This window comes from Nicotiana tomentosiformis, chromosome 2 (genome assembly GCF_000390325.3).
Source record: "Nicotiana tomentosiformis chromosome 2, ASM39032v3, whole genome shotgun sequence".
Lineage (NCBI taxonomy): Eukaryota > Viridiplantae > Streptophyta > Magnoliopsida > Solanales > Solanaceae > Nicotiana > Nicotiana tomentosiformis.
The window spans coordinates 68,599,090-68,671,178 of record NC_090813.1 but is presented as its reverse complement, the minus strand read 5'-3'; the positions used below and the strand labels follow the sequence as shown (position 1 = coordinate 68,671,178).

At 39.1% G+C, this 72,089-nt stretch overlaps 2 protein-coding genes and 2 long non-coding RNA genes across 4 annotated transcripts; 1 reads left to right on the top strand and 3 right to left on the bottom strand.

Annotated features, from left to right (window-relative positions):
- Positions 1–18,506: 18,506 nt before the first annotated feature.
- Positions 18,507–18,882, bottom strand: LOC108947619 (uncharacterized). Its single transcript, XR_001972147.3, has 2 exons — positions 18,637–18,882; positions 18,507–18,594 (listed from the first exon to the last, which is right to left on the bottom strand). It is a non-coding gene; the product is annotated as an uncharacterized lncRNA (long non-coding RNA).
- A 3,043-nt stretch (positions 18,883–21,925) lies between these two features.
- On the bottom strand, positions 21,926–27,174 carry LOC108947620 (uncharacterized). Its single transcript, XR_001972148.3, has 2 exons — positions 26,683–27,174; positions 21,926–22,069 (listed from the first exon to the last, which is right to left on the bottom strand). It is a non-coding gene; the product is annotated as an uncharacterized lncRNA (long non-coding RNA).
- Positions 27,175–52,729: 25,555 nt separating this feature from the next.
- LOC138904991 (uncharacterized) lies at positions 52,730–53,293 on the top strand. Its single transcript, XM_070193486.1, has one exon. The coding sequence runs from the start codon at positions 52,730–52,732 to the stop codon at positions 53,291–53,293; it is 564 nt and encodes a 187-aa protein (XP_070049587.1).
- Positions 53,294–60,373: 7,080 nt separating this feature from the next.
- On the bottom strand, positions 60,374–61,431 carry LOC104095451 (protein DOG1-like 3). Its single transcript, XM_009601601.4, has one exon. The coding sequence runs from the start codon at positions 61,217–61,219 to the stop codon at positions 60,434–60,436; it is 786 nt and encodes a 261-aa protein (XP_009599896.1). The 5' UTR covers positions 61,220–61,431; the 3' UTR covers positions 60,374–60,433.
- Positions 61,432–72,089: the final 10,658 nt, after the last annotated feature.

The window sequence follows — 72,089 nt, the reverse complement described above, 5'->3', positions numbered from 1 at the left end:
TACATATTAAGGAATCTGATTCTGAGGGAGAATATCAATTTTGGGTTTGTCATCATCAAAAAGGAGAAAAATGATAAGTTATGCAATTTTGTATTTTGATTATTTGACAAACATTCTCGAGGAACCAGGTCTGGTTCCAAAGGGGAATATGGTTAATTCCTAGGGGGAACAATGTGGAGATCTGGTTCCCAGATGGAATATCAATTCTAAGTTTGTCATCATCAAAAAGGGAAAAATTGATAAGTTATGCGTCTTTTATTGTGATGATTTGACAAACTTCATGAGAGAACCAAATAAAGAACCTGATACAATTAGTTTCCTTGTGTTCAGAGTAACTAGTCAGATGTCTGGTTCAATTCTCAATGAAATTTGATAAGGGAATAGTAAAGGGAATAGATAGGGATCAGTTCCCCTGATCGTCGTGCAGTCAACTCTACAACTATACAAGTTGTTGCATTGTACCGTCTGGCAGCAGTACATCAGCACAACTGTAGCTTGCTAAGGCCAAACTAAATGACACTTTATTGCATCATCCTTGATGACATCACATACACATATTATCAACATGAGGCAAGGGATTTCATTTTCTCTAACACTTGCAAATCCAAAAATCATATTCTCTAAAGTGCTAGCCACCTTCTCTCTTAAGAATAAAGTTTCAGCAACCTCAGGGACCATATCCAAAGATTGAAGATATCTTAAGTCCTTAAGTTTGTTGAGTCTTTATTATTTTGTTCTTCATTTGTAATCCTACATTACTTTCAAGAAGTGTCTTTGCAGGACAGATTTAAATCATTATTTGGTATAGTTTATTGACTAGAGTTAGTCAAGGTTTGTTGCTTTGTAATAGAGTTATTGCAAATGGCTTACAATAGAGTTATTGTAAGGGGTGAGGGATTAAAAATTTAATTACTAGATTGTAATAGGTTGTAATCTGAAGTTTTCTCGGTTTAGTGGAGTTGAAATCCTACTAGGGTAGGTCGTGGTTTTTAATTCCTTGAGCAGAGAATTTTTTCACGTAAATATCACGTGTTCTTTATTTGCGAACATATAGAGAACCTGATTCTCTATACTGTTTGGTTTTACAGTATGTTGTTTACTGTGTCAACTGGTAGTTAATAAGAAGAAGCTTAAAGTCAAAAAAAAGTGATACAACTAGAGTTAGATACATTTGTCAAACTAGCTGTCCATTTGTATGTCTTGATTCAAAGGATAAGAATACATCTACTTGTAGAATCAAAACATTGAAGTCCAAACATCTATGTGATGACTGTTTTGACAATCCTAGAGCTGGTTATAAAACATTAGCTTTGTATTTCAAGAAGCATGTGCAGAACAACCCTAAGTATGCTGTCAAAGATATGAGAGGGCAGTTGGAGAATAACTTTCAGGTGAATATGTCTAAAAGTAAGCTGAAAAGGGCTAAAAGATTGGCCCTTGAGAGACTAGAGGGCAGCTTTAGAGATGAGTATAACAAGTTAGAAGCTTTTGGACAGGAAATTAGATATATAAATCCAGGAACTGACTTTGTAATTAACCTATCAAAGAATGCACTTGAAGAAGAAAAAAAGAGGTTTTTGAGAATGTACACTTGCTTCCAAGCTCTAAAAGAAAGTTGGAAAAATGGTTTGAGACCACTTATTGGTTTGGACGGTACCTTCTTAAAGGGAAAGTGCAAGGGTCAGTTATTGGTGGCAATTGGACAAGACTGTATGAACCATTTTTATCCACTTGCTTGGGTAGTTGTGGACAAAGAAAACAGCAGGACATGGCAGTGGTTTATGGAGCATTTGAAGCTATCTTTGGATTTGAAAACTGGGTCAAATGTTACTTTCATTTCTGATATGCAAAAGGTAATTAAATCTGCTGATCTTTATATATCTTTTTCCCATGTTTTGATGTTTTCTTTGAAACAAAACTGATGTTTTTATGTTTTCTGATCATGTGAAAATTGTAGGGGCTCTTGGATGTTGTACGCACTATACTCCCAGATGCACATCACAGATTTTGTGTGAGACATATTATAGCTAATTGGATGAAGAAGTGGAGGAGTGGTAAAATGAAGAAACTGTTATGGTGGTGTGCCTGGAGTACTTATGAGGAAGAGTTCGAAGACCAACTAAAGAAGCTAGGGGAATTGGATGAAGAAGCAGCAAAAGATCTACTCAAATATCCACCACAGGCATGGTGTAAGGCCTATTTTGATACAAAGTGTAAGAATGAAATGGTTGATAATAATGTTACTGAATCATTTAATAGTTGGATCCTTGAAGCTAGGCATAAACCAATTATTATAATATTGGAGGATATAAGGGTGAAAGTCATGAACATGTTGGCAGGCAATGAGAAAAATGTGATGAGTTGAACTTCTGATATAAGTCCAACTACTATGAAGTTGTACAATGACTGTAGGATTATTGCAAATGTGTGCAAAGTTGTATTCAATGGGGACCATGGATATGAGATATCTGAAGGAGATGATAGGCACACTGTGGATTTGAAGAAAAAAAGATGCACATGTAGACTGTGGGACTTGAGTGGCATACTTGCCCTCATGCAATAAAGGCAATGAATCACAAAAAGGTTGGCCCTTTAACTGGTGTTAATTGGTGGCATAGCAGAGATGCTTATGTGCTGACATATAAGCATAAGTTACAGCCTATTAGAGGTCTTAAATTCTGGAAAGTTGATCCTGCTCAAGCTATGGAGCCCCCATAGATTGTCAAAACAGTTGGTTAACCCAAGATGAAAAGAAATAGAGAACCTGATGAGGCAAGCAACAGAAAAGGTTTGTGAGTTTATCAAGAAAAGGAAGAGTCATGGAGTGCAGCAATTGTGGTGAAATTAATCACAATTGTAGGGGCTGTCCAAAGTTAACATAGATTCATTTCTTTTTAAATTTTTTCTTACAACAATTAAGTAACTAATTCAGTGTTTTGCAGGATAAGGTTGCTGGAAAAATCTCCAAAACCAAAAAGAAAAAGGCTTCAAGCAAAAGCAAATCATCACAGTGTTCAGTGCTTGAAAATGAAGTGCCTGAAGATGAAATACTTAAAGATGAAGTTGTTGATGCTAGAACACAACAGACAGTACAATCAATGTTCAACAGTGAAGATGAAACACAACAGTCCACTGCATATGGAATACAACAGTCCACTGCATATGGTCCTTCCATTGGTGATGAAGAAGATCCACCATTAAGGCCCAAGATTATTTCAGAGAAACTAACCAAGTTGAAGGTGAGAAAGTCTCAAAGGTTGCAGCCAACTGGAAACAGGAGGATTCCTTTCATGGTGATGATAATGGAGTTTGCACACCAACAAACTTGCCATATTCCCTAACCATGACAACCTAGAAGGGGAAGGCAGCAATAACTTCAAACCAGCTTGAACAACAAAGGAGAAGAATATTATGATGATGGGAAGAAAGGGAAAGAACCCATGTGAAGATTAAATCTGCAGATTTCTATATTGTTTTGAATGTGATGGCATCAGCTTTAGGTGGTTCTAAACTTATGTTTTGTTGATGGACAACCTCTTTTGCTACTAACCACAATGATGGTTCTTGTGGTTGGTTAACCACCTACTTGTTAATGACTTTTATGTTGAAGTTTGTTGAATGACTAGTTAAATCTGTTGATTTTTATTGGTATTTAATGACTAGTTGATGACTCTTTGTGCTTGGTTAATCGCCTCTTTTGTCTGTACATCTTGTTTGAATCTAGTCCAACAGGTATATGTGAGGGCAAGTTAGACCCTGTTCGAATTGTACAGGGTCATATATGAGTCAGTTATAGTAGTCATTTCTCAAACACTTCACAACTGCATATCAATTTACTTACACACCTATTTGAGAACACCATACTAATTATCACAGCAAATAACTCAGTCATAGAAATAAACATTCAAATATAGGGGAATGACTTCATTGAATCCTTGCACAAAAATGTAAAGCTTCATTACATAACAAAAGACAAAAATTAAGCCACAATAACGCTAACATTACATATCATTTTGCCCTTATCCAAAGAACAGAATAAAATATCCCAATATCACACACATGAGAATGCACATCTTCTTTAAAAATTTAGCATCACGCACAGCTGAGTACTCTAAATCAGCCACTTTCTTCATTAGAATATTTCTTTCCAATTCCAAGGCTTCTATTCCTCCATGATCGACGAGCATCATAACATTCTTAAGATCGGCAACTTTCTTTTGGAGAGCATTTCTTTCACGGATTAGAGCAAGATTTTCCTTATTTAAACTGCATATGAGATTTAAAACTCTAGGAGGAAACTCTTCATCTTTCCATTCCCAATAGGAACATTTTTCATCCTGAAAATCCGAAAAAATAATAATAAATTTAGAAGCAAATCAGAATAACTAAAAGAACCTATCAACAAATTTACTTACTTCATGCTTCGGGCACTTGAAAAACCTTCTCCCAGCATTTAAAGGATTTCACGCCATGAAATAATTAGCAGAAAGTCCACAACGACACCTCCTATTCGACCCATTTGAGCTTCTCGAACATTGCGACATTGTCTTAGAGAAATCTCCAAAAACAAATTGAGAAAGATGAAAAAGAATTAAACCTAAACTAGAACCCACCTCGAAATCGACAAGGTGACCTAATTAGTAGGATAAATCAGACATCAAGAAGGTCAATTTTTCTAAGGGAGTAGGTTTTGGAATGAAAATGGGGAAGGAAAGGGTCTGGTAATTGGAATTAACCTAACGGCTATGTCACGACCCAAAATCCGTTAAAGGTTAAATCCTCATTTTAATATTTTTGAAATCATAAATTTACTTCAATTTAACTAGTAAAAGATGAATTTTATAGAATAATTAATAATATTTTTTCCAAATTTCAATGCTGAACACCCCATACTCATCCCAGAATCCGGTGTCACAAGTGCATGCGCATTTTTTAGGAATTTAAAATAAAATATAATAACTGTCCGGAATACAACTTTGGACAGGAAGACAATACAATACTCTGAAGGAGACTCTGCTGGCTGCGGGTCGTACATAAGTTGCATCTCACCTAAGTCCCTGTAATAACCGCTCCTCTGCGCCCACAAGGCCACTAGTCATATATGTACCTCCACAAAACGTGCAGCAAGTGTAGTATGAGTACGTAAATCAACGCGTATCTAGTAAGTATCCCGCCTAACCTCGAAGAAGTAGAGATGAGGGGGTGACTCGGACACTAACTATGGGCTATAATCAATATACCAATGATATGATAAATTATGAATTTTTATGAGGCAGCGGTAAATATAATAACATGAGACAGGTAAATAATTCTTTTGTTAATAGGGAAATTCCAAATTTATTTTCATCTTTTAACAATTTATATCTCCGGCCAATGAGGCCATATCAAATTATCAGTTTAATTCAGACCAGGGAGGCAATATCGTTATTTATAAGTTTCAAGCCAAGCAATACAAGCATGCACAAATCATGCCGAGGTCGTACGACCCGATCCAATAATTATTTAAACTGTGCACTGACAGAGGGTCGAATGGCGCGAACCATAGATGCATCTATTTACTACCGATGCGCTCGGCCCGATCCACAAATAACAATTATTTTTAAAAAAATACAAGTTTCTCATTTATAGTCAAGTATCTTATACAAACCTTCAAGTAAGTGAATTTAACTTTATACAATTTTTTTATCAATTTCTATCATGACTAAGTGATTATATTAGCAAGTAAGGGCACAAACATTCCAAGTATAGCATGATACAGGTCCTAAACTACCCGGACAATAGCATAATAGTAGCTACATACAGACTCTCGTCACCTCGTACGTACGTAGCCCCCACAATTAGATACAACCCTTTGTTTAATTCACCTATGAGGTTAATTCCCTCTTATAAAGTTAGAAAGGAGACTTACCTTGCTCCGAAGTTCCATAACCGGCTCCAAAGCCGCTCCAACAACTCAAACTGAAGTCCGTTGCTCCAAAACTAGTCAAATATGACCCAACCGAATCAAAATATACTGTAATACTCATAGTTAATCATTTTATAACAATTTTCAACTCCGTTCGAAAAGTTGATAAGCTCACCCTCGGACCCACGTGCCCGGATTTCGAAAATATTTGAAGATAAACTTTACCCATAACCCCACGAACTCAAATATATAATTTATTGTCCATTTCATGCCCAATTTCATGATCAAAATCCAAGAATACCAATTTCTAGGTTTCCTACCAAAATCTCACAATTTCTACAAATTTCCATGTCTAAATCCATATATAAACCATGTATTTAACTCACAATGTGCGGGAATTACTTACCTCATAATAGATGATGAAATCTCCTCTTCAAAGACTCCAAAAATCGCCCAACCAAAATGAAATGTGGAGGAAAGTGGCCAAATCCCATATATAAAACTTCACTGCCCAGGTCCGCCGTTCTTCGCGATCGCGGAAAGACCATCGCGAAGGCCAAAGACACACTCCCAAATTTCCTCTATGCGTTCGCGTTCCTCACGACGCGTTCGCAAAACTTTCCGCCCTCACTGCTTCGCGTTCGCATACCCAACCTCGCGTTCGTGTAGGCCAAACATCCTCAGGCACATTCCTCATTTCTTTCTACGTGTTCGCAACTCCCCACTCGCGTTCGTGTAGGTTCCTCAAGTTCTTCACCGCGTTCGCGTATCAACCTTCGCATTCACGAAGGCCAAATCCCAGCAGCCTCAAAATTCCTCTTCACGAACGCGGGACTCCCTTCGCGTTCGCGAAGAAGGAAACCAGATACAGCAGCAGCAAATCATTCTGTTTTGGTCCGAAACACACCCGAGGCCCCTAGGACCCCATCCAATCATACCAACCAGTCCCATAACATAACACAAACTTGCCCGAGACCTCAAATCACATCAAATAACATCGAAATTATGAATCGCACCCTAATTCAAACTTAATAAACTTTGAAACTTCAACTTCTACAATTGATGCCGAAACCTATCAAATCATGTCCGATTGTCCTCAAATTTTGCACACAAGTCATATTTGACATTACGGACCTACTCCAACTTCCGAAATCGGATTCCGACCCAGATATCAAAAAGTCCACTTCAGGTCAAACTTCTCTAAAACTTTCAAATTTCTAGCCTAAGCCAAATGACTCCAAAATGACCTACGGACCTCTGAATCCACTTCCGGATGCGCTCCCAATACTAGAATCACCATACGGAGCTATTTCCAGACTCGAAATCCCAAACGGACATAGATAACATTGAAACCCAAATTTATTAAATTCTTCCAAAATGCCAACTTTCATGATAGGCGCCGAAACACTCCCAGGTCATCCAAAACCCGATCCGGACATACGCCCAAGTCCGAATTCATCATACGAACCTGCTGGAACCTTCAAATCCCGATTCCGAGATAGTTTACTCAAAAATCTAACCTTAGTCAATTCTTCCAACTTAAAGCTTCCGAATGAGAACTTTTCTTTTCAAATCAATTCAGAACTTCCGAAATTTCAATTCCGACCATGCGTACCAGTCATAATACTAGAAGTGAAGCTGCTCATGGCCTCAAACTGCTGAACGACGCGCTAGAGCTCAAAACGACCGGTCGGGTCATTACATTCTCTCCCACTTAAACATACGTTCGTCTTCGAACGTGCTAAGAACTGCTCTGGGGTTGTCCAAAATCACTGTTTAATACCTCGTGCACCTACCCATGCTACCATAACTCAGTTGAGCACATTAGCTCGATCAAATCTGAAGATATTCTCTTTTATATAGGCAAATAAGCGTTAGAGACCAGTTCCAACATCCGGAATTCTCTGCTAGGCCTACTTTCAATATAAGAACACCGTATCAATCCCCACACGATGTAACAGAACACGACTGCATACCTTTGCCGAATTCACACCATGCACTGCAACATTCACATGACCATAATTACATTCTCTGATCATAATAGCCGACATTCCCCGAATCTGATACTCACCGTGCCCCTTATGACATATATATGTCTGGTTTCGACTCTTGCAATACCGCCACGATGGAAGAGATGTGTAGAAATTCATAACCAACTGTAGAGTCAACAAATCATTGAATCTCTCCCTTTGACTAGAATCATCACCCCATTATGAATCCAATAATGGTATTTTCTCTTTACTATACTTCATATAATCCGATCGCACTGATCCCGGATCCAATAATCTCGTCTCACCTCAGTACAAGCTACTCAGGAAACAAGCTGCCTCGGACACGATTAAAAGTCTCATGTGATGCCACAATGTGCCAACAAGCTACCAACTCGAATGTGAATACATAAGGAAAATGAACTCTGGAAGGGATTACTCAAGCCACACAACTAATTAGACAACCGAAAAGGTGTTATAAACCTTTCCCAGAAAATGGAAAATAAAACACACAAAAATAGATATAGGGGACTGTAATCAACATCCCATTATTGCGACGAGCAACCCGATCCAAACAACATACTCGTGGCGGCGTACCACCCGATCCGCACAAAAAGAATCTATAAGGAAATACTTACCAAGCTGGAATGCTCAATACTACAAAATATCCAAATATCGGACACAAGCACGCTAAGTGCATAATACCATCCCTAGAAGGACCGACAGCGCCATACGCTGCAAAACTCAAGCACAACTAAGGTGCGACATATGATCTGAATCTCGAGAGCTATCCTGCTCACATAACATCATCGCTACGCGGTACCTCAACACATAAGACGCGGCTCACACAGCACAATTACATGAAATAGCTGACGACGAAACGACATCCAACGTTCGAATACTCCTCCATAAGGATCGCTATGCTGAAATGAACATATTCAGCCTGATATAGAGCCCATATTCATATTTAAATCCATCCACAGACCTCAAGCCGATTCTGATCGCACCGTATTAGGATAATAACCTTTCAAGGATCCATAATAATCCCTTTTTCCCATAACATACAAGAACAACCATCATAACCGGAACAAATTTCTACAGTCCACAACCAAATGTACCGAGCGCCCTCTAGGCATAAATTCTCGAATTAGCGATATCACCACAATCTTCATACTTGGTTTCAATATTCACTCAATCAAGTGTCTACATGTCATACTTATACCATCTTCCCGTGGGATACGCTCCCACGACCTTCCGTACCAGGTAACAAGTCTGCACCTCCATACCACCGACCGCAGTAAAGCTGTAAAGCAAATCAAGAATCCACAAATAAATACACAAGGCGGCTTACACATGACATCGACCTTAGGTGACGCCGAAAACAATACCATCTCACTTTAAACATCTAAATACTTTTTCCTGCTCATCCGAGCTCATGACGTCCTTGTCAACACCGAAACGCAATCTCGAATCCTCAACTTTCGAATCCCATGCTACTTGATGCACTAAATCACGCCAATGCGCAAGAGTACCAGAATTTCATCATAACTCCTGAACCACTAATAGGGTAAATACTTCATCATATAGGAACCTTCTACTTAACTCACTTCAAGAGAACCACTGCAACACGCGATTGAATCCTCATATCCGCAGAAAATACCAACCTCAAGTAGTGATCTAAACCACCATAACCCCTCCGGGATCCATCTGCACATAACATGCCATAATACTCAAAAGCCTCCAAATAAGATCGGTTACGGAGACCGTCAAACCTCGCACGTACCGTCACAAATCACATGAATAACCCAACACACTAAAGGAGCTGATCATTGCCATCATTATGCCAATTCAACCATTGTTAACCAAACCCGACTTCTCCTAATTTACTCTGAATCTTCCTTAGAATTAACAACAGCTCCTTTATCAATATAACAAACTCAATCCGCACTCATACTGAGTGACCCCATCTCACGAGACCACATTGTCCCCAAAACCCACAAACCATCTCACACCTTTCTTGTGCACATATCTGCATCTTCAACTGGTACACCCATTCTGATATTTCCTTTACGATTCCAAAGTTATTTTCTCCCATTCTTCCATTGCTATACCGCATACCGAAGATAACATAGAACACTCCAAGCCACTTTTATAATCCTCTACAACAGCTCAATACTTAACCATACTATGGACTCAAAATCCTTAGGCACCACACTTTAACTTTTGAATCCACTAAGACCGTTGTTGAGAGTCACCCATTCTAACTTGGTCCCGAATATAATCAGCTCCCAGGCTTCACTAGCACAGGAACCCCCTTTCAAGAAACACCCGGCTGAATCACTTTCCTTGTAAATCACCTTTACACGAAGCATAAATTCTGAATCTCCCCAAAACCTGAACATGAGTCAAAAAGGCCTACTATAGCATACATTCCTCAATCCTTTGCTCAAATTACCACTAATGTTCTCTCATCCTTAGTCATAATATCCCACCAATATGCCGATAACCAGAAATCTCACAATTAGCCGACCATGCAATCCAACTGTAGGTGGTGGAACTCTCCCACTTAGCTTGAAGCTACCATTACATAACTCTAGAACCCGCCAAGAGTCTTTCTTCATTGTTGAACTGATCTTGCACAACCAACTCGCCAAGTTCCTCGAAATCCTTCCATTTGACCTTTCATGAACACTCTGAATCACTAATCACATTCACATATTCGACCTCTTGCCGGATAACCAGTAGAATTCTTTTGTGACAGCCCCATCAACAGCACGCAACCGCTAACCTGCTCACAGAAAATAACTCACCTGTGGAAATTCCATGACGACATCATCTAATGCCGCTGCACTAGGTACAATAACTATGAAATCAGTAACCCATCCTGAGTCTGTGTTCATTCACCAGTTGTACAGGTCCGTTCACTCCTCATGGACAATAACTAAAGGTGCGATACTATATTCCAATCCAAAGTCATGTTGTATCCTTCTTCATATCAAGCAACTCCCTCCTGTCACACCTAATCTTCCTTAATATAGCAGCCAATACTCCAAATTTAAGTACGTAGACCTAGTCACGGTCCACCTATAAATAAATTTTGGGTCATGCAATGCTTGGACATATACAAGAACTAATTTTGAGGTGTTAACATACTTGAAGGGCCCAAAAGAATAAGCAGAAGCTTATAGCGTACACAATAAAGAGACAAGTCCAACCGGCTCTCTTTTAATTGTTCTTTTCGAAGAAGAAATATGTAACGATTCGGCCGGTCATTTTGAGAATTTATGTCTTGTTCGGTGGCATAAGGCTCTGAGCAGCTTCATATTATGTGTATTGACTTGCGTAAGTGGTTGAATTAGGTTACCGGATGTTTCAGAGTGATTTGGGACACTTAGTCCCTAAAATGGAAGCTTAAGTCTTAGGATTTTGACCGTACTCGGAACTATGTGAAGACAACTCCGGAATGGAATTCTGTCAGTTCAATTAGCTCCGTTGGGTGATTTTGGACTTAGGAGCGTGTCCGGACTGTAAATCCGAGGTCTGTAGTTCATTTAGGCTTGAAATGGCGAAAGTCGAATTTTTGGAGATTTGGACCGGAAGTAGACTTTTTGATATTGGGATCGGAATGAGATTCCGAGAGTTGGAACAGCTCCATTATGTTATTTGGGACTTGCCTGCAAAATTTGACGTCATTCCGGGTTGATTTGATAGGTTTCGACATCGGTTGTAGGAATTTAAAGTTTCAAGTTCTTTAAATTTGAATTGGAGGGTGATTCATGATTTCTAGCATTAGTTGATGTGATTTGAGGGCTCGACTAAGTTCGTATGGTGTTTTAGGATTTCTTGGTATGTTTGGTTGAGTTCTCGGGGGCCTCGGGTGAGTTTCGGGTGCTTAACGGATTAAAAGTTTGATTTGTGTTATTGCTAAGTCTTCAGGCTTCTGGTATTTTCGCACCTGCGATGAAGAGACCGTAGGTGCGGGAGTGCACGTGCAGAGAGGCAAGCGCAAAAGCAAAAAAGTGGAGAAGTGCCAGGGGTCACAGGTGCGAGAAACATTCCGCATCTGCGATGCCCGCAGATGCGAAGATTGAGGCGCAGGTGCGAGAAGAGCTGGACTTGACAGTCTCCGCATGTGCGGAGAATTTGTGTGCATCAGTGGCTCCGCAAAAGCGGATTTTGGCACGCAGAAGCGAGAGGAAGCGCAGGTGCTGTTGGACATGTGCACCCGCGGTTGCGCAGATGTGGCTAATTATGTTGCAGGTGCGGTCACGCCTGGGCAGAAAAGAGAAATCCGAGGGTTTGATTTCATTTTTCGTTTTTGGACTTGAGAGCTCGGAATTTGGCGATTTTTCCAGGGATTTTTAGAGGAAGCTTTGGGGTAATGATTCCTAATTTATTTTTAGTTGTATTACATTAATCTATAGTTGTTTTCTCCATTTAATTTTGGATTTTTGGGGTTAAAATTGGGGAAAATTGGAAGAACTTCTTCAATAAAGATTTCGAGTTTTGAAAGGGGATTTGTGGTCGGATTTGAGTAATTTTTATATGGTTGGACTCGTGAGTGAATGAGTGTTCGTATTTTTGTGATTTTTACCCGATTCCTAGGCGTGGGCCCAGGTCGACTTTTTAGGGTGAATTTCAGAATTTTTGTTAAAATATTGATTTCATTGATTAGATGAGTCTATTATTGTTGTATTCATGTTATGCAATTGTGTTTGGCTAGATTTGGGCCATTCGAAGCCGGATATTCATGGAAAGGCATTGTGACCGATTGTTTGAGCTTGGTTCGAGGTAAATATCTTGCCTAACCTTGTGTGGGGGACTTCCCCTTAGGATTTGAGTCTTCTATGTTGATTGTAGCCCGTGTGCACGCGGTGAAGAGTGCGTGCGCGGACTTATTTGTGGAAAGTTGGCCTTTTAGGGTCCTTAGGTCCTTGTATTCATTGAATATGCAGTTATTCTTGTTATGATTATGTATCTAAATTACTAGATTCACATCTACCTGCTTAATTAGAATAAATTGCTTCATGATCCACTATTATCGTTACTTGATTCATATGTGCCTTAATTGAAACTGTTATCTCTTTTATAGCCACACTATCTTTTCATGACTCCTTATCTTTATTTGAAATTTATATTATTTCATTCTATAATTTGTTCAGTCTTAATTGAGGTTATGATTATCTTTCCGCTGCTTATCCTTAATTAAATTGTTGAAAATCCTTAGTAATTTCTCAACCTTAAAATAAGTTTTAGATATCCTATATCTTTGTCGACTTGTTTTATTTGGGATTATTTTACTCGTGTTAGTTTCCCTGTTATTGAAATGTATATTGTGGGATCGTTGATACACATTAGTTTCCCTTTGTTGAGTTGTTCTCTTTACGCCTAGCATTCTTTACTGTGGTTATTCCTTGTGATTTGGTCCCACATTTTCCTATGATTTAAAAGTTCTTGAGTTGATTTACTTGTCGTACTTTGTATTGTTGCCATTGTTGTTGTTTTATTTGTTGTGGTGATGCACGAGGTTTCTGCCGTGCGGTTATTATTATTGTGATGCACGAGGTTTCTGCCGTGCGGTTGTTGTTTTGGGGTTACACGAGGTTTCTGCCGTGCGATTGTTGTTATGGGGTTGCACGAGGTTTCTGCCATGCTATTTTTACTATTGATATTTGCACATGCAGCGTGACAAGGTGGGATATATATATGTGTGGGTTGCGCATGTGGCGAGACAAGGTGGGAACATTATTATGCACGTGTGTCGAGATAAAGCGGGCATTTATGTTACTATTGTACACGTTGCGAGACAAGGTGGGATGTGTCAGGGATTGATTTGTGATGATTTATGGCCTGGGGGAATTCTTGTTGTTGATATTTGTGTACTGGTATACATACTTATGTGAGCTTTATCTTGTGAAAGTTGTGAGAAAATATTCTACGTGTTGTCCGTTCTTCTTCTTCCTTATGCTTATTTGCTGGTATGGACTATGTTAGGACACTTGCACAAGCATACACGTAGTTAAGCACTCTTATCGGATAAGCAGGACCGAATAAGGTGTTAGCAGAAAAGATGAATTATAGTTGGGATGGTATCGTCAGGCTTATATGGATTGGGGTGACGTGAAGTCGCCCGCGGGTGTAGGTTGGATATGTACTTTCAGTGAATTTGAAAACTTCGAGGCGATTCTTAACACGTTCGAGGACGAACGTTTGTTTAAGAGGGGAAGGATGTAACGACCCGGCCAGTTATTTTTAGAATTTAAGTCTCGTTCGATAGCATAAGGCCCTGAGCAGCTTCATATTATGTGTAGTGACTTGCGTGCATGGTTGAATTAGGTTACCGGATGTTTCAGAGTGATTTAGGACACTTAGTCCCTAAAACGGAAGCTTAAGTCTTAGAATTTTTACCGTAGTCGGAAGACGACTCCGGAATGGAGTTCTGTCAGTTCAATTAGCTCCGTTGGGTGATTTTGGACTTAGGAGCGTGTCCGGACTGTAAATCCGAGGTCTGTAGTTCATTTAGGCTTGAAATGGCAAAAGTCGAATTTTTGGAGATTTGGACCGGAAGTGGACTTTTTGATATTGGGATCGGAATGAGATTCCGAGAGTTGGAACAGCTCCATTATGTTATTTGGGACTTGCCTGCAAAATTTGACGTCATTCCGGGTTGATTTGATAGGTTTCGACATCGGTTGTAGGAATTTAAAGTTTCAAGTTCTTTAAATTTGAATTGGAGGGTGATTCATGATTTTTAGCATTAGTTGATGTGATTTGAGGGCTCGACTAAGTTCGTATGGTGTTTTAGGATTTCTTGGTATGTTTGGTTGAGTTCTCGGGGGCCTCGGGTGAGTTTCGGGTGCTTAATGGATTAAAAGTTTGATTTGTGTTATTGCTAAGTCTTCAGGCTTCTGGTATTTTCGCACATGCGGTAAAGAGACCGCATGTGCAGGAGTACATGTGCGGAGAGGCAAGCGCAGAAGCGGAAAAGTGGAGGAGTGCCAGGGGTCGCAGGTGCGAGAAACATTCTGCATCTGCGATGCCCGCAGATGCGAAGATTGAGGCGCAGGTGCGAGAAGAGCTGGACTTGACAGTCTCCGCAGGTGTGGAGAATTTATGCGCATCAGCAGCTCCGCAGAAGCAGATTTTTGCACGCAGAAGCGAGAGGAAGCGCAGGTGCGGTTGGACATGCACACCCGCGGTTGCGCAGATGCGGCTAATTATGTCGCAGGCACGGTCACGCCTGGGCAGAAAAGAGAAATTCGAGGGTTTGATTTCATTCTTCATTTTTGGACTTGAGAGCTCGGAATTTGGCGATTTTTTGAGGTATTTTCAGAGGAAGCTTTGGGGTAATGATTCCTAATTGTTTTTGATTGTATTACATTAATCTATAGTTGTTTTCTCCATTGGATTTGTGGCTGGATTTGTGTAATTTTTATATGGTTGGACTCGTGAGTGAACGAGTATTCGTATTTTTGTGATTTTTACATGATTCCGAGATGTGGGCCGAGGTCGACTTTTTAGGGCGAATTTCAGAATTTTTGTTAAAATATTGATTTCATTGATTAGATGAGTTATTATTGTTGTATTCATGTTATGAAATTGTGTTTGGCTAGATTTGGGCCATTCGGAGCCGGATATTCGTGGAAAGGCATTGTGACCGATTGTTTATGCTTGGTTCGAGGTAAGTATCTTGCCTAACCTTGTGTGGGGGACTTCCCATTAGGATTTGAGTCTTCTATGTTGATTGTAGCCCGTGTGCACGAGGTGACGAGTGCGTGCACGGACTTATTTGTGGAAAGTTGGCCTTTTAGGATCCTTAGGTCCTTGTATTCATTGAATATGCAGTTGTTCTTGTTATGATTATATATCTTAATTACTAGATTCACATCTACCTGCTTAATTAGAATAAATTGCTTCATGATCTACTATTATCGTTACTTGATTCATATGTGCCTTAATTAAAACTGTTATCTCTTTTATAGCCACGCTATCTTTTCATGACTGCTTATCTTTATTTGGAATTTATATTATTTCATTCTATAATTTGTTCAGTCTTAATTGAGGTTATGATTATCTTTCCGCTGCTTATCCTTAATTAAATTGTTGAAAATCCTTAGTAATTTCTCAACCTTAAAAGAAGTTTTAGATATCCTATATCTTCGTCGACTTGTTTTATTTGGGATTATTTGACTCGTGTTAGTTTCTCTGTTGTTGAAATGTATATTACGGGATCGTTGATACACATTAGTTTCCCTTTGTTGAGTTATTTTCTTTACGCCTAGCATTCTTTACTGTGGTTATTCCTTGTGATTTGGTCCCATATTTTTCTGTGATTTAAAAGTTCATGAGTTGATTTACTTGTCATACTTTGTATTATTGCCATTGTTGTTATTGTATTTGTTGTGGTGATGCACGAGATTTCTGCCGTGCGGTTGTTATTATTGTAATGCACGAGGTTTCTGTCGTGCGGTTGTTGTTATGGGGTTGCACGAGCTTTCTGCCGTGCTATTGTTACTATTGATATTTTCACATGCGGCATGACAAGGTGAGATATATATATGTGTGGGTTGCGCATGTGGCAAAATAAGGTGGGAACATTATTATGCACGTGTGGCGAGACAAGGCGGGCATTTATGTTACTATTGCACACGTGGTGAGACAAGGTGGGCTGTGTCGGGGATTGATTTGTGATGATTTATGGCCTGGGGGCATTCTTGTTGTTGATATTTGTGTAGTGGTATACGTACCTGTGTGAGCTTTATCTTGTGAAAGCTGTGAGAAAATATTCTGCGTGTTGTCCGTTCTTCTTCTTCCTTATACTTATTTGCTGGTACTGACTATGTTAGGACACTTGCACAAGTATATACGTAGTTAAGCACTCTTATCGGATAAGAGGTGTTCTTGATACCCTTCTTTACTTGTCTTCTATGTGAGAACGGCTCTATTGGCACGTGAGTTGTGAGGTGTTATGAGGGCACAGGATGCCAAGTATTAGGGTTCAGGTATTGAGACCCGTGAGTTGTGAATTGTCCGAGGTTCGCTACCTCGTGGAGTTGTTGACTAAAACTTGATGTAAAAGCGGTTGTAGTTGCTGAGTTATTATTTGTCCTTGCTGTATTTTTTATATCGGATTTAACTTATGTTCCATTCACCTTTCTGTGTCATTTTCATGATATTCCGCTGATACTTGTTGTTGCCTTCCTTATTGCCATCACTGTACTATGAGCCATATTGCATAGTCTTCTTGTGACATCATATTTCTATTGTTCATGTACTTATATTTGTTCAGTTTATTAGACCAGTGGGTGTCTTGACTGTTCCTCGTCACTACTCCACCGAGGTTAGTTTTGATACTTACTGGGCACCGCTGTGGTGTGCTCATGCTACTCTTCAATACATTTTGTGCAGATTCAGGTACTTGTTCGTTAGCTAGTTGTGTGGATTGTTGCTGTGGAGACTCAAGGTAAACCTGTTGTTGCATTCGCAGGCTTCGGAGTCACCTTCCAGTTTTCGTTTTGCGCTGTTTATTTTTATTTCTGGACAGTTGTATTTAGAAGTTTTCTTGTAAACACTCTGTAGAGCTTATGACTTGTACTACCGATTTTGGGAATTTTTAAGAGATTCTATTTAAATAATGTTGTTTTAATTATTGTTAGGTTTACCTAGTTCCTAAGACTAGGTGCCATCACGATACCCAAATGGAGGGAAAGTTGGGTCGTGACAAGATAGTACCAATTGCAGAAATCCAACAGCAAGCTCCAGTAAGTATACTAAATATGCATCTATATACTGTTACGAACCTTTACCTTCATTCTCTAATAACAAAAAATTAATATGCGGCATCCATACATTTTCTAGGGCAAATATTCTACATACAAGCTGAAGTCACACTACAAAATGAGAATTAACGATTCTGTATCCTAGCTTGTTCAGACTGCAAACAACACTTCACACGAGCTATCTCGCGAAGAAAATTCTACTGTACCAATTGCCGTCGATCTACCCAGTTGGTTCCCAGGTATATATGCAACAACACTCTTCCACATAATTTTTCACATAACTATTTATTTTTAGTGATTAGACAACCACACATCGTCACTCCATGCAGCTATCCCAAAAATTATGTTTATAAATAAAGAAATAAATTGAAAGTTTGAAGTCAGTCCTGAAAAAGCATAAATTAGTTGCGAAAAAACTGAGACAAATTAAAACTTACAAAATCAAAAGCACAATATGATATTAGTCCTAGTTTTACTTAGATTCTTATAGCAAGGGAAACAATAAGAGAGGAACTTTTCATTGTTGAGAATATATTTAAAGATATGATCAAATATTATAGTGATGTATAAATGTTGGTAGTAAAAAGTTAAACCATAATAATTCCAGTAATGTGTAGTGGACCTAAGTATGCTTTGAAAGATCATAATTGCAGCGAAACCAAAGGTGAATTGAAGCATGGAAAGTAGCCTTTTAAAGGGTACAACCTCAACTTGAATCTCAGCTTCATTTATTGTGTGCTATTGCTAGACAACATACGAAAAGTGAGACACTATATCATACTTGAATCATCAGTTGCTATTTGGACCCCATAAAATAGGTTCATGTATACTTACTGATCATCCATGATGATAAAATCTTGAATTCTCCTCCCATTTGAGGCATATGTTGAGGGGCTGGCGTTGAGCACAATGGCAAGCACATCTTGCTCTTAATAAGTTAATAGATAGTTAAATATTCAATTACCGAATTCAGATCCCTCGGGTTGATATTCAAAGTTGCCAAATGGTGTAAGATTTAGACGTGTTGGCGGCGGTAGTGGATCTTCTGGAGGATTAGCAGTTTCTATTGGCTCAACAATGGTACACCTATCAATTGTCCATGTAAATTTGTTAAGTGAATTTCCATGCATATAGTTTGATTCTTTGACTTGTGCAACTGACACCAAGTATGGAAAGGGCGAAACAATCTTCAAAATGCATTATCTCAGCATTGAATTGTAACGACCCGACCGGTCATTTTGAGCATTTACGCTCCTTTCAACTATTTGAAGTTTTGAATAACTTCCTACGAGGTATTATGACTTGTGTGAATTGTTGGTTTTGGTTTTAAGGTATTTCGGAGTTAGCTTGGAAGAATAAATTTCATGTTGGAAGTTTAAGTTGAAATAGTTGACCAGATATTGACTTATATGTAAACGACCTCGAGTTCGAATTCTGATAATTCTAATAGCTTCGTATGGTGATTTTGGACTTAGGAGCATGTCCGGAAAATTATTTGGAGGTCCGTAGTAGAATTAGGCTTGAAATGGCGAAAAGTCGAATTTATGGGAAGTTTAACCAGGGGTTGACTTTTTGATATCAGGGTCGGAATCCAGTTTTGAAAATTTTCATAGCTCCGTTATGTCATTTATGACTTGTGTGCAAAATTTGAGGTCAATCGGAGTTGATTTGATAGGTTTCGGCATCGAATGTAGAAGTTAGAAATTCTTAAGTTCCTTAAGCTTAAATTGGGGTATAATTCATGGTTTTAGCGCTGTTTGATATGATTTGAGGTTTCGACTAAGTTCGTATGATCTTATAGGACTTGTGGTATGATTTGACAGGTCCCGAGGGGCTTGGGTGTATTTCTTTTTGGATCATTGGTTGTGAGGCTAGTAAGGTTAAGAAATTTGGGAGTTTGACCATGGTCAATATCGGGTCAAGACGACATCTTTTCAGTGTTTTTAGTGCGCGAGCAGATCCGTAGAGTGTATTATGATTGAAATTCATATATGGTTTGTGTCCGGGAGGTTTCAGGTGAGTTTCGGATGGTTAACGGATCAAAATTTGGACTTAAATAACTGCTGGAAATTTCTACTGCTGGAAAAATCAAGGCCATGAAAAACCGAGGTCATGAAAAAATCGAGGTCATGAAAAATCGAGGACCGAAGACCAAAGGCCTAAGGCCGAAGATCGAAGGCAGAAAAATCGAAGGCCGAAGAACGAAAACCGAAGGCCGAGGGCCGAAAATCGAGGACCGAAGGCCGAGGACCGAAGACCGAAGGCCGAGGGCTTGGACAGAACTATAAGTTATAAAGCAGGGGATTTCGTCCCATTTTCCATTTTTTGTTAAATTGGAGCTTGGGGAGAGGCGATTTTTAGGATATTTTAAGAGAAAATATCAGGATAAGTGTTCTTAACTCAATTATGGTTAGATTACCCGAATCCATCATTTGTTTTCACCATTTAATTAGTGTTTTGAGATTGAAATTTGAAAAAAAATTCGAAATCTCATAGAAAGGAATTTTTGAGATTTCGGTGTCGATTCGGAGTCGGATTTGAGTGAAACTGGCATGGTTGGACTTGTAATTGAATGAGTTGTCGGATTTTGTGAGTTTCACTAGATTCCGAGACGTGGGCCTCACGGGTGATTTTTGAACTTAAATCCGAATTTTTATGGAAAATTAGTATTTTCTTATGGAATTAATTCCAATAAAATTTATTGACTGAATCAAATTATTTGTGGATAGATTCGAGGCATTTGGAGGCCAATTCACGAGGCAAAGTCTTAGCAGAATAAGAATTTCACGGTTTGAGGTAAGTAACAGTTTTAAATCTGATCCTGAGGGTATGAAACCTCGGATTTTATGTCATGTGATTATTTTAGAGGTAACGCACATACTAGGTGACAGGCGTGCGGGCGTACAGCGAGGGGATTATAATTTGGTCTGTCCCGTGAAATTGTAAAGGTGAATAACTTGTTGTTAGCTATATGCTCTCTCTATGTGTTAAAGTAATTTAACTTTAAATCATGCTTAGGCTATATGATAGTACTCTTGGGAACCACAGAGGTCGCGTACTTGTTGAATTATTTGCTAATTGATGCCTTGTACTCAGTCATGATTTTTCTTGCGTATCATATCTCAGTCTTTCTTGATTTTTTGGTGATATACTATGTTGTCTTTGTTTGGGCTGATCTTTATGATTTTCGAGAGACCGAGAGACTAGAGAGGTTAATGACTGAGTAGGGCCGAGGGCCTGTCGGTGAGGTGTGGATATTATAGCACGTGAGTTGTCCGTGCAGCACGTGAGTTGTCCGTGTAGCACGTGAGTTATCCGTGCGGGATATTATAGCATGTGAGTTATTCGTTCAGCACGTGAGTTGTCCGTGCGGATTATAGAGCTTGGGTTGTAAGAGCCCCTCCGGAGTCTGTACACCCCCAGTGAGCGCGGGTACCCATTGAGTGTGAGCGATGAGGGCTGAGAGCCGAGTGGTTGAGCTGTTGTGACGAGTTGAGTGAATGTTAACCTGAGAGGCTGTACTTGCTTTTCATTTGTTGTTACACTTAGTTGCTATCTGTCATTGTTGTGAAATTCTCTGAAAGATTTTTATATCCGGATTACATAAACTTGAACTGTATAAAATTGGTTTGAATTAAACTGCTAGATTTGGAAGCATGTTTATTCCTTGCTGGAATTACTGAAAGTGAACTATAACTGTGTAGCTCGTCACTATCTTCAGTTCCTTATTTATTATTGTTACTTGCTGAGTTGGTTGTACTCATACTATACCTTGCATTTCGTGTGTAGATCCAGGTATTCCCGGATATAGCGGTTGTTGATTCTTTCGCACGGTTGACTTTTCGGAGATTCAGAGGAAGCTGTCATGTTTCGCAGACCTTGACTCTCCTTCCCTACCTTCTTATTTACTGCATTTAGTCTCAAACTATTATGGACCGTATTTTCAGACTTGTATTCATATTAGATGCTCATGTACTCAGTGACACTGGGTTTTGGGAGTGCTTATATATGTATTTATGAATTTTCTTTCGCTAAATTTAATCATTTTATTTTTAAACATAAAAGATATGGTAGTTTATTGAGATTGTCGGCTTGCCTAGTATTATGATAGATGCCATCACGACGGGTGAGATTTTAGGTCGTGACATGAATATAATGCATTCGACTTGATTTTCCTGTAACAAAATAAGACACAATTAGGATAATATTAATTTAATTACTATTGTCAGAGTTATGAATCCTCTAAAGATCACCTCTTCATCTTGCAAAATCATCAGTTGATATTTTTTCGTTTTCTCTCAGTTGTCTCTAGATCTGCCTTTATCAACTACTTGAACCTTACAGGTCCATTCTTCTGTTTCTAGAGTAATCACATTGATGTTGAACCTTTCTGCCATCTAGATGAAATCTGCAGGTATAACACATCATAATATCATAATGAACATATGTAACATTGCCAGAATGACTATAATACAAAATGGAAGAATACAAAGAATGAACAAGGTGTACGTCAAACTTACTGTTAAGAATGATGGTCTAAGTTAAAGAAAGAGCTTTTTTGATAATTTCATCATAAACTACATTATATGTGGAGTGATCATCATTATCGTCAGCTATAGCTGGTCTAATTAATACCTTGACACAATCAGAGTCTTTAGCTCTTGATAAAGCAACGTACAGTTGACCATGAAAAAATTCAGGTTCTCGCAAATAAATGCCAACAAAATCTAATGTTTGGCCCTGAGCTTTATTTATAGTCATGGCAAAATATAACCGTATTGGAAATTGTGTTCTTTTAATTTGAAGGGGTAGTTTTTCATCTTCTGATGTTAATAGTCGTATTCGCGGAATGAATACATGTGTATTTTTAACCACTAGATATTGTAGCCCTAATAGCATGAGATTTGAAATCATTACATATTAATCGTGTCCCATTGCATAAACCTTCGCAGGGATTCAAATTTCTTAATAATATAATTGGACAATTTTTCTTTAAATACAATTTATAAGGAGGTAAATCAGGAGGATTTAAAGTGTGCAAAAAATCTTCATATTCACTTTGATCTTTTGGATCAATTGTTTCATCAGTAGCTAAATAGACTTTTTCATCAATTGGGAATTGAGCAATTAGCATGTCATTTATTTCATCAACGAAGTCATTCTTTCTAGTTAGAATTGCACAAGAAGTAATAAAGAAAATATTTGAATGAGTTAAATATAAATTAGGATAAGTAACTTTAAATAGATGATTCAAGGAATCTTTTTCAGTGGTGAAAGGTATGATCAGACGACGGGGAATTTCTATTTTGCTCTTATCATTTTTTCTTTCTTTTCCATTACTAATTCTCATTAAACATTCACAAAAAAGCTGGGTCTTTTTTCGCACGCATATTTTCGGACAATTGTAATTTTTCAAGTTAATGCCAAATTTCAGAACATAGAAAGCTTTCACGAATAAAATCTTTCTTTTGTCTACCACGAACAACGGGAAGAGTTTGTCTAAAATCGCCACTGAATACAACAACCTTTCCACCGAACATCATAGTTCTTTCCATTAAATCTCTAAGGAGCAAATCTAGTGCTTCAATCATTTCCTTTTTCACCATTGAAATTTCATCCCATACTATTAGTTTTGTATCTCGAATCAATGATGTCAGAGAACTTTGTTTACTAATATTGCAACTAAAATTTCCATCAACATCAATAGGTATTTTAAATCGGGAATGAGCAGTTCGGTCTCCAGGAAGAAGTGAAGCAGCAACACATGAACTCGCAGTCTCTAATGCTATAAATCCTCTATGTCTCACTATACCTAATAAGGCACGATATAAAAAGCTTTTTTCAGTTTCGCCCGGACCATCAATGAAGAATGCTCCGGGTTTATATGAGAATATTCTACCAAGGATTATATTGTAAGCTCTTCTTTTTTCAATATTTAGTTTATATGGTAATAGTAGATCTTGTTTATTAACGATAATATTCCTTTTAAAATGTACATCTTTAGCTTCTTTGGCTATTGCAGATGGTTGAATTTTGCCCTGAGTTAGTTCAAATTCGTTGATATCATGACCCATTGAATGAAGAATATCATTAATATGGTTTATCACTTTGTAACGGATTTCTCTTGTATGCATGTTCGGAAATTTTTTGAAATCTTCAGACATCTGAATTTCAAATTTTTCCCACAACTCTCTTGGATTAGCGGGATTACAATAAGCTAATAGTACAACAAATAAGTGTCTTAAACAGTGTGGTATTTGGTAACTTACTGCTTCTTACATGCATTCTATTAAATTATTATCGCAAAGTAATAATCCTCTTTTTTCTGTAGCTTCTCTAAACGTGTCACAAGTTATTCCGTTTACAATTCGCAAATCTTTATACGATTTTGGCCCTCTTACGTTCATTAAGAGCAATCTAAGATAGTATCTTTCTCCTTCGATTGGATGACATGTTACAACTCTACCAATAGCATATTCTTGTTGGCGACATGACCATATTTTGTATGTTGCAGACCATACAAAATATTCTGAAAATTTCCGGTATAATAAATTCAAATTCATAGCATTTTTGTTTTTGCTATTCATTGTAAACAATTCAGTTAACATTGTTTTTTAATCATAGGATTATTTACAATTCTACTAATATTGTCTGTATTTTTGAAGGAAATAATTTATTGTCCATCAAGATGGAGTTGAAGATGGTATACATTTGGAATCATTTTACTAATAGGAAAAGCAAATATGCGCCACGTAGCCTCAGGTGGTGTCACCCACCTAGCATATTGGTATTCCTTAATTTCATCTACTTCTATATTCGTATCATTAGGATGTATATGAAATGTAATTTTATCATGTCCTTTACAAATATATTTGTAAATGTACTTAACAACTTTAATATCAGAGCAAATCTCCACATTTATGTGGCAATTAAATTTACTAAGTAAGAATGAATTGTAGGAAATAACCCATGAATTATCAAAAAGTTATCCTCTAATTTCCACACATTTTCCTGTATTTCGTCTTCTATAGATAGGGTATGAATGTTTTCCTTTAGTTGTCTGTTCAACAAACTCTTTTGGAAACTTGAATTTACAATGACCATTTTTTTTTCTTCATACGGGGACTTGTTGGATTTAACTGACCACAAGGACCATGTAGCATGTGTTGTGTAACGAGCTTAAATAAATCAGAGTTTCTTTTAGGATCAGGCAATTCAGCACAAACAAATTTATCATATGCCTCAAGAGTCAGTAATTTGTATTTTTCATCGAGTATAATAAGAAAATGAGCATGCGGAATTTCCCGTTTTTGGAATTCTACCGTGTACATAAATGCTTCAACTTTACCAAATATTTGTCTTTTTAGTATATCCTTATTAAGATCTTCTAGTTTTGCTCAAAATATTCGGCTAACTAAATCGGATCTATTTTGGGCCTCATCTGTCGACAACAAGTTTTCTTGAATTTCGGGCCAAAAAGGGTTGCATGTCATAGTTAGAAATATATCAGGTATTCCAAAATATTGCACTAATACAATAGCATCCATATATCAGCGGTGCATATCTCTTGGTCCTCCTGTGAAGCTAAGTGGTAGTATTTTGTTTTTACCTACCTGTGAGCTTTCTCTCTCACCACGGCATAAAAGATCTAAAAGTCCCGCTAACACGTCCATCCTGAATAAATCTTGATTGAAAAAAGCGAAATCCAATCTTTGAGTTTCACCTTTTATCCATTCGTCTACAATATATTATTATAATAATCTTCCTGGATGTAAGATTATATTTTCATCATCTCTAATTTGGAGCTGATAACAATAGTATTCACGACAAGAAACGGTTTCTCTTTTTCTTTTGCCCTTTTGCATTACTTCAGCTTCCATGTCAAGGAATCCATCAATTGAAGTTATATTAGTTACACATGGTAACTGTTCGTATTGACAATACGGATGTGTTCTAGAAGGGGTAGCTGAAGGCTTAAATTTTTGAATACCACAATGCCAACTATTTTGACCGTAAGGGAATAGTAATGGATATTGCAATGCGTCATAACATCCGTAATAATAGTTTACCAGCTGGTTTTTATCACTTTTTGTATATATTTGGATATGTGGTGTAGGAATACAATTATTGGTATCTTGTTCTACCCATATCCCTGCCACTTCTGACGTAATTTGTAGATTGTATATTCGTTGATCTAGACCAGCATCACACTTAAGCGCAATGTAGAAATCTGATAATTGTGGGATATTTATTAAGGATTTCAAAAACGTAGAGTATGGATTGGTTTTTAATATTTCCATTAAATTTTTCACAGTACACTCGTTCAATTTATTGGAACATGCCATTCGATTGCTCACTTCATTTTCATTATCATAGAAATATAATTGTAGATTTTTTCCCTTTTTATTACTTGGTATCAAGTCATTTATGAAATGATATATTTGTCCCTGAACTCGAAACGTATAAATACCTTTATTTGTTTTGCCAGTTCTTTGTCATAGCTTACTCCTAGGGATGTGAATGCAAATATATTATTGTATATTCTTATGTAGGTTCGAAAATACTTTGATTCTTCAGTATTTTCTAGATACAGATTTCTTAACTCTTGTGGTACTTGATGTGAAATTAGCTTAATAGTGCCTTTGCGACAACAGAATGCGGGTGGTTCGTATTCAAATTTTTTGGCTCCGCAAAATTTGCATTTGGGAACAGTCTTTAACATAATATAATCAGTTGATGTTTGGATTGTTATTGACTCTTCAGTATATTGTTCATGATTTGTGTTAGATGTAGATCCTAGCATACAACAATAACAAGTGTAAGTATTTAATTTTGATAGTTATAAATGCATATATGTAATTATAATTGCGACACAATTATGATTTGTGTTAGATGTAGATCCTAGCATACAACAATAACAAGTGTAAGTATTTAATTTTGATAGTTATAAATGCATATATGTATTTATAATTGCATATACCATCAAGAAATGACAGTCTAGCTCTCTAACATGTTTCATATATTGAATGTCCCACAAAAAGAAGATATTGCTCGCTTGAAATATTAGCATTCATAGAGGATGATGCGTTAGCGGAGCTCTTAATTAGCGAGCAGGCAGGACGCTGCCGACCGCTTGTTTTAGCTTTATTTTCTTGTGCTCGTGCTAGGAGAGCCTTCCTTTTTATCGTCCTGCATCATGCTGTATAATTCGCGTCGCCTAGTCTTCTTGTCAGCATGTATTTTTTCGGAGTTTTCAATTTTATGATTTTTACTCGACATTTCACTCGTTTACTTCATGAATGGGAAATGTCACGTACATATTTACATTACTGAATGTATAAAAATCCGCATCTAGAATAACCTAAAAGTTGCACGTAGTATGTATGTATGCTTGCATTTTTTAGAAGAATTCACGTAAAAACGTACAATACCTATAAATAAATGATGAGAGATTAGAAAATTTTCCTTCTGGTTCAAGTGCTATTGCATAACAGAAGTAGAAAACAACCACAACGGATCGCAAGAGCTGCAATGACAAAGAGAGTAAATTGTGTCATGCACAACAGAGGCAAAAAAGCAAAGAACAAATAGAGGCCTCATATTAAATTCTGACTTTAGCCCCTGCATATGCTTGAAATTGAATTGCATCTGTCATAGACTTATCAAAAAAAATTGAAACAAAAAATTATTCATTTTTCTACAATAAACATGCATTAAATTCATCAATGAGAAAGGGACCAATTTCTTCATACTCATTCCTAAGCACTTCTTTTCTCCAAAAAAAACGTTTAAGATGATGCTTTTATAAATGTTTTCTATTCTGATTATTATGTATGTGATGATTGTTGGCTAGTGTGTGGTTCCTTCATGTGAAAATAGGAAAAGTAAAGGAGAAGGAACAGCTGCACAGCAGCTTGACTTAAAAAGGGGGAGGGATCTGAGAGCTTAAAAGAAGAGCCAAAAAAGGCACTCGCCCTTCTTCTTCCCGAGGAGTCAATCCCAATATCGTCTCATGGTAGCCATAGAAACCACCATATAAAGGTCATTTTCCTTTCTTTCTTCTCTTAACATCTATATACAGTAGCAAAAGACAAAGGAATAACACTAATTACTTCTTCTAAAAATACAACAAATTGAGCCATTTTTTCCATTAAAACAGCCCTTCAATCACCCAAAATCACCCCAAAAACGTCACCCATTAACAACCAAGATCCAGAAATAAATCACTGCCAAACTTGTCCCAAAAACAGCCCAAAAACAGCCACGAAATCCAGCTGAAAGCAGTCGAAAACATCACCAAAATCACTCTAAAAACGGCTGAAAAACGCAACCAAAAATCACCTTCATCTCCAGCCCAGAAACACCATGAAAACTGTCCAAAAACAGCTGAAAACTCAGTCTAAAACCAACCTACTTCACCCTTAAATAGACCACCAACCCAGCTTTAAAACAGTCCAACAAAAAAAAGGCAATAAAAACACAGCTGCCTTATGCGACCAAAAATGCAGCAGCTGCTGTTGTCTTCTTCCTCTAAAAAACGATCTCAAATCACATGTAAACCAACTAAAAATACAAACCCAATAGCTGGCTTCTATCTCCATTCGAGTTCGTCGATTCTGGTTCAAGGTTCTGATCGGTAAGCTCATTTGAGAGAATTTCCTCCCAATCCCCAAATATTCAATTCAAGTCAATACAACAAACAACAATAACAACCCAGTATAATTCTATTAGTGGGGTCTGGGGAGGGTAGTGTGCATGCAGATCTTACCCCTACCCTAGGGTAGAGAGGCTGTTTCTAATAGACCCTCGGCTCCCTCCCTCCAAGAACTCCCCACCTTGCTCTTGGGGTGACTCGAACTCACAACCTCTTGTTTGGAAGTGGAGGGTGCTTACTACTAGAGCAACCCACTCTTGTCAATTCAAGTCAATAAAGAACATAATTTCACAGCTTTCAACACCCAAATTAAATGAAGGCCGATAATTTTAAATTCTAAATAAATGGCATTCCAATGACAAAAACATATAAAAACATAACCACACACTGAAACATAATCGAAAAATCTATACCAGCCGTAAAAATCACATAAAAATTAGACTAAAAACTACCTGGAGCTGCCTTGGATAAAAGAAGAGCAAAAAGAAGGGATGGGGTAAAAACTCTAATTTTGGATAATGAGATTATTTTAAGGGTTCGGAAAAATTTACCAAATACTAAATTTTTCAAATTCTTTTGGTAAGAAAATAGCTAAGACTGTCTCCAACCTAACACTAAATATTACACAAATCCTATGTTGGTGTAATATTTGGTATTTTGGTGCTCCAATCCAACACCATTTGTCTCTTTTAATTACTGCACCATTCATTTTTTCTCTTCTTTGATTCCATCACCACGACCACAATTTCTTTTCTTTTTTTGCAACTTTTTTGGAGGACAATCTAATCTTAAACCTGATGACTGAGTTGTCACAAAGCCGAGTTTAGGTCACTCTGTCCATGTCACGGCCCAAAATCCGACTAGTCGTGATGGCACCTAACCCACCTGCTAGGTAAGCCACTTAATCACTAACCAATTCCAATAACAATTAATAAAGTAATTTAAGTTAAGAATTATCTTAATCTTATACATTCCTCAAGAACTGGTAGTACAAATCATGAGCTTCTAAGAATAGAATTTACAAAATTGCTATGAAATAATACATCATCTGTTCGAAATATACATGAACAGATTGTTATAAATCTAAGGCTACCATGAACAAGAGGTAGCTACAACCGAAACGCAGGTATATTTTCAGATCCAGTTCCCAATCGAACACAGCAACATCAGCAGCCAACATCTGCACGCAAGGTGCAGAAGTATAATATCAGTACAACTGACCACATGTACTAAGTAAGTAACAAACCTAACCTTAGGTTGAAAGCAGTGACTGGCTTGTACTAAGCTCGGGTCCAAAACCAATAGTCCACAACAGTCCATAATCACGTAAAGCAAATAATACAAGAAGTAACTCAAAGATAAAATGCTCAGCTAAATCATGATTTTAGAAAAATAGTTCTTCCTTTCAAGTACATCAGTACAAACCCAAATCGTTTACCGAAGTTGCCAAAAATATGAATACGTTTGAAAACAATATATTTTCCAAAAATCCTTTCAATAATAAATGAGATATTTCATTTTCTTCCCAGATAACCCGTGTAAAACAAATACATCACTATGCCCATCTGTCAACATGTGTGAGAAATCATGAATTATGTGATACTGTACAGCATGAGAAAAATACATCTCTATGCCTCTATGTCAAGTGTGCATGTCAATGCGATGCAACTTAGTGATAAAATCATATGCATACTCTCAGAGTATTATTTCACTCAGTCCTCCCGGTCACTCAGTCCTTACAGTCACTCAGTCCTCCCAATCACTCGACACTCGCACTCAGTAGGTACCTGCGCTTACTGGGGGGTGTGTACAAACTCCGGAGGGGCTCTTTCAGCCCAAGCGCTATAATCTGCACGGATAACTCACGTGCTGCATGGAAACCTCACGTGCTATATAATATCTGGATCCGCACGGACAAATCACGTGATGCACAGACAACTCACATGCTATAATAATATCTGGATCCGCACGGCCAACTCAAGTGCTATAATAAGCAATTATGGCCTGTTGCGGTGTGCAGCCCGATCCCATAATTATCCTCACAATCAGGCCCTCGGCCTCACTCAGTGATCAATCTCTCCAGTCTCTCGGGCTCACAATGTCATGAAAATAGCCCGAAAATGATGATATGATATGATGTATCAATAAATAACAAAAGAGACTAAGATATGATATGCAATGAAATGAATATGACTAAGTATTAATTTTCAATTTAAAACAAATAATTCATAGCAATTTGACCTCTGTGGATCCCAATAATACTAGCACATAGCCTCAACATGATTTCAATATGATTCTCAGCTCAAATTCCTTTAACATATGACAATACAAGGAAAATGCCAAGATTTGTTTACTATAAAACTCCACGGAAATAATTATGTCACAATTTCCATAGTGCACGCTCACATGCCCGTCACCTAGCATATGCGTCACTTCCCAACAATTCACATAATACATGTATTCAGGGTTCATACCCTCAGCTCCAAGATTAGAAGAGTTACTTACCTCGAACAAGCCAAATCCAATGTCGAACAAGCTAAGCAATGCTCCAAAAATTCCATTCTGCGTGTATCACTTCCAAACGGTTCGAATCTAGTCACAATTAATTTGATTCAGCCCACAAAAATTATAGGAATTAATTCCATATCAAAATATTAAATTTTTTTCAAATATCCGAAATTACGCCCCAAATATTACCCGTGAGGCCCACATCTCGGAACCCAACAAAAATTATAAAATATGAACGCCCATTCAACAACGAATCCAACCATACAAATTTTACTCAAATCCGACATCAACTCGACCCTCAAATCTCAAAATTAAAACAAGAGAGTTTTTACAATTTTCAACTTAATTCACCAATTAAATGTTAAAAATAACCATGGATTATGGTAATTTAACCAATATTGAGTTAAGAACACTTAACCCGTTGTTTTCTCTGAAAATCTCCCAAAAATCGCCTCTTCCCGAGCTCCAATCCGTCAAAAATAAAAAATGGGACGAAGTCCCATTTTCAGAACTTAAACTCTCTGCCCAGTCAATTGCTCTACGCAATCGCGAACATTCCCACGCGATGGTGAAGAACAGTTTTCCACTGTCCAGATTTTCTTAATTGCGATCGCAGAAATGGCCTCGCGATCGCCAAGCACAAAGCAGACTGCCCACACATTTTACCCTACGCGAACGCGGAATCACTCATGCGATCGCGTATCGCTGCCTCTCAAACCTACGCGAACGCGTTCAGCCCTATGCAATCGCGTAGAGCAATTGCCTCCTTTCATCAACTGCTCAAATCCTTCTACGCGAACGCGGCCTCATCCACGCGTTCGCGAAGCACGGCTTAATACACTTACGCGATCATGTTCCTTTCTCTGCGACCGCATAGAACAAAAATACCCCTTCCCCAAATAAGCTTACGCGATCGCATCCCAATCATCGCGATCGCGAACAAGGTTTGAAACACCAGAAATCAGCAGCTACCATCAGTGCAAAAATGAAAGAAAATAATTCGAATACTATCCGAAACACGCCCGAGCATCTCAGGACCTCAACCAAATATACCAAAAAGTCCTAAAACATCATACAAACTTAGTCGAATCCTCAAATCACCTCAAACAACATCAAAACGACGAATCGCACCTCAAATCAAAATCTATGAACTTTAAACTTTCAAATTTTATATCTTGTGCCGAAACACATCAAATCAACTGGAATGACTTAAAATTATGCCCACAAGTCATAATTGATATAACGGACCTATTAAAATTTTCAGAATCGAATTTCGACCCCGATGTAAAAAAGTCAACCCTCCGGTTAAACTTCCCAAAAATTCAACTTTCGGTATTTCAAGCCTAATTCTACTACGAACCTCCAAATAATTTTTCGGACACGCTCCCAAGTCCAAAATCACCATACGGAGCTACTAGAATCATCAGAATTTAATTCCGAGGTCGTTTACACATAAGTGAATATCCAGTCAACTTTTTCCAACTTAAGTTTTTAATTATGAGACTAAGTGTCTCATTTCAATCTGAAATCCTTTCGGACCCGAACCAACTAACCCGATATGTCATAAATCAACTGTAAGACATAATTTGAGCAATAAATAGGGAAATTGGGCTGTAATACTCAAAACGAACGGCTGAGTCGTTACATTCTCCCCCACTTAAACATACGTTCGTCCTCGAACGTGCCAATAGTTGCCTCCAAGCCATCAAGTCACTATTCCAACCACGCACGTACCCGGGGTTGATCCCACGTCACCCTATTCTATATAGGCCTGATAACACAATACAACTGAAAATCATTAATTTAACCTCAGTCCAAAAACCTTGGAATTCAATTTCCAACATTCAAAATTTCTTTTCAAGACCCGAATCTCACATCTACACACTGTATGAGTCTAAACAAGTTGTATCAAGCCATAACCATAATCCCAGATATAATCACATAACATACTACACAACTCGCATACTCGTAGCACCATTTCTGATCATAGTAACTACTCGAAACCAACCAAGTACTAGTATAAAACTCCGCATTCGACAGAACCTCATTCCGAAACCTTCGTACACTGCCAATGATGAAAGAAACAATCAAAAAATCATAACCACTCATCAGATCAACTAGCCATGGAGCTTTTCTCGTCCCAGCCAGAACCATAATCCTCTCCTAAGCCGACTTTCAATATTATCCTCCCGAATATACCATAATCAGGCCTGATAGTACCCATTCTAGGTCCGATGACCTTATATTATTAAACACAACTATCCCACAGACATGCCACACCAATATAATGTAAGTCACAACTGTGCAATCTGTGTACCCAAATATGGGAGATGTCTCAAAGAAGAGAACCGTATTGTTACAACCAACTCCTCAAGTTTCGTGAAGAGGATAACCGTAGGTGCATGTGTAAAATTGTAGAGGAAGAAAATTAATAGACCAGATAAGTTATTATAGAAATAGAATTCCCACACACGGCACGGACAACTCACGTGCCAATAATATGAATCGCCCGGCATGGTCACAGGCCTCCAGTCCCAGCATATCATACATGAGCAATTAAATAGGTACACTTGTATATGATAATGAAATAAGATTCACATGCTCCTGGACTGGTATAAATAACACGTCATAGTGTAAGCATTTGCAAAGTCTGCTATCACACTTCAAATCGGCAATTTAACGTAGAAATAGTAACTACCCCGTTTATTCAGGGAATTAGCCTCTTTGTAACCTTAAGTGTAGCCCAGATAGTTCTCCACAAAGGTAAGAACACAAAAACCGTTATAACTTTATGCTTAACAGTCAACTCTAGGCATATAATAGCCTAAGCATTCTTTCGAGCATAAATACCTGCCCCAATGCCCGCACATTGGCTCAAACCTCACATATGTGCACCCTTATAGTGCATAGCTATCATAATTAATTAACGTAACTAGTGCCTCCACTGAGTTTTAAATAAAATAGTCACCTCAAATAGGTCACAACCCCGAAACAATATACTTCCGAGAACTCCCAGTCTCCAAATTCATCGAACAAATGAATCACCGTAACTTATCCCAACTCCAGCACTAAAATGACTAATACATCTTCCATTCACGATCATCCCAGCCGGAATATTTCCATAATTCTTCCGTGCCGCATAGCAATAATTTGAATAGCAGCAGTTTACCAACCAGGTGAGTAATGTAATACTAATGACATCGAGATACAATGCTCTTTTTTTTTAAATGTGCACCCTTCTCAGGGATTACCGAGAAGTTATAACATTCGTCTAAATATCTGAAGTTGACCATGTTGACCAAAATTTGGAATCTTCCCTCCAAGACTGAACTGCCACCTCGTATATGTAGATTTTAATCCTGCACAACACACCGCATCTATCATGCCATCATGTGACAAGTATAAGAATCCCATTATCAACTCTGAGTCACCAGCAAATTACATACCCGGTTAGTTAGAAACCTTCCTCTTACTTTTTTCCAAGAGGAAATCATAATACACAATACGTTTCCCATACCAGTAAAAAATATCCGGTTTGAACCATGGTAGAAACCATCAAGAACACTTTGAAATCTATCTGCACATAACCAATCTATTAGAACTAAATTCCTCTAACTCGACCAAACCACGTAGGTCACCAAAAACCCAAGAATATTGCCACCAAAACATCTGTAGAGTCTCACCCCATCATAATTACCCCTATAAATATCACAACCGAAATACCTACTCTGAAAATACCTTATTTGAGTCTAAGGCTGTTTCATTCACCTTCCTGATACCGAAATATAAAACCCATAATGATATACAAAAATGCCACAAGTCTCGACACCATCTAACTTAAATCTCAGATTTTAGCCATAAATAAATCCGCCAAAAATTCTCAGTTGTTACATATTAATCTTGAATCCATTAGAACTTTCTCGAGAGTCACACCCTTTGTTCAAATCCAAATTACACCGCCCAAATGGGCCAAAAGACATGTGCCCCATTAGCACAACAACACTCAAAGAAGTAACTCTACTTTAATACCACCTGTCAAATTCATAGTCCGTGCGCACTGCATCCTTCACAAATAACAACTCACTCATCCCATGATTTTCATATACTCATAAAGCGCAATATAACCCGTATCCAGAAATTTTCTTACTCAAGTCATTTTCGAACTCCACCTCTGCAAGTCATCACTGATTCCTAAGTATACTTCAGACCAAAATAAAAATTTGACACATACCCATGAATTGATTTGTCTATAGCTGACTCCCCCACTTGGCTCAAAGCCGTAGATTAAAACACTTCATAACTCACAATACCTATACTCTATTACTGCCATAATGCCACAGTCAGTTCAACGAAACTTCTTCTCAAACGCATGCAATGCCAACCATAAAAATACGCCAAATCATACGCTAAGCTCGCAATCATTCGCTTGACACTCAAGTCAACTTTCTCAGCCAAATTCAATTTCAAATCTCCACACATACGCCCTGCTGACAGAAAATAAACTCCCCACTCACATATAAGGAACATACCTACGTAGATTACTCCGCGGTGGATAACCCACCTGCTTAGCCTCAAATTGGTATCTTGTTATACCCTTTTGCAGTCACAATTACTACGCAATCACTTAATCTTTCCAAGTCCAAACTTGTTAACAAGACATGAGAATTTAGTTTGTCCCAAAATTTAACAACGTGAAAGATCCTTCAAAACATTCATACTCGAGATTATACGTCACATCAAAATGAAAATCAAGTACCCAATCTCCTTCCTTTACACTTCAAGGAAACACTTCTCGCCACATTCACATCGTCTTAACACATCCTGCAGTTACATCATACTCATCACAAATCCATTTCACCACTCATCGAGCCACAAATTTCACTCGTAAGGACATTACCGGACATATGAGTCCAAAGGTACAAGTTATAACTGAAGCTACCGAGCTTAAACTTAGGTCTAACCATGGCCTCAAGTCCTCCAGACTGGCCCATCACCAAAATACAGAATACACATCTTGAACCTCGTTCATAGAATCACAAGTCGGCGATGCACAGCTGATACCGAGTGCTCATGTGCGCATACGAATACGTGGAAGGAATTCAGAGAGTTATGTCTCAAGCCGAATCAATTTCGCACGATAAAGAAAAAAAGATGGGAAATTATCCTAAATGCCCAATAGCCTCTAGAAGATAAGTATGGATGTCATCATACCAATCCGCAAGACTCTACTAGACACTTGATCATGACTTGTAGAACCTATGAATCTAGGGCTCTGATACCACCTTGTCACGACCCAAAATCCGACAAGTCGTGATGGCACCTAACCCACCTGCTAGGTAAGACACTTAATCACTAACCAATTCCAATAACAATTAATAAAGTAATTTAAGTAAAGAATTATCTTAATCTTATACATTTCCCAAGAACTGGTAGTACAAATCATAAGCTTCTAAGAATAGAATTTACAAAATTTGTATGAAATAATACATCATCTGTTCGAAATGTACATGAACAGATTGTTATAAATCTAAGGCTACCATGAACAAGAGGCAGCTATAACCGGAACGCAGGTACATCTTCAGATCCAGCTCCCAATCCGTCAAAAATGGAAAATGGGACGAAGTCCCATTTTCAGAACTTAAACTCTTTGCCCAGTCATTTGCTCTACGAGATCGCGAACATTCCCACGCGATCGCGAAGAACAATTTTCCACTGTCCAGATTTTCTTAATCGCGATCGCGGAAATGGCCTCATGATCGCGAAGCACAAAGCAGAGTGCCCACACATTTTACCCTACGCGAACGCGGAATCACTCACGCGATTGTGTATTGCTGCCTCTCAAACCTACGCGAATGCGTTCAGCCCCATGCGATCGCATAGAGAAATTGCCTCCCAATATCAACTTCTCAAATCCTTCTACACGAACGCGACCTCATCCACGCGTTCGCGGAGCACGGCTTAATACACTTACGCGATCACGTTCCTTTCTCTGCGACCACATAGAACAAAACTACCCCTGTCCCAAATAAGCTTAAACGATCACGTCCCAATCATCGCAATCGCGAAGAAGGTTTGAAACACTAGAAATCAGCAGCTACCAGCAGTGTGAAAATGAAGGAAAATAATCTGAATATCATTCGAAACACGCCCGAGCCCCTCGGGACCTCAACCAAATATACCAACAAGTCCTACAACATCATACAAACTTAGTCGAATCCTCAAATCACCTCAAACAATATCAAAACGATGAATCGCACCTCAAATCAAAATCTGTGAGCTTTAAACTTTCAAATTCTATATCTTGTGCCGAAACACATCAAATCAATCTGGAATGATTTTAAATTTTTTTCACAAGTCATAATTGATATAACAGACCTATTAAAATTTTCAGAATCGAATTTTGACCCTGATATCAAAAAGTCAATCCCCCTGTCAAATTTCCCAAAAATTCAACTTTCGGCATTTCAAGCCTAATTCTACTACGGACCTCCAAATAATTTTCCGGACACGCTCCTAAGTCCAAAATTACCATACGGAGCTACTGGAATCATCAGAATTTAATTCCGAGGTCGTTTACATATAAGTGAATATCCGGTCAACTTTTTCCAACTTAAGTTTTTAACTATGAGACTAAGTGTCTCATTTCACTCCGAAATCCTTCCGGACCCGAACCAACTAACCCGATAAGTCATAAATCAACTGTAAGAAATAATTTGAGCAATAAATAGGGAAACGGGGATGTAACACTCAAAACGACCGGCCGGGTAGTTACAGTCCACACATCTCAGGTATCTCATTTTTCAATTTGCTGGTGTTGTGTTCCATTTTTTGGTGCAATTTTTTGCTTTCTAATGTTGTTGCTGCTATAGTATTTGTTATTTTTTTTTTGTTGACTCTGTTTCTGATGTCAAAGAAAGTACAACAAAAGAAAAACAACCCAAAAGAACGCAATTACAAACAAAGAAAGTACATCAACGGACTGTAGAAAAAACACACAAACACAAAGAGCTCAGATGAACACAAGAAGAAGAAGCTGATTAAATTTGAGACTCACAAAAGAAAAACTGCAGAAATGAAATTGATAAAGAGAAGAGATTCCAGAAAAGCATCAAACACTGCTCTTCAGTGCCACCATGTCGACAGAAATTGAACCAAGCAAAAAAATTGGATTTGTTTTCTTGATTTCAATTCATCTCCGCAACAAAAAAAGAAGAAAGAAATTCCCCAATTTCAGCCATCAAAACCCTAACTCGAAAATCCGTAATTAATTCAATCTAATTTCATGGATTTAAAACAAAAAAAAAAGGAGAAACAAATAGAAAGCAACAAAACTGATGTTAAAGAATAAGAAACGCACCTGTAAGTTAAAGAGATGAGCAAGACGGAAGATAATCTGAGAAGCTCTGTAAATTGTGATGTAAAGAAATTGGATAAAAATCCACATCTGGAATAACCTAAAAGCTACACGTAGTAGTTGTGTAGGTACAGAAAAGCCACGTATAGAGATAAGCTCAAAAACACACCGTTTAATTTTTGATATTAGATTAGATTCTGTCAAAGGTCTAATATGCCCTCAAACAAAACTTAAAAGACACATAAGCAACCATGTCAAAACTCATGCTCTTCCAAAAGCAACCATGTCAAAACTCATGCTCTTTCAATATATATATATATATATATATATATATATATATATATATATATATATATATATATATATATATGTACCTGGTTAGTTCGATTTTTATCAAAACCAAACCAAACCAACTATACTGATTTGGATTGGTTCGGTTTTTTTGGATTTTTTTATTACATGAATATTATTTCAATCTTACTTTGTTAAAGTTATAGATAAAGTTTTGATAAATCAAAATATGTTTAGTAAAAAATTTAAAAAATGATAAACATATGATCTATTAGAATATTCTAATGAGAGAATTCTTTTATTAACATATTATAGTTAGTATTTTAGCCATCTAACAATAATTTTTCGTAAATGTACGCATTCAATAGGTTAATCGAATAATAATTTAACATAAAAATCATTATGAAAACTAAATAATGATATATTCCTTTTTAATTTTAAAATTATTGAAATACCATTTCAAATTCAAAAAAGATATAAGAATTTGACAGATCTTGACATATGATATGAAAGAACAAAGAGATTGACGCATTTCAATAACACTTGATAAGAAAGTGATGATACAACCCATTATTTAAAATAAATAATAATAGATGCACTTCATATTTCTATTAAATATTACATCATATGAGAGGATCCCAAATATTTCTAAACATTTTTAAGGAAAATTCAATATAAAATTGCAACGACTCGGCCGGTCGTTTTGAGAGTAATAGCCCCGATTCCCTATTTACTATTTCTCCCGTATCGTTTTCTGCTTATGTGACTTGCCGGGAGGTTTTGTTTTTGGTTTCGGAATATTTTGGGATACTTAGTCCCTAAAACAAAAGCTTAAGTCTTAAGATTTTGACCGTAGTCAGAACTATGTGAATACGACTCCGGAATAGAGTTTCGTCGGTTCTGTTAGCTCCGTTGCGTGATTTTGGACTTAAGAGCATGTCCGGATTGTGTTTTGGAGGTTTGTAGCTTATTTAGGTTTGAAATGGCGAAAGTCGAATTTTTGGAGATTTTGGCCGGTAGTAGACTTTTTGATACCGAGGTCGGATTCCGATTCCGAAAGTTGAAGTAGGTCTGTAATATTGAATACGACTTGTGTGCAAAATTTGGGGTCAATCGGACGTGATTTAATAGGTTTCGAAATCGGTTGTATAAGTTTAAAGTTTCAACTTTATTAAGTTTGAATCGGAGGGTGATTCATGTTTTTAGCGTTGTTTGATGTAATTTGAGGGCTCGACTAAGTTTGTATGGTGTTTTAGGACTTGTTGGTATGTTTAGTTGAGGTCCCGGGGGCCTCGGGTGTATTTTGGCTGCTTAACGGATTGAATTTGGACTTAGGCTAGTTGTTGAAGATTTTCTGGTTTCTGGTGTTTTCGCACCGGTAGAGGGGAGACCGCAGGTGCGGGATCGCATGTGCGAAGGAGGAGCCGCAGATGCGGCCAAGAAGGAGCTGGGCAGAAACTGCAGGTGCGATGCATTTCTGCACCTGTGATAGTCGCAGATGCGGTCGCATAGCCGCAGGAGCGGAACCTGAGATTCTAAGTGGAATCCGCACCTGCGATGGCATTTCCGCAGGTGTGGAGTCGCAGATGTGACTATGGACAGAACACTTAAATGCAAAGGTTCGTGATTTTTTCTCATTTTCAACTCGGGTTTGGAGATTGCTTGGGAGCATTTGGAGGGGTTTCTTGAGGTAAGTCCCTTGTGCTTATTTTTGATCAATAATCTTGCTTCCCCATTTATTTTTCCACCTAGTTAGTGTGTATTTAAGGTGAAAATTGGGAGTTGGAGTCTAGAGATTTGAAGAATTTGATTTGGGGTTTTGAGTGGTTATTTGAGGTCGGATTTTGATAAATTTGGTGTGGTTGGACTCGTGAATGAATGGACTTTCGGATTTTATAATTTTTGCTCGATTCCGAGACGTGGGCCCGGGTCGACCTTTTAGGGCGAATTTCAGAATATTTGTTAAAGTATTAATTTCATTAATTAGATGAGTCTATTATGGATGTATTTATGATATGTAATTGCTTTTGGCTAGATTTGGTCCATTCGGAGCCGGATATTCGTGGAAAAGGCATTGTGACCAATTGATTGAGCTTGATTCGAGGTAAATGGCTTGCCTAACCTTGTGTGGGGGAAATCCCCTTAGGATTTGGTACTGTTTTGATATGTGAGCGCCGTGTACGTGAGGTGACGAGTACGTACACGGGCTAATTGTTGTAAAAACCCGATTTCTGCTAAGTAATAACATGTTTCCTTCTTATTTGAGTTACATCAGCATGTGTAGTATCCTGTTAGCTTAGAATAGCATGTCTACTTGCCTTAATTGCTTATCTGAACTCCGTGGAGCATGTTTAGTAAAATTCCTACTTGTCCTTGACTTGTACTTTGTCTAAATTGTAGGATTTCGTGTTGTAGCTATTAATTCTATTGTTTGAGCTGCATATTTACTTTAGGACTATGGAACGGTATTCCGGGAGATCCGCCTGTACTCATTTACTTTGGGACTATGGAACGGTATTCCGGGAGATCCCCTTGTACTGCATATTTACTTTGGGACTACAGAACAGTATTCCGAGAGATCCCCGTGTACTGCATATTTACTTTGGGACTACAGAACGGTATTCCGGGCGATCCCTCTGTACTACACATTTACGTTTGGGACTACGAGACAGTATCTCGGGAGATCCCCTATTGTTATCTCTGTGTACTGAGCTGTTGTCTTCTATGATTTCATTCCTGTTAAATTTTAGTCTTTATTTTACTGCGGTATTTCATTCTGCCTTGTTTTTATTATATATATATATATATATATATATATATATATATATATATATATATATATACCAGTAGGGGTCTGACTTGACCTCGTCACTACCCGACCGAGGTTAGGCTTGGCACTTATTAGGTATAGATTGTGGTGTACTCATACTACTCTCTGCACATATTTTTCTTGTGCAGATCCAGGTGCTCCTTCTCAGCCGCGCTATTAGTCAGCCGGGACAGCTTTGGAGACTTCAAGGTATATCTGCCGCGTCCGCAGACCTCGGAGTCCCCTTCTACTATTTCCCATCTCTATTATATTCTGTATTTTTCCTTTGTTAGACTCTGATGTATAGACACACTAGATTTTCCTTCCGTAGTTTGTGATTCACGATGTTCCGATTTTTTGGGATTTTTGTGTATTTTGAATAGTTGGTTATTGTACATGCCAGGCGGCATGGTACCCAGTTATGTTGTTACTGCTACAGTTAGTTGTTAAATTTATGTTTTCATTTCATTATTCCACAAATGTTAGGCTTACCTAGCCGTAGAGACTAGGTGCCATCACGACGTCATATGAAGGGGAAATTGGGTCGTGACAAGTTGGTATCAGAGCTCTAGGTTCATAGGTGTCGTGAGTCACAAGTCGGTTTATTAGAGTCTTGCGGATCGCTATGGAGACGTCTGTACTTATCTTCGAGAGGCTATGAAACTGTTAGGAAAAATTTCACTACTTTGATTCCATGTCGTGCGAAAAATTGTTGACTTCAAAAAAAAATTCCAAACTTCTGTATTCTATTCTCTCACAAATGGTGAGGACACGGACAAGCGGATCTGATGACCAGGAACCCGCGCCCCCTGCAAGAGCCGCGAGAGGCCGGGACTAGGGTAAAGGCCGAGGACATCCACGTGGTGCAGCCAGGGCACCCGCACGAGCTGCTACAGAGGAGCCCCCAGTTGCTCCAGCTAAAGGGCAAACACCTGAGGTACCTGTTTCTGCACCAGCCCTCCAGGAGACTCTAGCCCAGTTTCTGAGCATGTTCAGCACCTTAGCTCAGGCTGGATTGATCCCACTTACTCCTACCACATCTCAGGCCGGGGGAAGAGCACAGACTTCCGTCGCCGGTACTCCAGAGCAGTAGGTGCAGGTCGGCCAGGTTCTAGAGATTGTACCAATGCCGCCGGTAGCTCCATCTTAGCCCGAGGTTACGGCAACAGCTTCTGAGGTGGAGCAACTCAGACTTGAGAGGTACAAGAAGTACCACCACCTACCTTCAGCGGATTAGCTACAGATGATGCTCAGGGTTTTCTGGAGGAGTGTCATCGTATTCTCTGTACTATGGTCATAGCGAAGATGAGCGGGGTTTCTTTTACTACACTCCAACTTAGAGGAGTAGCCTATCAGTGGTGGCGTGCTTATGATCTGAGTAGTCCGGATGAGGCAACTTCACTTACATGGACTCAGTTCTCGGACATATTTTTGAGAGAGTATGTCCCTCAGAGCCTCAGGGACTCATGGCACGCGGAGTTTGAGCAGCTGCGCCAGGGTGCTATGACTATGTCAGAGTATGCAGTTCGCTTCAGTGATTTGGCCGGACATACACCGGCCTTAGTTGAGGTGGAGGTCAGGGAGGTAGAGGTCGCCCTAGAGGGGGAGGCCAGGCCAAATATTATGCCCTTCCTGCTCGTACAGAGGCAGTCGCTTCTGATTCTATCATTACAAGTATTGTCCCTGTCTATCATACAGATGCGTCGGTATTATTTGACCCAGGCTCTACATATTCTTATGTGTCCTCTTATTTTTTCCCGTATTTGGGCGTGTCTCGGGATTCCTTGAGTTCCCCTGTTTATGTGTCTACTCCTGTGGGAGATTCTCTTGTTGTGGACCACGTGTATCGGTCGTTTTGATTGCTCTTAGTGGTTTTGAGACCAGAGTTGATTTATTACTGCTCGGCGTGGTGGACTTTGATATTATTTTGGGCATAGACGGGTTGTCGCCCCATTATGTTATTCTTGATTGTCACACCAATACCGTGACGCTGGCTATGCCAGGATTACCGCGATTAGAGTGGAGAGGTACCTTAGAGTATACTCCCAGTAGAGTTATTTCATTTCTTAAAGCTTAACGAATGGTTGAGAAGGGGTGTGACGCATATCTAGCTTATGTGTGAGATGTTAGTATTGATACCCCTGCAGTTGAGTCAGTCTTAGTAGTGAGGGATTTTCCAGATGTGTTTCCAGCTGATCTTCCGGGCATGCCACCCGACATAGATATTGATTTTGGCATCGATTTGTTGTCGAGCGCTCAACCCATCTCTATTCCTCCATATCGTAGGGCTCCTCCTGAGTTAAAGGAGTTGAAGGAACAGTTACAGGAATTGCTTAATAAGGGCTTCATTCGGCCCAGTGTGTCACCTTGGGGTGTTCCTGTCTTATTTGTGAAGAAGAAGAAGGATGGTTCCATGTGGATGTGTATTGATTACCGCCAGTTGAACAAAGTCACAGTGAAGAACAAATATCCTTTGCCTCATATTGATGACTTATTTGATTAGTTACAGGGTGCCAAGGTATTTTCCAAGATTGATTTACATTTCGGTTATCATCATTTGAAGATTCGGGAGCCATATATCCCGAAGACTGCCTTCCGGACTCGGTATGGTCACTATGAGTTCCTTGTGATGTCTTTTGGGCTGACCAATGCCCCAGCAGCTTTTATGCACTTGATGCACAATGTGTTCCGGCCTTATCTTGACTTATTCGTCATTGTGTTTATTGACGAAATTCTGGTATACTCCCAGACTCGGGAAGATCATGAGCAGCACCTGAGGACTGTGCTTCAGACCTTGAGAGAAAAGAAGTTATATGCAAAATTTTCAAAGTGTGAATTTTGGCTAGACTCAGTGTCATTCTTGGGTCATATAGTATCGAGTGATGGGATTCAGGTGGATCCGAAGAAGATTGAAGTAGTGCAGAGTTGGCTCAGACCGTCCTCAGCTATGGAGATTCGGAGTTTCCTTGGTTTGGCGGGGTATTACCGTCAGTTTGTTGAGGGATTTTCATCTATTGCAGCGCCTATGACCAGGCTGACCCAGAAGGGTGCTCCGTTCAGGTGGACAGAGGAGTATGAGGAAAGCTTTCAAAAACTCAAGACAGTTTTAACTACAACCCCAGTATTGGTATTGCCTTCAGGTTCGAAGCCTTATACAGTTTATTGTGATGCGTCGCGAGATGGCCTCGATGCGGTGTTAATGCAGGACCGTAGGGTGATTGCCTACGCGTCCAGACAGTTGAAGGTGCATGAAAAGAACTATCCTGTCCATGACCTTGAGCTACCAGCTATTATTTATGCCTTGAAGATTTGGAGGCATTATTTGTATGGTGTTCCTTATGAGATTTACACCGATCATCGGAGTTTACAGCATCTGTTCAAGCAAAAAGATCTTAACTTGCATCAGCGGAGGTGGTTGGAGCTACTTAAGGACTATAATATCACTATTTTATACCATCCCGGGAAGGCCAATGTGGTGGACGATGCTTTGAGTCGTCGGGCGGAGAGTTTGGGGAGTTTAGAATATCTACCAGCAGCAGAGAGGCCATTGGCATTGGATGTTCAAGTCTTAGCCAGCCAGTTTGTAAGATTGGATATTTCTAAGCCGAGTCGAGTATTGGCTTGTGTGGTCTCTCGGTCTTCTCTTTATGATCGTATCAGGGAGCGTCAGTATGATGACCCCCATCTTCTTTTCTTTAAGGACACAGTCCAGCACGGTGATGCTAAGGAGGTCACTATTGGGGATGATGGTGCATTGAGGATGCAACGCAGGCTATGTGTGCCTAATGTGGATGGTTTGCGTGAGTTGATTCTCCAGGAGGCTCACAATTCGCGGTACTCTATTCATCCGGTTTCTGCAAAGAAGTATCAGGACTTGAGACAGCATTACTGGTGGAGGAGAATGAAGAAGGACATAGTAGAATATGTATCTCGGTGTTTGAATTGCTAGCAGGTAAAGTATGAGCATGAGCGGCCAGGTGGATTGCTTCAGAAGTTAGAGATTCCGGAGTGGAAATGGGAGCAGATCACTATGGATTTCGTTATTGGACTCCCACGGACTCAACGGAAGTTTGATGCAGTTTGGGTGATTATAGATAGGCTGACCAAGTCAGCTCATTTCATTCCTGTGATGACTACCTATTCTTCTGAGCAGCTAGCTCGAATCTACATCCGTGATATCGTCAGGCTTCATGGCGTACCGGTATCTATTATCTCTGACCGGGGTACATAGTTTACATCACGGTTCTGGAGAGTCGTACAGCATGAGTTGGGTACTCGGGTTGAGTTGAGCATAATATTTCACTCTCAGACGGATGGACAGTCCGAGCGCACTATTCAGATACCAGAGGATATGCTCTGCGCTTGTGTGATAGATTTTAGGGGTGCTTGGGACTAGTTTTCGCCACTTGCAGAGTTTTCCTACAACAACAGTTATCAATACAGCATTCAGATGGCACTGTTTGAAGCTTTGTATGGTAGGCAGTGTCGGTCCCCAGTGGGATAGTTTGAGCTGGGCGAGGCTAGATTATTGGGTACGGACTTAGTTTAGGATGCCTAGGAGAAGGCCAAGGTGATTCAGGATAGACTTCGCAAAGCCCAGTCCAGACAGAAGAGTTATGCGGATCGAAAGGTTCGTGATGTTGCATTCATGATTGGAGAACGGGTCTTGCTCTGAGTTTCGCCTATGAAGGGCGTTATGAGGTTCAAAAAGAGGGGCAAGCTGAGGCCAAGGTTTATTGGTCCCTTTGAGGTGTTGCGGCGAGTTGGGGAAGTTGCTTATGAGCTTGCCTTACCTCCCAGCCTAGCAGGAGTTCATCAGGCATTCCACGTTTCTATGCTCCGGAAGCATCACGGTGATCCGGCTCATGTATTGGATTTCATCTTAGTCCAATTGGACAAGCATCTATCTTATGTTGAGGAGCCAGTGGCTATTTTAGACAGGCAGGTCAGAAAGCTAAAGTCAAAGAACATTGCTTCTGTGAAGGTTCAATGGAGGGGACAACCGGTCAAGGAGGCGACTTGGGAGACCGAGCAGGATATGCGTTGTCGTTATCCTTATCTTATCACCACTTCAGGTATGTCTCTATGCTTGTTCGAGGACGAACGATTGTTTTAAGAGGGGGAGGATGTAATGACCCGGCCGGTCATTTTGAGAGTAATAGCCCCGATTCCCTATTTACTGTTTCTCCCGTATCCCTTTTTGCTTATGTGACTTGCCGGGAGGTTTGTTTTTGTTTCGGAGTGTTTTGGGACACTTAGTCCCTAAAACGGAAGCTTAAGACTAAGAATTTTGACAGTAGTCAGAACTGTGTAAAGATGACTCCGGAATGGTGTTTCATCGGTTTCGTTGGGTGATTTTGGACTTAGGGGCATGCCCGGATTGTGTTTTGGAGGTATGTAGCTCATTTACACTTGAAATGGCGAAAGTCGAATTTTTGGATATTTTGATCGGTAGTGGACTTTTTGATAGCAGGGTTGGATTCCGATTCCGGAAGTTGGAGTAGGTCCGTAATGTTGAATTACGACTTATGTGCAAAATTTGGGGTCAATCGGACGTGATTTGATAGGTTTCAACATCGGTTGTAGAAGTTCAAAGTTTCAAGTTCATTAAGTTTGAATCGGAGGGTGATTCGTATTTTTAGCGTTGTTTGATGTGATTTGAGGGCTCGACTAAGTTTGTATAGTGTTTTAGGACTTGTTGGTATGTTTGGTTGAGGGCCCGGTGGCTTCAGATATGAAAGACATAAAGAAAGATGTGTTAAGCTTGTGTTTTCCCAGCCGACTCATCTTTTCCCTTCTCATTTTTTTGGTGTTCTTGGCTTCGCTTCTCTATTACTACAATCTTTTAGTCTAAATTTTGATATCTTATTGGGGCGCTTATACCAATAAATTCTTGTTCACTTGGTTGTTAGTCGGTTCGGGTGGTATTCCGGAGGTTTCCTACTTGTAATAATTTTTGTGGGTCTTGATCTGGAAAACAAGATGATGATGGCTCCTTCGGGGGCCTCTGGCTCAGGATCAGGTGAGAGCACTAGATGAAGGGGCTTTCGGGTGTGTTTCGGATGCTTAACGGATTGAATTTGGACTTAGACTAGTTGCTAAAGATTTTCTAGTTTCTGGTGTTTTCGTACCTGTAGAGGGGAGACCGCAGGTGCGGTATCGCATGTGCGAAGGAGGGGCCACAGATGCGGCCAAGAAGGAGCTGGGCAGCAACCGCAAGTGCGATGCATTTCCGCACATGCGATAGTCGCAGATGACGTCGCATAGCCACAAGAGCGGAACCTGGGATTCTAAGTGGAATCCGCACCTGCGACGGCATTTCCGCAGGTGCGGCTTCGCAGATGTGACAGAGAGTCCGCAGGTGCGAGATTTCTGGACAGAACACTTAAATGCAAAGATTCACAATTTTTGCTCATTTTCAACATTTTGTACTCGGGTTTGGCGATTTCTTGGGAGCATTTTGAGGGGTTTCTTAAGGTAAGTCCCTTGTGCTTATTTTTTATCAATAATCTTGCTTCCCCATTTATTTTCCCACCTAGTTAGTGTATATTTAAGGTAGAAATTGGGAGTTGGAGGCTAGGTATTTGAAGAGTTTGATTTGGGGTTTTTAGTGGTCATTTGAGGTCAGATTTTGATAAATTTGGTATGGTTGGACTCATGAGTGAATGGGCTTTCTAATTTTGTAATTTTTGTCCGATTCCGAGACGTGGGCCCGGGTCGACTTTATAGGGTGAATTTCGGAATTTTTGTTAAAATATTGATTTCATTAATTAGATGAGTCTATTATGGTTTTATTTATGATATGTAATTGCTTTTGGCTAGATTTGGGCCATTCGAAGCCGGATATTCGTGGAAAAGGCATTGTGACCGACTGATTGAGCTTGGTTCGAGGTAAGTAGCTTGCCTAACCTTGTGTGGGGGAAATCCCCTTAGGATTTGGTACTGTTTAGATATGTGAGCACCGTGTACGTGAGGTGACGAGTACGTACACGGGCTAATTGTTGTAAAAACCTGATTTCTTCTAAGTAATAATATGTTTCCTTCTTATTTGAGTTACATCAGCATGTGTAGTATCCTGTTAGCTTAGAATAGCATGTCTACTTGCCTTAATTGCTTATCTGAACTCTGTGCAGTATGTTTAGTAAATTCCTGCTTTTCCTTGACTTGTACTTTGTCTAAATTGTAGGATTTCGTGTTGTAGCTGTTAATTCTATTATTTGAGCTGCATATTTACTCTTGGGACTACAAAACGATATTCCAGGAGATCCCCCTGTACTGCATATTTACTTTGGGACTACGGAACGGTATTCCGAAAGATCTCCCTATACTGCATATTTACTTAACGGTATTTCGGGAGATCCCCCTGTACTACACATTTATGTTTGGGACTACGAGACGGTATCTCAGGAGATCCCATGTTATTATCTCTTTTTACTGAGCTGTTGTCTTCTATGATTTCATTCCTGTTAAATTTCAATCTTTATTTTACTGCGGTATTTCATTCTTCCTTATTTTTATTATTATTATTATTATTATTATTATTATTACATACAGGTTATTAGATTTCTGATTCTTCCTTATATATATATATATATATATATATATATATATATATATATATATATATATATATATATATATATACCAGTAGTAGGGCCCTGACCTGACCTCGTTACTACCCGATCGAGGTTAGGCTTGGCACTTACTGGGTATAGATTGTGGTGTACTCATGCTACTCTCTGCACATGTTTTTCGTGTGCAGATCTAGATGCTCCTTATCAGCCGCACTATTAGTGAGCCGGAACACCTTTGGAGATTTCAAGATATATCTGTCGCGTCCGCAGACCTCGGAGTCCCCTTCTACTCTTTTTCATGTCCATTATCTTCTGTATTTTTCCTTTGTTAGACTCTGATGTATAGAAACACTAGACTTTCCTTCTGTAGTTTGTGATTCACGATGTTCCGGGTTTTGGGATTTATGTGTATTTTGAATAGTTGGTTATTGTACATGTCAGGCGGCATGGTACCCAGTTATGTTGTTACTGCTACAGTTAGTTGTTAAATTTATGTTTTCATTTCATTATTCCGTAAATGTTAGGCTTACCTATTTATAGAGACTAGGTGCCTTCACAACGTCATACGGAGGGGAAATTAGGCCGTAACAAAAATCTTAGAGTATATATAAAAATTATATATTTATATATCGGTTTGGTTCAATTTTTGTTTTACTCAATACCAAACCTAGTGGGATTTTTTAATAGGTTTGATTTGACTTTTCGGTTTGGTGCGATTTTTCGGTTCGGTTTGTACACCCCTATGTATATATATATATATATATATATATAGAATCGAAGAAAAATAAGGTCACAAAATATTTATTTTCTTGCAGTGACGTAAAAGGAACTAGTTGTTGAGAGTGTGTGAATAAAGTCCCACATGAAAAGTAGAAAATAAAAATAAGTTACTTATATGGAGTTAGATGATACTCTTAATGGTGTGAGGCCTTTTGCAAAAAATCGTGTGGGCTTGGCCCAAAAAAGACAATATCATACCATGTTAAAAGTATATTTGGGCTGTTTTAGCCCAACAACTAGTATCAGAGCCAATTGTTTGTCGAGACGAGTATGGAGATGGCAAAGTGATGGCGTAGGGTCCGGCTTAGTGCTTTGCCCGTCTATGGGCCGGTTCACTACCTTTACCCATAGCTTCAAAGACGCACACATAGGCTCTCCTTAGGTTTCGGTGACCGTAAATACTCGAATCATGTAGGTGGCACACAATTAATCTTCAAATTAGCCCATTAACAGTGATGGGTCATGTGAAACTTAGTTCAAGGGGGAGATTGTTGGGAGTGTGAGAACAAAGTCCCACATAAAAATTAGAAAAGAAAAATAAGCTACTTATAAGGAGTTAGATACTCTTAATAGTGTGATGCCTTTTGGGAAAAACCGCGGGGGCTTGACCTAAAGCAGACTATATCATACCATGTTAAAAATATTTTTGGACCATTTTAGCCAATCACTGACCAGTGTCAAGAGTAAGGAAAACATTTTGGAGGAATACTCTGGTATAATCGGCAGCATATAGATGGCTTTGAAAGTGATTTTTCCCATTCAATTGTTCAACAACAGATTGAGGAGATTAGTCGTCATTGGCTTCATTTGCGTTGTTTGTTGGAGGTTTTAGTTGTCCTTACTACTCGACCTAGGAAGAAAATTAAGAAGAATTTTGTGTATGTTTTATTTCTTTTTTTTTTTTTTTTGCTAAAACGACGAGATGTATTAAAGCAGGAGATTAAAGAGAGTTATTACAACATGGAACCGATCTTAACGATACAGTTTCTAACAAGTCTTTGCAGTAATTAAAGAAAGCAAATAAAGGCATTGTGCCCCAAAATGTGTCTTCACGTTCAGCATGTCCTTCCAGCATCTGTGTGCTTGCGTAATGTGCTAGAACGTGTGCGACTGAGTTTGCTTCACGGTATATGTGCTTGACTGGTGGTTGATCCATAGTTGCAAGGAGGAACCTGCAATCATTTAGTAAAGTTATGTAAGCATCATTAGTCATGTGAGGTTCTATGATTATTGACAATATCTGACAGTCAGTTTCCACAACCGGTGGCATTAAGTTTTTAGTAAAGGCCAGCCCCAGTCCCTTCAATAGGGTTGTAAGTTCCGCTTGTAGTGGCGTATTGGCCACAACACGGCTGGAGAACCCCGCTATCCAGTTACCTTGGGAATCTCGAATGATTCCTCCTACTCCTCCATAGTTGGAATTTTTCCTATGTGCACCATCTATGTTGAGTTTATAGATATTTTGTGGTGGTAGCACCTACGATACTTGAATTCTTGTGGATTGCTGGTGAGTTGTTCTCTGGTTGGTGAGGCAGAGGTATTCTATGGCTTAGGGAACTGGTGTGTCGCTGGCGATTATTGTGGAGGTTGTTTTGAATACGTGTATGTTTTATTTCAAATGTAATGATTCTCATCTTCTTTCATTAATTCATTTCAGTTGGTATCGCGCCAAAAAATGATTATGTAATATAAACTTAGGCTACGGCCTAATTATGGATTTCGTTTTTGATCATACGTATATTTATAAAAGGAGATCAATGCTTGTTCTTCTGTTAGATTCAGCGAGATTAATTAGATTATGTCATACTTCACCTTTATCATTTCAATCTTTTAGCAATAATATTTGGCCATAAGGGATCGGAGTACCGCGCTAAAGCAACTATTTATTTCCGGAAAAACAAAAAGAGTAACAATTCGTACGACCAAGATCATAAAAACCAAGACTGGTATATATATATATATATATATATATATATATATATATATATATATATATATATATATATATAGTTGGCCCAAGTAAAGTATAGTTTTGAAGATTGACAAAGGAACTCAGGGATGAACCAGGTCCATCACTGATAGGCATAGACACGAGGAGATTCAAAGCATGCGAGATGGACATGTAGGAGATAAACGAAATCGGGCATAATAATAGATATCTCCTGATCGAAAAGATTGCATAATTGATAAGGAGAAGGACTCCTTAATCAACGAGAACATTATCCAAGATAAGGAAGGAGTTAGGAGTTGAGATTAACTAGAACTCTTCCACCAAGGAAGAGTAGCATTAGAACTCTACTTGCTTTCTACTCTACTAACTCTATAAATCACAGGAAGTTCTCATTCTACAGGAGACACACAAAAGCAGAAGTTAAACGTGAATTGAGAGCAAAATAGCAAGGCATTTTGCAAGCAGTTCGTGTGTGATTCAAATGTGCGAACCTGAAGCTACATGAACCAGATAGAAGAACCAACTCCAAGTGTCTGTCTTTTATTCTAGTTCAATTGTAGTAGGTGTTTTCATATTGTATCTTTTAGCTTTATCTAGAGGTAATTGTAATAGGTACTCAGAGTATTCAAGTTAGAGTTAACTTAAAGTTGTCGCAACAGTTAAAGGTTGTTTGCCACAACGGGATTAGAGTTAATCCTAGGTTTACAAAAGTGTTGTGTAAATGCAATTTTTGGCTCAGTAATTTAGTGAAGAGTTTTGAAAAAATCCTACTGGGAAGTAGGTCGTAGTTTTTTCACCTTTTGAGCCAGGTGTTTTCCACGTAAAAATCCTTGTGTTCTTTAATTTCTACATTTATTATTCCGCAACAGTAGGATAAGGAACACATAGAAGAACCAGGTCCTTCTATAATATGTGCACGCGAAACATTGGACACCACACAAATCACCCTCCCCCCCTCCCCTCTTGTGTGGTATTGAAATTAAAACAACAATTGGTATCAGAGCAGGTTATCCTTGAAGAGGCTAACACCTTAGGAGAAGATCAAGATGAGTGCACCACCTGAAAACTAGGAAGGGCAATCCACTGCTAGGCCACCACTCTTCAATGGCCAGTACTACTCCTGGTGGAAAAACAGAATGAAAGACCACATCATAGGAGAAGACTATGAGCTATGGGACATTGTCACAGATGGTTCACTGACTACCATGAAGATAAATGCCGAAGGAGAAGAGGTGCCAAAAACAAGAACTGACTGCACTGCTGACGACTTGAGGAAATGGGAGAAGAATGCTAAGGCCAAGAAATGGCTCGTGTGTGGACTTGGTCCAGACGAGTACAGCATAATTCAAAGTTGTACTACTGCTAAGGAAATTTGGGACACTTTGCAAGTGGCTCATGAAGAAATACCTCAGGTGAAGAGTTCTAGAGGAACGTTACTATATTCTCAATATGAGAATTTCACTATGAAGGAAGGAGAAACCATCCAAGAGATATATACAAGGTTCACCACACTAACAAATGAACTTAAGTCTCTTGAAAGGGTTATTCTTAAAGAAGACAAAGCTAAGAAGATTTTGACAAGGGTTCTGCTAGTCTCATGGGAGAGAAAAATCACTGCTATTCAGGAGTCAAAGAACATCGCCACTCTTAGGTTGGATGAGCTAATTGGAAATTTCACTGCTTATGAACTAAGAAGGTAAACCATGAAGATGGATGTACCCAAAAAGGAAAGGATCCTGGCACTCAGAATCACTGAAGGTTCTGATCTAGAGGAAGATGAAATGGCTATGATCACAAAGGACTTCAAGAAGTATCTGATGAGAGGAAAGGGTTCTTCAAGAAGTGGAGACTACAATCAACCAAGGGTTCCTGAAAAACAGACCAATGAGGTCTACTACAAGTGTGGGAAGACTAATCACCACATCAAAAACTGTCCTCAATGGGAAATTGAATGGAAGAAGGAAAGAGCTGAACGAAGAAACAGAAAGAAGGAACAAGTTCATCCCAAGATAAACAAAGGATCAACAAAGGCTATGGTTGCTGCTTGGGGAGAAAGCTCAGATGAGGACTCAGATGATGAAGATGAACAAGCACTTATGGCAATTGGAGAATCCGATGAGGAATCTGAAGTAAGTATAATCCATCTAAAAGACAAGATTAAGTTTTTGTCTAAAGAAAAGCTATCCGAATTACTTCTAGATTTCATTGATGAATCTGAGGATATAAACAATGAAAAAAAAACTGTCTAAGGAATGTGTGATTTTAAAAGCAAAGTGTAAGAACCTAGAACTTAGAGTTAGTGAGACTGTAAGTGAAAATACTGCACTAAAGAACCAGGTTCATGCATTTGAATCAAATGTCCTAGAACTTAGATCTGAAAACCTAAAACTGAAATTAGGAATAAGTAAAAAGACAGCTGATTGCACATAACTCACTCTAGAAGAAAATGTAGGTAAACTAAAAGATGAGTTGTATAAGAAGGATAAGCAGGTAAGAATTCTGACAGAGGATCTAGGCAAGGTCAAGCATGAACTAGACAGAACTTGTAAATGGAACAGGTCCTTCGATGCACTTTCATGGCTACAGGAACATCATAGTAGCAATAGAAAAGGACTTGGCTTTGGGAAGCTACCACCTAAATGGAATCCCAAAAGCAAGTACCTTACACTTCCTGAGAACAAGATTTTTACTCACTGTGGTAAGATTGGTCACTATAAAAGTGAATGTAACGCAAAAGAAAGGGCCAGTCAAAAGAACAAAAATTTTGTTCAAGGGAAGAATTGGTTACCAAGTTGGGCTAAAAAGAATTTAATTCATCCTTTTGCTTATAGAAAGGGACCCAAACTAGTTTGGGTTCCTAAGACTAACCCCTGATTTCCTTTTGTAGATTCAAGTGAAAGGGAGAAGCCAAATATGGTACATGGACAGTGGCTGCTCAAAGCATATGACAGGAAGCAAGGACCAGTTCCTTTCACTTGAGGACCTCAAAGGAGGAAATGTCTCATTTGGAAATGAAAAGAAAGGTGAAATCATTGGGGTTGGTAAGGTAGGTAAGGATGACTCTCATTCCATTGAGAATGTCTACTTGATAGACGGCTTGAAGTATAGCCTAATCAGTGTGTCACAATTGTGTGATAGAGGTAACTTGGCAGCATTCATCTCTGCTAAATGTTTTGTGATAAATCTTATCACTGACAAGATTCTTTTGTAGGAAAAAAGAGTGAACAATATATATATTGTAGATCTGTCCACACTGTCAGAAAATGAACTCACTTGCTTAAGTGTGTTGGACAATGATCCCCTCCTTTGGCACAAGAGACTTGGACATGCAAGTCTCAGTCAACTCAACAAATTAGTCTCCAAGGACTTAGTGATAGGACTGCCTAACATCAAGTTCAAGGAAGACAAAGTTTGTGAGGCTTATGCAAGGGGAAAACAGGTAAGATCCTCTTTTAAATGCAAGAAAGTGGTAAGTACCACCAGAATGATGGAACTGGTTCATATGGATCTTTGTGGTTCAATGAGAACATTAAGCAGAGTTGGTAAAAGATACGTGATGGTGCTTCTTGATGATTACTCTAGGTTAACTTGGACATTATTTTTAACATCTAAAGATGATTAATTTGACATGTTCACTTCTTTTGTTAGAAAAACTCAAAAACAACTAGGTAATCAACTTGCATCAATTAGGTCCGATCATGGCACTGAATTTGAAAATGCTAAATTTACTGAATTTTGTGATGAGCATGGCATAGATCATAATTTTTCTACTCCTAGGACTCCACAGCAAAATGGAGTAGTTGAAAGAAAGAATATGGCACTTGAAGATATGGCTAGGACTATGCTTCTTTCTTGTAAACTGCCCCATAGCTTCTGGGCAGAAGCTGTAAATACTGCATGCTACATCATAAATATATGCATGACTAGACCTCTTATTGAGAAAACTCCCTATGAGTTACTTAAAGGGAGAAAACCAAATATATCCCATCTTAGGACATTTGGATGCAAGTACTTTGTGCACAACAATGGTAAAGACTCCCTAGGCAAGTTTGATCCCAGAAATAATGAGGGAGTATTCTTGGGATATTCTTCACATAGTAAAGCATATAAGGTATATAACAAAAGAACTATGTGTGTTGAAGAAAGTGTTCATGTGATTTTTGATGAAACTAACATTCTTTCTGAGAGACAGGAACATGATGATGAAGCAATTGGGCTGGTAAGAAACTTAAATAAAACCACAGCCCAGACTGAAGCTGCACTGGAAGAAGGAACAAGTGATAGAACAGGTCCTTCTACCCAGGGCAACCTGACAGGGGGAATAGAATAAAGAGGAAATGATTCTCAAACCTTAAGGGAACCTGTCCATGAACCTGTTCCACAGCAACAAAGCATTGAAGGAATATCAAGGGGAAACCAGTTGGTTGTGAAACCTTACAAGTATCAAAGTTCTCATCCCATTGAGAACATGATTACTGATCCAACCTCTGGAATCAAAACCAAATCTTCATTAAAGAATCTTTGTGCTTTTGATGCTTTTTTATCTCTTATTGAACCTAAAAATGTTGTTGAGGCTTTGCAGGATGCAGACCGGTAAATGCAATACAAGATGAACTCAACCAATTTGAAAGGAGTCAAGTTTGGTATCTTGTTCCAAGACCCTTGGACAGATCAGTAATTGGCACAAAATGGGTCTTCAGAAACAAACTTGATGAAGATGAAATTGTTACAAGGAACAAGGCAAGATTGGTGGTTCAAGGATATAGCCAAGAAGAGGGCATAGACTATAATGAAACCTTTGCTCCAGTTGCAAGGTTGGAAGCAATAAGACTCCTCATAGCCTTTGCTGCTTATATGGAATTCACCCTCCACCAGATGGATGTCAAGAGTGCCTTACTCAATGGCTATCTAAAGGAAGAAGTGTTTGTCAAACAACCTCCGGGGTTTGAAATCAAGGAGAGTCCTGATCATGTGTACAAACTTGACAAAGCACTTTATGGGCTCAAGCAGGCTCTAAGAACATGGTATGAAAGATTATCAAAGCTTTTGCTTGAGTATGACTACAAGAGAGATAAAATTGACAATACTTTATTCTTGAAAGAAAAAGGTAAAGATCTCTTGGTAGTTCAGATATATGTTGATGATATAATCTTTGGAGCAACTACTGATAAGTTAAGTAAAGAATTTGCTAAACTAATGGGGAGTGAATTTGAAATGAGCATGATGGGTGAGCTTAATTTCTTTTTAGGCTTACAAATTAAACAAACTCCAAATGGAACTATGATCCATCAGCAGAAGTATATAAAAGAGTTGCTTAAAAGGTTTAAAATGGAAGATTCCAAAGAAATTGACATTCATATTGCAATAGCTACAAAGTTGGATATAGATGAACCTGGTTCATCTGTCGATCAGAAGTTGTATAGGGGAATGATTGGCTCATTGTTGTATCTCACTACTAGTAGACCTGACATTGTCTTCAGTGTAAGCCTTTGTGCAAGATTTCAGGCAAATTCAAATGAGTCTCACTTGACTGCTGTCAAGAGAATTTTGAGATATCTAAAAGGCACCACTGATATTTGTCTTTGGTATCCAAAAAGTAGTAATTTTAATCTTATGATATGTTGATGTTGATTATACAGGTTTTCTTGTGGATAGAAAGAGCACCTCAGGTATGGCTCATGTCTTGTGTCCTGGGCCACCAAAAAGCAAAATTCAGTGGCCTTATCTACTGCTGAAGCTGAGTATGTTGTTGCTGCTTCATGTTGTGCTCAATTGTTGTGGATCAAACAACAATTAATGGACTTTGGAATTAATGTTGGTTGTATCCCTATTTTTTGTGATAACACTAGTGCAATTAGTATGACCAACAACCCGGTTCATCACAAGAGAACTAAGCACATAGATGTTAGTCATCACTTTTTGAGGGATAACTATAAAAAAGGGTTGATCTCTGTGGAATTTTGTGCTACTGACAAGCAAATAGCTGGCATCTTCACAAAAGCCCTAAGTAGAGATCACTTTGAAAGGAACAAGTTAGAATTATAGATGATTAAGATCACCTAAAAGGATCAGTTCAGGATTCAAAACGAAAAAAAAGGAAATTAAAAAAAAAAATTGAGAAAAAAAAAATTGTTGGTTTTGGTTAGAAAATCTGAAAATGTGTATATAATTAGATTAATTTTTGCTCAGACTCATACTTTCAATAGTATACTCTTGTGCTATGTGTTAAAATGACTCATTAATCTCTAATGATATTTTCTCTATTTTGACAAATTTAGACTTACACAAAAGAATTATCAGTGAAGAACCTGGTTCATGAAGATAACACGGTATGTTTTCTACACTCTACATAATTTAAAATAATAATATTTTGATCATGAGCAGAGTCCTACTTTATTCCAAACTCCTTTTGGACTTATCCGTTACAAGTGAACCAGTTATATTCAAAAGAGTTCCAACCAAATTGAAGTACCTAGATTATTCTAGGGATACACTCCAAAGTCTTTTCAAAACTGAAATTTAGTTTGATTAGACTTCCACACCCACTATCATCCCTTCCACCACCCCAACCTCTAAGAAAAGAGTAAAAATACTTGCTTGCAAGGCTGTTGCGGGGAGAGAATAAATTTGGAGAATAGGTTTATATTAGTAGGGTCTAAAGCAGGTGTTGAAACTATAGAGTCTGGAGGATTTGGTGGTATAAAAAAAAAAAGAGCAAGGGTGTTCGAAGTGCTGTGAGGGGAAAGGGTACAAATAAAAAAGAAAAAGAAAAAGAGAGCAAGGGTATTCGAAGTGCTGTGAGGGAAAAGGGTAAAAGAGTGGTTGATTCTTCACCCACTCCTGTGAGTTTAACTAAAGACACAGGTGCAATGGTTGTTTGGGAAGAAAAATCTGCTGGAGTAGAGAAGAGTGTAAAGAAAACAGGGGGAAGTGGGTCTGGCAAAGCCGCTGAAGGGCTGGTTCAACTTGGAAAAAATATAGATGAACCTGTTTCATTTGAACAGGAAACCCTCGCAGACTAACTGAAGAGAGTGACTGAAAGTTATAATCCAAACAAGAAAGGGAGGTTGGTACAAGCAAGGATCATTTTGGGGCAAATACGCTGCCAGCTTGTGATTATGAAGTCCATGTCACTCCTAAAGAACCTGGTTCATCTAATAAGGTACCAGTGAATAGTAAGGTGCGAGCCTTAGTGCAAGAAAGTGGGGCTAAGGATGCTGAGATTGAGAGGCTGAAGAAAAGGTTGGCTGAGGTAGAGTCTGAGAGAGATGCTCTCAGAACTGAACTAGCAAGGGAAAAGGAGAAGAATGATGGAATTCTTCAAGACATGCTGAAACTTCTCCAAGCCAAAAACCAAGCCCCAGTTCTTCCAAGCCTTAAACTTCTAGCCCAGTGTAGACCTTTCGGTGACCCAGTTTGAGATATTTTTTGTTTGCTCATGTTTTCAGTATTTTTATTTCTCCTTATACTTTGTGGTAGAATCTTATCAATCGTCAATGAAATTTATTGTTTTTGCTCTATCTGTTTATTTATATTTCTTTGATGGTTAAAATTCTTAGCTTGATCTATGATGATTAATCCATGATTGCATTTGAAGTAGCCCCAGTAACCATGAGTAAGTTTTAAAATCTGGTTATCTCACATGTTTTATGCAACTTTTCAATGATGCCAAAAGTGGAAAAAAGGTTGTGCTTTGAACAGTGATGTTTATAACCTAATGAACCTGGTCCTTGATGATAAGTGATAAAAAGAAAAAATATTTCAAACATTGTATTGATGTTGAGCTAAGTTGAAACAGGGCCTAAGCTTATGGAAGCACGGAGTTTGTCATCATCAAAAAGGAAAAATTTGTTGGCTCAAGTAAAGGATAGTTTTGAAGATTGACAAAGGAACTCAGGGATGAACCAGGTCCATCACTGATAGGCATAGACACGGGGAGATTCAAAGCACGTGAGATGCACATGCAGGAGATAAACGAAATCTGGCATAATAATAAATATCTCCTGATCGAAAAGATTGCATAATTGATAAGGAGAAGGACTCCTTACTCAACGAGAACATTATCCAAGATAAGAAAGGAGTTAGGAGTTGAGATTAACTAGAACTCTTCCACCAAGGAAGAGTAGCATTAGAACTCTATTTGCTTTCTACTCTACTAACTCTATAAATCGGAGGAAGTTCTCATTCTACAGGGGACGCACAAAAGCAGGAGTTAAACGTGAATTGAGAGCAAAATAGCAAGGCATTTTGCAAGCAGTTCGTGTGTGATTCAAGTGTGCGAACCTGAAGCTACATGAACCAGATAGAAGAACCACCTCTAAGTGTCTGTCTTTTATTCTAGTTCAATTGTAGTAGGTGCTTTCATATTGTACATTTCACCTTTATCTAGAGGCAATTATAATAGGTACTCACAGTATTCAAGTTAGAGTTAACTTGAAGTTGTCGCAACAGTTAGAGGCTGTGTGCCACAACGGGATTAGAGTTAATCCTAGGTTTACAAAAGTGTTTTGTAAATGCAGTTTTTGGCTCAGTGATTTAGTGAAGAGTTTTGGAAAAATTCTAGTGGGAAGTAGGTCGTGGTTTTTTCACCTTTTGAGCCAGGTATTTTCCATGTAAAAATCCTTGTGTTCTTTAATTTCTGCATTTATTATTTCGCAACAGTAGGATAAGGAACACATAGAAGAACCAGGTCCTTCTATAATCTGTACACGCGAAAAATTGGACACCACACAAATCACCCCTCTTGTGTGGTATTTAAGTTAAAACAATATATATATATATATGCTAAACAAATGTATAGAACTATCCAACCTTTTATACATACAAGAAATTAAACTATTCTAATCGACAGAATTTAATTTGTTGGTATGCTCACGATCCCTTTTCTTGCCCCATTGTTGAAAACAAAGCCTCATCCTCTTGGCTGCTGCTAAGTATTCCACTGCCTGTGCTGGTGTAAGTAAGCTTGTAATCTCCTGTAATGTCTTCATCCTCAAGTCATCAGCTTCTTCAACAACAGTTGCCATTTCATGGATATGTTCATCTAAAAGTTCATCTGCATTCTCGCAGTAGTTTCCCTCATCCCCACTATCTTTCTTCAGCTTGCTAGCGACAGGCTGGTCAACTATGTGTTCTTGCAAGCTAGCCAATCTTGAACAAAGTTCCCTCTCTTCTTTAATCGTCTTGCCTTGCAACTCGTCGACCATGCTTATTTGTTTTGCCGTTAGCTCGCCGAATTCGCCTATTTTGGTCCCTTGAAGGAACTCAGTGAGATGAGACTCAATCTCGATGCCGCAGAGGGCGTAGATGAAACGTATGAAAGAAGACGGTCTGCAGCCACCGATCCATAAGACTGAGTTCTCTAATGGGGTACATGAAGTGGGTGCGAAGAATGGCGACGCGTCGATTTGGGCTAGGCGTTTACGGTTGTTTGAGTATTCTTGGAAGTTATTTGTAATCTTTTGTATGAGTTTTGTCAGTTCCTGGTCATTCATATGGCCGTTTCTGGCCTGAGTTACAGCATGTTCAAGCTCTGTCAGTTCTTCACGTTGAAGATTCATCCATGTCTCGTATAGAGATTCTTCCTCCTTTCTATCACTCCTAGTACTGCTTGAAGTACTGGCCATTTTCTGTTTCCGACAAGTGGCTTTTTTGTAGTAATATTGTGCATGGAGAAATGTAGGAAGCTAAATAGCCTGAATTACATGTAAAAGGACAAAAACAATGTGGGATTCTATACGCGGATACCTTCGGGCTTTTTGTTTGTCGACATGCAGCAAAAGATAAACTTCCAAATTTATTTTCTTTTTCCTTTCCTTAATCCTCATTAGTTAGCAGCTAGGTATGGTAGCCAACTTCCTTTCGTCCTCATCTATAACTTTGAATTGGGACTTCATCATTTCATTTCCCAATATATAATTAACTTCCTTTCGTCCTCATCTATAGCTTCGTTGGGACTTCATCCCATTATGACACAATTATATAAAATCAACCTACTGTAATCATAAATAATTATTTTCTTATAATGAGAAAATTAAAGAAAAAGGACCGGATGCATGATTTGAAATGATTCGGAAATTAAACATGGGTTATGCTATATACTTCCTTGGTTCACAATTACCAATATTTTAACTTAACTTTCACGAATTTAAAGAATCAATTAATTAATTAAAGCTAAAATTTGATCCGACATCTTTACAAATACATCCCACATCCGTTTCTACCGCGTGCATGATTTATTTCTTCACCGCTCAACTCAAACTTATCCCAAACAATGGGTGTTTAACGGGCGGGTTGGGACGGGCTGGACAAAAAAAAAAATTAGCCCGTCCATTTAACATTGCGGGCTGTTAGCGGGCTGAATTAGCGGACTGTATTTTTTCGGGTTTTTTTTGTCCGTCCGAGTTCGGGCTTAGAGGGTTGTTAGCGGGTTGTTAGCGGGCCGTGGATTATTATTTATTTTTTTTAAGTAAATTTTATTTTTCTTATTCAATGTTATTGATACTTAAGTATTTGTAAACTTTTAAGGCTTAGAATTAAACTTTGAAGTTTAAAATTTTAAATTTGAAATTTGAATTTTATAATGTTAAAATTAAAATTTGAAAGTAAGTGGCTACAAAAAATTATTTAATAAGACATATATGTAAGGATCAAGCTCTGAAAACTTTCATTTGATATTTTTATTGAATAATATATAATACTTCAAATTAAGTTGCAAGTTCTTTTTTGATTTTGTTATTTTTGAACTTGCAAATTATAAGTTTACAACAATTATAAAAAAATAAATAGTACATCACATGCTTTGCATCATTTTTGTAAGTTCATCCATGTCAACATGAGGTTTTTGGTTTCCGGCATTGGTTGAATCGGAACCATAAACCATTATATCTCCAATTTCTTGGTCCTCTGCTTCATCTACCTCGTCACGCCCTTGATTTCGTCGTTCTGATCTTATCCAATCTCTGAAGCACACTAGAATTTTCAAAGCGTTGCTACCCAATGAATGACGGGTATCTCCTAGTTGCTGCCTAGCTTGGCTAAATGCGCTCTCTGATGCGACTGTTGAAATCGACACATTTAGGACGTCTCGAGCCATGGCTGAAAGAACAGAAAATTGATTTGAGTTGCTCCTCCACCAACCCAATGGTAGAAATTCCTTTGTGCAGGGCTCTGCTGACTTTTGCAAGTAGAATTGAAGTTTATTGTTATTCCTGCTACTGGTTTGTTGATGGCTTGATGCTCCCCTATTGTAGACCAAATCAAATAATCTTCAACACCATCATTATCATCCAAAGAACTGGTCCCAGATGTTGAAACTGAACTTGAAGGAATATTTGCATCTGCAGCAGAAGAAGCATCAACAATGTTAGCATAATAATTATATAATGTTTCTAAATGTTTGTGTAGATAAGAAATACAAGTGTCATATCAGGAGTTTCAGTTGGTCCATTTAAAAAAAAAACGTTAATAAACGGGCTGAACCGGGTTGTAGCCCGTTAACGGGCTGAACCGGGTTGTAACCCGTTAACAACCCGTTAACGGGTTAACGGGCTTAGCGGGTTCCGGTGCATCGGTATCAAAAAACTGTTCGTTTGAAACCCGCTCCTTGCCCAACCCGTCCCATCCCGCCCCCCACGCTATAGTACCGGGTTGAACCGGGCTGTAAACGGGTCAGTCCGACCCGATTAACAGGTATATCCCAAACACATAAAAGTTATTGCAAGGGCAATGCGGTGCACAAGATATTCCGCGATCACGTAAGGTTCGGAAAAGGGCCGCACCCTAAGGGTGTGAGGTAGACGGTCTACCTTAATGCAAGCACGACTCGCTCGAACCCGTACATATTCCGCGATCACGTAAGGTTCGAAAAAGGATCGCACCCTAAGGATGTGATGTAGACGGTCTTCCTTAGTGCAAGCACGGCTCCCTCGAACCTAAAAGTTATTGCGTGGAATATTAATCTTTTAATTGGATTAGTCCTTTTTAAAAGCAGCAATTGCAACAGAATTTCGTAAATTTAAGTTGACATGAACATTCCAGAAGTGAAATAGCTGTATACTCATGTAGTATTAGGTAAACGATGAATGATGCTCTCAAAACTACCGAACAAAGCGAAAAAGCCTATATTCAGGTAGTAGGCAGACGAGGAACGGTGCCATGAAACTATCAAACAAAATGAACAGTTATGATAAGCTCCAAATGATGATTAGATGAATGATGTATTCCCTGAAACTAGCAAACAAGCAACTCGAAAAATATCAGATTATTTGAGCTTTAAAGCAAAGTGAAAAAGTTGTATAACCCAAACTTCCAAACAAATACTCCCAAAATATCAAATTACTGAGACATCAAGTGGAGCACTTGCTTCCTATGGAACCCCAAATGTCTGAACACTATGCTCGTCCCTCAAAGTAGAGTTGGCTTCCAGGGGGCGGTTTTACCTTAAAACCGCTACAGCAAAAGCTGTAGGCCCCAAAATTTAGAGGCTTCAAAAGTTATTTATGGAGTAATATATATTCTCTCACTTTATTTTTATCTCTCTTCTATACTGAAAATATATATTTCATTCTTACTCTACTTGTCTATTTTAATAAATTAAAAAAAAAATATTTTTTTTTCATGTTTTATCCTTATCATTAACTACTTATTCCCAATACATTTCCTTATAAGATTTTTCTAAAATGCTATCATTATTGTAGGTATTATGATAAAATAAGTACTTCATCATTATCTCTTAAGGGAATGATTCGAACAAGTAAAAGCGAACGGAAAGAGTAACTTAAATAATTATTGCTTATTATTAATGATATAAGTAAATCTTTTTATATGTTTGCTGCCTTTTGTCAGAAATCATTAATAGTTTCACATTTTATATTGTGATTTAATGATTTTATTGAGGTAACTACGAATGAAAATGCTAATTGCTAGGCAATTGAAACAACACTTACTTCCCGTTTCTTTCCTCTTGTTCGCTCCAACTTGAATCAACTTTATTTACAATACTAGCTTTGTACGAATTCTTCTTTCGAGACCTCTGTATAAGTTGACGTGTTTAGTGGCTCCGTAAACACAAATTCCAACAAAATTGTTACTTTGAAAGGCAAGGATTGACTAGCTAATTGTCAATTAAAAAGTAATAGCGGAAGATATTGATCATAATTTGTTTTAACAACTTTGCATATAAGTTATAAGTTTGTTTGCTCTTAAAATCGGATAACAATTAAATTTGTAAATAGTTTTAAAAATATGTGATTTTACGTGGCACAAATTGAGAAATATGAGAATTGAAATTAAAAATTAACTGTAAATCAAAGCAAACCAATGTAACGAACCTTGACTCTCGAGCTAGGTCGCCCTCGAACCAACTGAGTATATTATTGAAAAGCAAGAACTGGACAATAGAATAAGAATGCTTAAGAAAATGTTATAAACTGCTTTGATATGTGTCCATCCCTTTTACAAAATGATTGGAACCCCCTTTATATAGTAGAGGAGTTCCATATATAGTACAATTCTAAATACAAAAGGAAATCTCCTGATTGGCTAATCAACCGGTTTTATCTTGATACATGCCGAGATCTCCGCCACAATTCTCGCCCGATCACGGATTCCTCGGCTTTCTGTTATTTGACTTAGCAGGCTTCTTTCGATCTCGCTAGATCTCTATCCTTCTCGGTCTCGACCTTAGCTGGTCTTGATCTCGATCCCTGAATCACGAGCTAGGCAATATCTAATCATGTAATGATCCAATATAATTTGGGATCGAACCTTGGTCTGCCGCCCCGGTCTCGATTAACCATACGAAATCGGGCAAGTCCGATTTTGACTGTATACAGATAGTCCCCTTATTTTTTGGAGAGTAGTGACAAGAAACGATTTAAGCCTTCGATCATGACATAATCATCGTGACATAAGCATCAGAAGCGACTGAAACATCTTATCGGTACAGTTTCCCAAGTATGTAATGCGTGTTAGTCGATGGTCGGCCGCTACCAGTTTTGACCGTCGTTGTGAAACTAATAAATAGCCCTCCTTCTTCATTATTTCAAACTTTTACTTTCAAATCTTTTTCATTCCAATCTCCGTAGTTCTTTGCCTTCTTCAAAGCTTCATATCTTGAGGTTTTTGAGTTTCTTTACTTGTTCTTACTAAAACATCGAATATTTCAGTCTCCATTCTTCTTTTTCCACAAAAACTAAAAGGCCAAAATATCTAAAATTGTTCCGCAGAAAAAGGCTGCTTCCTAATCTCGGTCGGCCGGCGAGAAACCAGTGGTGGAGTCACGCCCTGAAGAACTTATTCCTGGGGTATGTGTTATTAATTCTGACTTTAAGGTCGAGAAACCTTCGTAGGTCCCTGGTCGATGCGAGCCGATATCGAGATATATGTGCTCGATACCCAAAATCTTCCTTGACCAGGTGAAGAAAGATTGCAACTGGGGAGATAAAGAGGTTGTGATACCGGGACCAGAAGAAGCGATTACCATCCACGTGGAAGGGTTCCTGAGTGTTTATACTTATCCTTTCACGCTGGGTCCCCTCGATCCAGTCATCGTAGACTTCCGCAAGAAATACCAGGTGACCCTTGGCCAAATTCACCCCTCTTTCTGGAGGATCGTTATATTTCTCCGTTTCTTCGTGAGCAAAATCGACGGGCTTCCTTTCACCCTTGACTACCTCATAAGATTATATAGCCCTCGACTCTATCGAGGTGGGCTGATAAAGCTTTAATGCCGGGCCACCAAGTCGCTCCTCTCGAGTATAGATGAAGACAAAAGATCGGGGCTGGATAGGTCGGTTCGTTCGGGTGAAGATCACGGACCTAATCCCGGCTGAGAGCATGTCATTTCCTCAAAAATGGAATATGAAATGTAAGTATGATTCCGTCTTTAACTCATGTTCGTTGTTTTTACTTCCTCCTCTTTTCTTATTAGTATTTTTCCCGATGCAGTCGTTGCTTGGATGCCCGGTGCGGTTCCCCACCTCGAGAACTGGGTTAGGAGCCTGGTCTCGACATCAACACACATCGAGCGTGCATGGCACGATTTGTCAAAGGGTCGGTGGGAGGCTCGTACTCATGGTAAGCCTTCTTCCTGACTTACCGATTTGTCTATCGTTCAAACATTTTTTCAAACATGAGTTTACTTACTTTCTCCTTTTGTAGGTCTCGGAAAGGATGCGACTATGAGACCCCCGTCTGGTGATGAAGAGGTTTCACCACCTATCTCAAACCGGCGAAGGAGAATAAGAGAAAAAGGGCCTTGAACTCTTAGGGTCAAGAACCCAAGAAGAGAACAACCCGTAAAACCAAGGGGAACATAGTCCCACTGACTATGGAGTCAGTCCAAAGGATAAGGGAAGAAGAAAAAGAAGAAGAAGAGAAAGAAGATTATTCTGGGCTGGTGGCCCGTGCTCGAGCTAGCACCGAGACTTGGAGGACTTCGAAACTTGTGGGAGTTGATATTGCTCCGTCTAGGCTCGATGAGGTCGAGGAGGAGACTTCGGCCCAAGTCCCCGAGATGAGAGAAACCAAAGATTCTTTGTCTCGGGGCAAAAAGACTGTTGAAGAGGTGGTGGATCCTGATGCAGAAACCGAGCTCGAGGCTCCCCAAGATAGAGGCGGCGCCCCAAAAGACCCACTTGGGGCAAGAGAGATCAGGGATTCCCCCTCGTTTCCTTTATTTTCTGAGTCGATGATACACAATGCTCAGGTCGTGGAGACTTGTTATGGGGAAGGAGCCCACGGAGGAAGATTCCTTTCATGGTTATTTTGTTGGGGTAGAAGGTGTCACCGGTCTGAGTGACTTGGAGGTTCCGAAGAAGAGTTCGAGCAAGGTTTCCTCGAGTTTTAAACTGACAATCAGTTTTCGGCCCCTAGTGTCGATCCTAGGTGTAAGCGAACAATCGTTATCACGGTCTCGGATGATGCCCGAGTTCTTGCTACCCCCGTAGGGGTGGCTAGCTACCTCCGACGTTTGGTCACAGAAGAAGACCAAGCCCATATGGACGAGGTGGGAGCGCCTTGTCTTTTCAACGAAGCCCAACAGGCCCTGAACCAGGTATGTTCATATTTGCTTTGTCAATTTTCATACTTATACTTTTCTCCCCTTGTATAATTCCCTCTTTCTATTTTTGTAGGCTTCTGTGCTTCATCACGAGGCTTTCTTCCGATCCCGAGGGGAGCTGAGCCGGTACGAAGCTGAAATTCGAGGGCTTACTGAGGAGAGGGATATCTTTAAGAACAGGGGGAAAAAAGGACTTCAGGCTGAGCTAGAAGTAGCTCAGAAAGAACAAGCTAATTTGTCCGAGCAGGTAGAAGAACATGAACCGCCTTGCCTCAGAAAAGAAGGCTGCCCAAGCTCAACTGGCCTCGGCTGAGGCCCAACTCTGAAGCTTGAAAGAGAAGGCCTTGGTGCAAGCCAAGAAATTTGAGGAGTTCTAGTCTCGGTTGAGTTCAGCAACTTCGGATCAAGAGAGGCTGGTCATAGAACTTGCAACGGCCAAATTGAAGGTCGAAACGGCCAAGGATAATGCTGATGCAATGGTGGCTGTCTACCGGTCCAACGCTTAAGCAGCTCAGGTTCGAGCAAAGGAGGTTGCCGAAGCTGTTCAAGCTCGAGTGAACAGGGTTGGCGAGTATGCCAAATGCCAGTCTCGAAGGGAGACTCTCGAGGACATCCATGCTCGTGGCTTCAATCTTACAACCAAGATCGAGAATGCTAAGGAGCTTAAAGCTAAAGCCCGAGTGTTGGACTTTCTTGATGATGATGATTCTGGAAGTATGAGCGGATCTGAAAATAGAGAAGGCCTCGATGCTGCTCCCGAAGAAGACTAAGTCCTTTAGGATTAGTATTTTTTGTGTTTCTTTTAAGACCGTTTCATTCTTTTGTAGAGAAATTTGATCGGGCCATGCTGCCCTTGTAAATGATTTTTGACATATATATAAAACATTTCTTCCTTTCTTCCTTATAAAATTATGAAATTGTATTCTAAAGTACGAGGTTTAGAAAATTTGATTAAAACCGAACTAGTATAGCCCTTAGGCTTTACGATCGAGTGAGTGCTTGCTCGAACTCGAAGTAAGGTAATTCTTAGGTTTTTTATTTGAGCGAGGATGGTCTCTCGAAAGCAAAAAACAGCCCTTAGGCTTTCGTGAAAAGATTGTTTATGGCTTTCTCCCCTTTTAAGCTTGAATTTTTTTTAAATTTGTATTTGCAAAACTTGTAATGACTTAGCATTCAATAAGGAATTGTTTGAGAGTCCGAAAAACTTTGTACTCCTTAGAGTTTTCAAGGCTTGATATTATCGAAGCCTTTTATGATTTTGTCGGGGGTAGCCTTTTTAACTGGTTTATGAAAGAATTCGAAGGCTTGTTTTGTTACGAAATTCGAAAGTCTCCGAACCGTGTTAATTAGGTCGTAGCCTTTTTAGTTCGGGATTTGCCCCTTGGGCTTATTTTCCAGTTTTACTTCCAGCTTGCCCGAAGTGTCAGTGCCCGAGTGGGGTGGCCGTGGCCTATAAAAATATAGGATTGCCTAAAAGGTCTTATGATCTCGGAGTAATAATTCGATCTCCTTTATTTTTCGAACGGCAATCCCCGAGCGTGGGGTTAATTATCCGATTTATGGTCAGCCCTTAAGCATGTTTATATAATAGATCGAGAGCATGAAATTATAAAGTAGAAAAATTTTTCTAAGGCATGAGATATCGGTAAAGAAAAATACTTCTCTTTATAAATGATTATACATGCATACATGTTCTGTTCCAAGACTCGAGCAAACTACGCGGGCATGGTTCGTTTGACCGTTTTGGCCCTTACAAATGTTTTCTATCAAGACCCTGCTGCCATGAAGTAACTTCCTTTCATCAAAGTTGACATTCAAGGGCAATGTCCCCCAGTATTCGAGGTTGATTGTAAAGAAGCCTCAGATAGTGTTGAATTGTTCTAAGTTAGCACGATCAATGGTTGCCTCATTAAAAACCTCGCCGGAAAACCCATTTAGGACAAAATCGGTCTAAGGGAAAAAGAGTGCAACGCGTACTTTCAGACCTAAAGGCTTCGTGTTGAAGAATTCATCATTGTTTCTGGTCGAACACCTGCAAGGGTTAGTTTAGAATATAAATGAAAATGGAAGGGGGCGTACCTTAGAAGTAGTATCGTTTTAGGTGTGATACATTCCAATTGCTCGGCAGTTATTCGTCGTTCATCGTGTCGAGCTTGTAGGATCCTTTTCTGATGATTTTGAGAACCTCGTATGGTCCTTCCCAGTTCGGACCCAGTTTCCCTTCATTCGGGTTTCAGGTGTTGAGGGTGATTTTTCTTAGCACCAAGTCCCCGATGTTAAAATGTCTAAGATTGGCTCTTCGATTGTAGTAACTTTTGATCCGCTATTTTTGGGCAGCCAATCGGACGAGAGCGGCTTCACATCTTTCATCTAACAATTCTAGGCTCATATTCATGGTCTCGTTATTTGATTCCTCTGTTGCTTATCGAAACCTGATGCTAGGTTCCCCGACCTCGATCGGGATCAGAGCTTCGGCGCCATAAACTAATGAGAATAGTGTTTTTCCGGTACTGGATTTCGATGTTGTGCGGTATGCCCATAGAACCTCAGGTAGTATTTCTCTCCATTTTCCTTTGGCATCAGTCAATCTCTTCTTAAGATTTTAGATGATGGTTTTGTTGGTTGATTCGGCTTGTCCGTTCCCGCTGGATGATAAGGTGTTGATAGGATCCTTTTGATCTTGTAATCCTCAAGAAATTTAGTTACTTTGATGCCGATGAATTGTTATCCATTATCACATACAATCTTGGAGGGCATCCCGAATCGACATATGACGTGATCCTAAATGAAGTCTATGACTTTCTTTTCTCTGACTTTCTCCAAAGCATGTACTTCAACCTATTTAGAGAAATAATCAGTCATAAACAAAATAAACTGAACCTTACCTGGGGCCGACGCGAGAGGGCGAACGATGTCCATTCCCCATTTCATAAAGGGCCATAGGGATAGGACCGAATGGAGTAGTTCCCCGGGTTGATGAATCATGGGTGCATGCCTTTGGCATTTGTCGTATTTTTGAACGAACTCCTTTGCATCCTTCTCCATATCGGTCCAATAATACCCTAATATGATTACTTTATGGACCAGCGAATCGGCACCAGAATGATTTCTACAAGTGCCCTCGTGAATTTCCCATAGGATGTAGTCGGTATCTCCCGGTCCCAAACATATTACCAACGGTCCATCGAATGTCCTTCTAAACAGTGTTCCGTCTTCGGACAAAGTGAACCGTGTTGCCTTTGTGCGCAAAGTTCTCGACTCCTTTAGATCTGATGGAAGCTTCCCGTTCTTTAAGTACTCTATGTACTTGTTTCTCCAATACCAGGTTAAACTTGTGGAGTTTATCTCGGCGTGACCTTCTTCGATTACCGATCTCATAAGTTGTACGATAGTTCCCGAGTTGAGTTCATCGTCCTTGACCGACGAACCTAAGTCTGCAAGAGCGTCGACCTCGCTGTTCTGTTCTTGAGGTACATGTTACAAGGTCCATTCCTTAAATCGATGTAGAGTCACATGTAGTTTATCCAAGTACCTCTGCATTCGATCTTCTCGGACTTCAAAAGTCCCGTTAACTTGGTTTACCATGAGGAGGGAATCACACTTAGCCTCTATGACCTCAACTCCCAAGCTTCTAGCTTGATCGAGACCTGCAATCATGGCCTCATACTTGGTCACATTGTTAGTCAATTTTGTAGTTCTGATAGACTGTCTAACTACATTACCTGTGGGTGATTTTAGTACGATGCCTAGTCCGGACCCATTCGCGTTCGAAGCACCGTCTGTAAAAAGGGTCCAGACTCCCAAAGATGTATCAGATTTTATTAGTAGTTCTTTTTCACCCTCGGGTACGAGGGCCGGCATAAAGTCAGCCATGAAGTTCGCTAAGATTTGAGACTTGATGGCGGTTCGGGGTCGATACTCAATATCGTACCCACTGATTTCTACGGCCCATTTGGCTAATTGACCCGAAAGCTCGGGTTTGTGCAAAGTATTTCGAAGAGGATAAGTTGTTACAACACATATATGATGACATTGGAAATATGGTTTTAGTTTCCTAGAGGCGCTTATTAAAGCAAGCGCTAATTTTTCTAAGTGTGGATATCTAGTTTCGGCCTCACCTAAGGTCCGACTAACATAATACACAGGGAATTGTGTACCTTGTTCTTCTTGGACCAGGACTCCACTTACTGCTATCTCCGAGACTGCTAAGTACAGGTAAAGCTGCTCGTCCACTTTCGGGGTGTGAAGTAGCAGCAGGCTCGATAAATACTGCTTTAGTTCCTCCAAGGCCTGCTGGCATTTCGGAGTCCATGCAAAATTGCTCTTCTTCTTAAGCAGCGAGAAGAATCGGTGACTCCTATCTGAGGATCTCGAAATGAATCATCCTAGGTTGGATATCCACCCCGTCAGCCTCTGCACGACCTTTACATTAT

Bases quoted from the DNA above. Each gene is read 5' to 3' on its own strand.
- LOC138904991 (XM_070193486.1), top strand. From the start codon at position 52,730: ATGAAAGACCACATCATAGGAGAAGACTATGAGCTATGGGACATTGTC.
- LOC104095451 (XM_009601601.4), bottom strand. From the start codon at position 61,219: ATGGCCAGTACTTCAAGCAGTACTAGGAGTGATAGAAAGGAGGAAGAA.